Source organism: Gossypium hirsutum, chromosome D13, assembly GCF_007990345.1.
Source record: "Gossypium hirsutum isolate 1008001.06 chromosome D13, Gossypium_hirsutum_v2.1, whole genome shotgun sequence".
Lineage (NCBI taxonomy): Eukaryota > Viridiplantae > Streptophyta > Magnoliopsida > Malvales > Malvaceae > Gossypium > Gossypium hirsutum.
The window spans coordinates 26850947-26923035 of NC_053449.1; the positions used below are offsets into that span (position 1 = coordinate 26850947).

The window sequence follows — 72089 nt, forward strand, 5'->3', positions numbered from 1 at the left end:
AGATAGGATTATCGGCTTTAATCTGCTCCACTGCAACTTCAGGGAGATAAGATTTGCCATCTTCAGTCTACCTCACTGCAACTTCAGGAGGATAAAAATAGATGTGATCTGATCTCCGCAACTTCAAAGAAATAAGATCTAAGGTTTTAATTCGCTCCACTGCAACTTCAGGGAGATAGGATTATTGGCTTTAATCTGCTCCACTGTAACTTCAGGGAGATAAGATTTGCCATCTTCAGTCTACCTCACTGCAACTTCAGGAGGATAAGAATAGATGCTTACTTAGTCTGCTCCACTGCAACTTCAGGGAGGTAAGACTAGATGCAATCTGCTCTCTGCAACTTCAGAGAGATAAGATCTAAGGTTTTAATCCGCTTCACTGCAACTTCAGGGAGATAGGATTATCAGCTTTAATCTGTTCCACTACAACTTCAGGGAGATAAGATCTGCCATCTTCAGCCTACCTCATTGCAACTTCAGGAGGATCAACTTCAGGAGGATAAGACCCGATCTGTTATCTTCACTGATCTGCCCTTTGGGGAACATGACCTGTATAGTGAACTTAATTATGCCTAATGATTAGGATGACATAAAAAATGCATCAAATGCTTCTAACTAGACATGTGTGAATGACATTTGAAAGAATGCAGAATGTCGTTTTTCAAAAATTATCATTTTTTGAAGTTTATTAAGGTTTTGTCATTGACGCCTTTTGCTTGGCTGATATCTCCAAAAAGAACGCTTAATCAAATTGCCCCCTATTGTGCACTTCAAAGCTCAACCCTCTAGGATGCAGAATTCGTACTATATTCCTTCCCCCGTGACTTTAAGAGTAGGAAAATTTGGCTCTTCTCAATCTTCTCCTATCGTAATTCAAGGATACAGATTATAAAATTTGTTTACACCACTCTCAGGTTGTCCTACCGAAGGCTCACGCCTAAACGAGGAGCTTTCTTTCCGTAGGGGACTTCTTCCTACCCTATCAAGACTTCTTGCTGTCTCATTCATTATTTAGACAACCAAATCTGAAAAAACAGTCTTAATTTAGACTTTTTCCTTCCTAGGCTCTTTAACTTTTGAACATGGGGTATTCTAAACAATAGTCCGGTTTCAGATTACTAAATTATTTAGAAATTCCCAGAGTAATATACAAAACTAATTTTGTGAAAGTTTATTAGTCCATCAATCATTATTCTAATGCGACATGCTTGCGTAAAGATAAAAATACTGAGTAAGAGATGAATTAACTCAAGAATTTATTGATAGTAAGCATCCTGAAAAAAGAAAAATATTCAAGAACAAAAAAGAATGAAGTATTTACAAGAACCAACAAACTTGGTACAAATAATATGAAGAATAAGTGCTTTGGATATCGCCGCTTCAACTTCTCCATACAAACCAAGAACCATTCTGAATTTAACATGTGTTTAGGGGATCTACAGTACTTTGTCGATGCCCCAAGACGTCATATATCCTTGTTGACTTAAGTGAGGCAAGATCACCATATGCCCCAATCTGACAATGTTTGAGCCGCCCTTTTCAGGTTGTCAACTCAAACCCCCTTTGGTCTCAAGGTGCCCTTTTCAGGTTTTCACCTTGGCCTCTCCCTTTTTTTTCTTTTTTTTTTTGGAAATCAGAGCTCCCTTTGCGGGTTTTCACTTTGATTCCTCTCTTCCTTCAAGTGAAATATTTCTTGACCAAATCTGAATTTACAGGATTCGGAAGATTTTTGCCATCCATTTCACTCAAAATTAAAGCGCCTCCAGAAAAAGCCTTTTTCACAACATAAGGTCCTTCCCAGTTTGGCATCCATTTCCCTCTGAAATCCTTTTGCAAAGGGAGGATTTTTTTCAAAACCAAATCCCCTTCATGAAATTCTCTGGGACGAACCTTCTTATTTTAAGCTCGTATCATTCACTTTTGATGCATTTGGCCATGACGAATGGCTTTAATCTTTTCTCTTCAATCAAGTTCAGTTGATCATACCGAGATTGAATCCATTTGGCCTCATCCAATTTTAACTCAGCCAAAACTCGGAGAGAAGGAATTTCAACCTCAATGGGTAAAACTGCCTCCATTCCATAAACCAATGAGAAAGGTATTGCCCCAGTAGAAGTCCTGATCGATGTTCGGTAAGCCAAAAGAGCGAATGGTAGCTTCTCATGCCAATCCTTATAAGTCTCAGCCATTTTTGCCACAATCTTCTTAATATTTTTGTTGGCCGCCTCTACTGCCCCATTCATTTTTGGACGATATGGTGACAAATTATGGTGTCTGATATTGAACTGTTCACAGACTTCTGCTATTATGCTATTATTCAAATTCAGCGCATTGTCAGATATGATCCTTTCAGGCATTTCATATCGACATATGATCTCTTTCTTCAAAAACTTACTGACTGCTGACTTCATGACATTAGCATGTGAGGCTGCCTCTACCCACTTAGTGAAGTAGTCAATAACCACAAAAATGAAATGATGTCCATTAGAAGCCTTCGGTGATATTGGTCCAATGACGTCCATACCCAACATGGAGAAAGGCCATAGAGAAGTCATAACATGAAGAGGAGAAGGAGGCGCGTGCATTTTATCCCCATAAATTTGGCATTTATGGCATTTCTTGGCATGATTGATGCAATCTCTTTCCATGGTGGACCAGTAATACCTGAATCTCATAATCTGTCTAGCCATGGTGAATCCATTAGCGTGTGTTCCACAAACACCTTCATGGACTTCTTCTAAAAATTTTTAGCCTCTACAGCGTCCACGCATCTCAACAGTACTCGATCCTTTCCCCTTCTGTATAGGATCTCCCCATCTAAGACATAGTCAATAGCTAGTCTCCTCAATGTCCTCTTATCATTCTCCGTTGCCTGATCAGGATATTCGCGATTCTTCACATATAGCAATATATCTTGGTACCAGGGACTATCATCATTCTTCACTTCTTCAATGCTGTAACAGTGGGCTGGGATTTCATAAATACTAATTTGAATGGGCTTCATGTCCTCTAACTGATTCACTTTAATCATGGAAGCTAAAGTAGCAAGAGCATCAGCCATCTGATTTTCTTCTCGTGGGAGATAACAGAAGGTAATGTTGTCAAATTCTTTGATCAATTCCAAAATTAATCTCCGATAACGGATCAATTTAGGGTCTCTTGCCTCACATTCCCCTCTTAGCTAGTATATTACTAATGCTGAGTCTCCGTACACCTCTAATGTCTTGATTTTCCGCTCTATGGCTGCCTGTATATCTATGATGCAAGCTTCATACTCAACCATATTATTAATGCAGTCGAAGTCCAACTTACTGGTGAAAGGGTGATAATCTCCATTCGGAGACACCAAGACTGCCCCAATGCCATTGCCTGTTGCATTTGATGCTCCGTCAAAGTTTAATCTCCAAGAATGATTTTCTTGGGGATCCTCTTCAGTATTTGCCACATTCATCAAATCTTCATTCGGGAAATCAAAGTCCAGGGGCTCATAATCTTCCAGAGCCCTTCTAGCCAAGAAATCTGATATCGCACTCCCCTTGATGGCCTTCTGACTTACATGTACGATATCAAACTCAGAGAGCAAGATTTGCCATCTAGCCATTCTTCCATTCAATGCTGTTGACTCTATCATATACTTCAAAGGGTCTAATTTTGAAATTAACCAAGTCGTATGATAGAGTAAGTATTGCCTCAACCTCTTGGTCGACCAACTCAGGGCGCAACACAATTTTTCGATAGGTGAATATCTCATCTCACAATCAGTGAATTTCTTGCTGATATAGTAAATCGCCTTTTCCTTCTTTCCAGCCGCATCATGTTGACCCAGCACACATCCCACGGAGTTGTTGAACACCATTAAATACAAAATCAAGGGTCTATCTAGGCTGGGTGGTGACAGAACTGGAGTATTGGATAAGTATTGTTTTATCCTTTCAAAGGCTTTCTGGCATTCTTCATTCCAGACATCAGGTTTATGTTTCTTCAAAAGGCGAATTATGGGATCACATTTCTCTGTCAACTATGAAATGAACCGAGCAATGTAATTTAATCTTCCCAAGAAACCTCAAACTTCTTTCTGGGAACGTGGTGGCGATAAATCTCGTATTGCCTTGACTTTGTCTAGATCAATCTCAATTCCCTTTTCGCTGACTACGAAGCCTAACAACTTTCCTGACCTGGCTCCAAAAGTGCATTTTGTCAGATTAAGCTTGAGTTGAAACTTCCTTAATCTTAAGAACAATCTTCTCAGGACCTGCACATGTTCCTCCTCTGTTCTGGATTTGGCAATCATATCATCAACATACACCTCGATTTCTTTGTGCATCATGTCATGGAATAAGGCTACCATGGCTCTCTGATACGTTGCTCCTGCGTTCTTTAATCCGAATGGCATCACCTTATAGCAAAATGTTCCCCATAAAGTAATGAACGTAGTCTTTCCCATATCTTCTGGATGCATCTTTATCTGATTATATCCTGAGAACCCATCCATAAAAGAAAACAGCGAAAATCCTGCCGTATTGTCCACCAGAGTATCAATATGTGGTAATGGGAAATTGCCCTTTGGACTTGCTTTGTTCAAATCCCTGTAATCTATGCACATTCGTACTTTTCCATCTTTTTTAGGGACTAGAACGATGTTGGCTACCCATTCAGAATATTTGACCTCCTGTAAAAACCCAACATCAAACTGTTTCTTAATCTCCTCATTTATTTTGAGCACAATATCAAGCCTCATTCTTCTGAACTTCTGTTGAATTGGTTTGCAATCTTCTTTTATAGGTAGGCGATGCACTAAAATGTCAGCACTCAATCCGAGCATATCCTGGTATGACCATGCGAAGACATCTTTAAATTCTTGTAGTAATTCAATGAGGCCACGTCTTGTCTTTGCAGAAATCTCAGTTCCAATTTTCACCTCTTTTCCTTCTTCCAAGCTCACAATTTCTACTAATTCTTTGTGAGGTAGGATTTGTTTTTCCTCTTATTCTACCATCCTCAACAAGTCCAAAGGCAAACCACTATCTCCATCACCTTCAAAGTCGTTCGATCCCTCTAAACACACGTTTCGTTCAAAAGGGCATCTGAGCTCGTAGCGGCATTATTCACGTCATTGATACACAATGACCTAATATGATTACAAAAGAATGTATGAATTTATGTACAATTATTTGTGTAATGAAAGAATATATTTACTTGTATGGAAAGAATGAGGGAATATTTACTCGAAACAATTGCAAAGATGTATTTTATTAAAATAATGATGTTTAAACATAAGCCTATTTCACAAAAGAATTATTGTTATTTCTAGGCTAAAACAACAAGTTTGTTCTGAATATTACTCTGAGACAGCTCTAAAGACTTTAGGTATTTCTTCCGCGGTCCAATTGTCTAGAACACTCCCAGGCTCATAAGGACGAATGTCCAGCTAGCTCCTTTCTTCATTCACATGCTTATCAATGGCATTGATGTGCATACTTCCCAACGTCTCCTCGATGTTCTCCTCTACCAATTTCTTTCTCTCATGATGAATAACTCCTCCAGATACGAAAGTTTTGGATATGTGGGGAATTATCATTGGCTCCCACTTAGCTTCATCCCCATTTCAGACGCGCCCTTCTCCTTTCCTGCCTTTTTTCTATCTCCTTCTTTCTCTGTCCTCTATCCGGCTTATATCCTAAGCCAAAGTGGTCTTGCTTTTCTTTCAGCATTGGAACCTCAGTCCTCCCTTGGAGATATCTCCCCAGCCCTCTTCTGGGTAAAGCTCCTTTTCCTACCAACATCTGTAAACTCATCTCTGTAGTTTTGGATAATTTTGGCACCAAAATTTTGCTCCCTTCAGGAGCAAATGCCGCATTTACAAACTCCAAGGATTGAAATGAGCATTCTACTGACTCGTCATTGGTCTCCACGTATGGTGTCTCATTTGATACAGCTGCTATTATATCCTCTTCGAAATTTATTGTCACTAGCCGACCATCTGATACTAACTTTAACATCTGATGTAATGATGACGGTACTGCCCCCACTGAATGTATCCATAGTCTTCCTAATAAACAATTATACGAAGGTTTGATGTCCATTACAATAAAATCTACCTCATAAACTGTTGGGCCAATCAGTAGGGGTATCTCAATTCTTCCCATGACCTTCCTTTCGGTACCGTCAAACGCCCTCACTATATTTTGACATGTTTTCATGTGTGAACTGTCTATGGGTAACCTGTTGAGTGTGAATAATGGCAATACATTCAAAGCCGATCCATTGTCAATCAATACCCCCGGCAAAATATGCCCCTTGCATCATGCAGTAATATGCAAAGTTTTGGTAGATCCCATGCCCCCAGGAGGTATTTCATCATCATTGAAAAATATGAAATTATCAGCACTGATATTATTGACCAACCTATCTAGCTTGCTAACAAAAATATCCTAGGACACATAGGTCTCATTTAGCATTTTCATCAACGCATTTCGATGTACTTCTAAATTCAAGAGTAAGGCTAGTACAGATATGCGAGCCGGTTGTTTATGCAACTGCTTAACAACATTATACTCACTATGCTTCAGAAATTTGAGGAATTGCACAGCTTCTTCCTCCTTCACTGGCTCAACTATTTTCTCTTTCTGCTCTCCTATTATGGCCTCTTTCATAGATTCTGGATTGGCACTCACACACTGGTTCTTTGCAGTCTCTTTTCCTGGGACAGTTGTATTGCACTCGTAGCTCCATGGAACCTTCTTATTGTCTTGGTAAGGAAAGGTTGCAGGTTTCTTTATTATGATCCTTGGCATTACTGGTATTCTCACCTTATCCTTCTTTGGTCGCGAGATAATGACCACAGGCTGCACTACTCTTGGAACCTTCGAGGACTCTGATGTGCAAATGCTCCCCTCCTCCTTAACTTCTTCATAAAATTCCATCTCCTTATTATCCATCAGGTCTTGAACCAAGGCTCTGAATTCTGCGCATTCCTAGATTTTATGCCCCTCCTCGTGATGGAACTCACAGTAATTTTCCACCCTTTCGAAGCTTCTCTCTGAATTTGGGATGATCAATCCCCTTTTTACCATATTTCTCCAGACCCACCTCAAAGGAATTTTCACCTCTTCTATGTCTTCCTTGATTTTTCTACCCATGCTCCCACCTATCATGTTCACTCCATTATGATTAGGTAACGGATTTTCTATACTGGGTGAATCATCCAATTTAACCACGCCCAAGCTTATAAGTCTTTCCACCAACTTCTTGAATGCCATACAATGTTTTATAGAATGCCCCTCAATTCCCACGTGATAGTCGCACTGTGCATTTGCATCGTAGCACTTGAGGTATGAAGGCTGTAAAGGTTTCAAGTGGAAAGGGGAAACCACGTGTGCATTGAATAGATTCTAATATAGCTCCCTATACGTCATTGGAATTAGCGTAAATTGAATCTTCTCTATATTTTATCTTGTATCAGATCTCTGCTTTGATGATCCTTGCTGGCTAACAGCCACTTTTCTCGGCTGATTCACTGTAACTGTCTTTGAATATGAACTTGTGTTGTTTACCTCGTTCTCTTTTTTCTTCGAGGCCGTCTTTCTGCTATTTTCTCCTGCATCTATTTTCCCGCTTCTGATAGCATTTTCTATCATCTCGCCATTCATAACTATGTCGGAAAAACTTTTAGTAGCACTCCCTAACAAATGTGTAATAAATGATGCCTTCAATGTGTTGACAAAAAGCATAGTCATCTCTCTTTCTAGAAGAGCCGGCTGAACTTGTACAGAAACCTCCCTCCATTTTTACGCATATTGCCTAAAGCTTTCGCCTGGTTTCTTTTCCATATTCTGCAGAGTGATCCTATCAGGTACCATGTCAGTTACATGGTTGTACTACTTTATAAACGCCTGTGCCAAATCTCTCCATGAATTAATCTGGGTACGGTTCAATCGATTGTACCACTTGGATGCTGCCCCTGTGAGGCTATCCTGGAAGCAATGAATCAAGAGTTGGTCATTATTGCCATAACCGGTCATTCGTCTGCAGAACATGGTAATATGAGCTTCGGGGCTACTGGTTCTATTATATTTCTTAAACTCTGGCATTTTGAATTTGTAAGGAAGCACTAAATCCAGAACCAGACTCAATTCTTTAGCATCCATCCCATAGTAGCCTTCTGCACATTCTATCGCCCTAAATTTATCTTTTAGCCATTTGTACTTTTCCTCTAGCTATTTTGGCAATTCATCTTTCATTTTCTCCTTTCCAGTTGTCTCATCGAAATCAGGAATAGCAGGATTAACCAAGTTGGCTCCGGGGTTAGAGCCTGATCTTGTTTGTAGATTCATTAGCGTTGCAGCGTCACCCGGAGGATTAATGGTAACAGAAGACCTACGCGGGTATATCTCAACTTGTTGGGGGTAAAGTCTGGAGGGTAGACCAGTCCCTCATTGTCTCCTTCTTCAATATTGAGCACAGAGCCTTTTCTTTTATCAGTTTCTTTGTTGAACCATTGAGTTAACTGAGCCATCATACTCCCTTGAAACTCCATCATTTTGTCTATCATCTTTTGCTGCTCATTTATTTGCTTTTGAAGCAGCTCCTGCATTTCCTTTTAGGATTGTTCTAATCTTTCCATCCTTTGATCCATATCTTTAGTTTTCGATCGAGTACCGTAGTGGTGCTTGGTGGGTTGGTTGGTTTCCAGATTAGCTGAGGAGTGTTTTAAATTAATTAGAATCCCTTGATGTATTTCTTAATGCATATGAAACAATGCAATGCATGAAATGAATGCAGAAAGAGACGTTGATTCTGATTCAATTCCATTTAGAAAAATTTACTAGAAAACAAATCTCTTTACATAAAATGGATAATTATATGGCCTTGCCCTCATAGGTGGAGATATTCGATCCTCTTCTTCATTCGAGCATTAAGATAAATCTCACGAACTCTTTAAAAAATGTCTCTTCTATCTCCTTTTTTGCTCGATCCAGGTCGTAACTTGTTGCTCACTCATCCTCGTGATGCTTGTTGGCTTCTCTTTAAGAAGGTTTTAAGCAGCTCTCAAATAATCTTTGTCATCTTGAATCCTTGGGCAACAGAGCCATAGTCGTGTAGTCTTCCATTAAATTATCATCCTTCTCTTATCACGTGTTCTTGGACCATATTCGGACAACCATATTGTCATCCACTTTATCAAGAAACTCATTTCCTTATGACAAGCTCTCTATTTAGCAACTGAACGTGAATCAACACTTCCTTTTTATGATGAAATGAAATGTCATGTCATGCAATCAAAATAAAACACAAAAAGTCAGTATCGAATATAAACATAGAATATAATCAAGAAAGAGTAAAACACCTACTAGGATATCTACTAGGGTTTAGTATAGTTCTACCTAAGGTGGATTCCTAAAGTTCACTATATGAAGTTCGGCTTCTAGGGCAAAGGTACCCGAACCAGCAGATTCTTCGATCTTCACCCATTATAGGCTCATATGGACCGAGTTCAGTTCAGGGGAATACATTTCCCTATGGCTGCACGGAGATGAAAATCTCACGAAGACATAGGTACGGATGTATCCCGGAAGCAATCCACTACCCTACACGGAGGTGAAAACCTCACGAAGGCATAGCTTCTCACTCCCACTTAAAAGGGTAAAATTGTTCAGCTCATGGAATGTATAATGCAAACAATATTTAAATAAGAATATAATGAAGGATGTTATGAGGTTTTTTTATAAAAATTATTTTCTCGACTATAAGACAAGAATTAATCAACTTTGTGGCTCGACTCTCTTAAGTTCCCCAGCGGAGTCGCCAAGCTGTCGAAACCATTTTTTTGAAAACAAAAAAAAATTAGGTTGTCGACTTTTAAAAAATGAAAATTGGGAGTCGCCACCAATCTTTTATTAAGATGTGATTGGGTCACCTAAAAATGACTTTGGTCTACAAATTTTAGAAAAAACAGGTCCGGGAGTCAGTTACGTATGAGGAAGGATTAGCACCCTCATTGCGCCCTAAAACTGGTACCTAGTTAATTAATTAATGTCTTAATGTCGAAAATTTGAAAAACATAATCCTTAGCAAAAACTTAAAAACGTTACGTATTAAGACCCTTATCATTTCAGAGAAAGAAAATACCACACCCAATACGTTAGGGCACGAGATTCTAATTTTCCCTAAAAAAAGAATATCCATTTATTCAAGATTTAAGAAATCGTGGCCCAATATGTTAGGGCACAATTCCTTTAAAATCCCAAACTCGGAATATTTCCTTTATTTTTTTAGAAAAAATCCTCATTTCGAGAAATCAATGCGTCACATCCAATACGTTAGGACACAACGTGTTGAATTCCCAATAATGAGTTCTTATTTTTTGATTAAAGAGAAATGCTCGATTGTTAGATTTAACGAAGAAAATCAGAACCCAATACGTTAGGGCTCAATTTCCTTGAAAATCCTAAATACGAGCATTATCTCAATTTTGAAAATTTTCTATTTTTAAATTTGAGTAAAAGATGATGTAATGTTATATTATATGTGCAAATATCATTATAACAAATACAACAATAGCATAGAAATAATATAAACAAATGAATATAAAATAATGACATGCAAAAAATATCAAATAAATAGGCATGATACTAATAAAAATATGCAAACATAAATTAATAGGCAAATGATAAACAACAAAAAAATATACATGTACACATAAAAAATACATAAGTTAAAAAAACTTAAAATAATATCAAAATTAATTAAATAAATTAAACATGTGCATATAAAATATACGAAAAATATTAGTTTTTTTTAGGTATAAATACATACATAAAACTTATATATATAAAAATAATAGTCTCATATGAGAATTATAAAATAAATAAATAAAATAAAATTTCGTTATCAAAAATATTGATTTTTAAAGAAAATATAAAAAAAAAGACTAAATTGGATCGCAAGTAAAATAATTCGAGGTAAATTCGCAAATAAATCAAGCTAGGAGGACCAAATTGAACGCGCGAATTACATAAAGGGGCTGGAAGGGAAATTTTCCTCCAAAACGGTGTCGTTCAAAGGGAATTAAATTGAAATTTAAAATAAATTAAAGAACGAATTTAAAAACAAAAAAAACCTAATTGAAAATACATTAAAAGGTGGAGGGGCCAAAAATGCAATTTGCCCCTCCGCATGAAAAACACACGGATCCCTGGGTCTGGGTCGGGTCGACACGCGAATCCTCCCTTCAATACAACACTGTTTTCAATCGGCTATTTAAGCCAAAATTTTTTTAAAAAAATTATTTATCCATTCCTTCAAAAAAAATTCCTTCAAAAAAGCTCTCAACCTCCGACACCGGCCTCCGGTTTGTCGGTCATCGGCCCTTCATCGGCCACCGCGCCGGCCGCCGATCTCTGGCGCTGGCACCACCGTCTGCGTTGGCCAGAAAAAGGAAAAAATCCCCCTTTTATCCTTCTCGACCTTCTTTGCCCAAATCTGGGCTTAAATCCCACAAAACACCGAAGAAAGTGCCCCTAAAAGCACTGAAACCTTTCGGCTTCCGGTCGTCTTTCATCGGAGACGAAACCCTCAGCCATCCGCGGCGATCTGGGGCTTCAAAACACAGGTTGTGTCTTCTCTTTTCCCCTATTTATTTTATTCGTATGTATATAATGGTAAAAAAATAAATACAACAATAAATAAAAGCTGCAAATAACAACATTTGATTCATTTGTTTCTCCGTTTGTGTTGTGAAAATAGGGTTTTTTATTGATTTCGAAATCGGCCCCCTTACAATATTACAATGACTGTTTTATAGCCATATGAAATAAATCTAAAAAGGAAACAAATCTGTTTTTTCTTTATTTGATTTACAAATATTTTGATTCACTTTCCATTTTCGTTTTTCCTTGATGCGCAGGTGAAGATCGGGCAAAGATTTGGAGCTTGCGGCGCCGTTGCCTCCTGGAAACCCTAGGGTTTCCTGAATCTATCTTAGGCCACTGAGCTTTAGGCCCCTTGTTGTATTTCAGGTTTTGGGCCTTGTGGCATGTTATTTGTTTTGGATTCGGCTTTGTAAAAAAATAATCTGTTTTTTATTTTATTTTTATTTACAAAAGGGCCGGGTAAAGTTTAGGTATTACAATAATAATGTAATGGCAAAATCTTGACCAAATTACTGTTCAGAGTATAACTATTTCATTCTACTTTTTTCGAGAGCTAGAATTAAAGTTATCATTCTAAGTCTTTTTATGTCTACAAGTCTCAAGAACAATACCTCACAATATTATTCCTTACTCTGTACAGATCACAACTCTATGTGTAAAGTGCTACGAGTATCCGCTCGAGTACTCGCTTGTATCATTTGAGTACGATCCAACTTATTTAACCTTTTCAGAATTAAATCAAGTCTAAGAATATACCATGCATTCATCTATGTGTTGAGTTTGCATGCATATATTTAAAATAATCCAAACTAAATAAAACAATAGATCTACTCAAAATATCACCATGATCATTAAATATATCAAGATAGCTCTAGTAATTCCAGCCCAAATGAAATTAGCTCATGGGTTGGGATTTAAAATAAAAAACTAGAATAGCATTCAACATCATCATTAACAATTTAGAAATCACATAAATTAATTAACAGAATGAAGGTAGAACTGCAGGAAGCTTTTGTCACTCCAGCTTTCACTTCGACACTGTTGAATTGTGCAGAACCCAAGGCTTATTGCTTGTCCCTTTTCTTGCATCTCTACTCTCCGCTTAAGCTACTATCCTCTCCCTTTTCTCTAGAATTTTTCACGTGAAGTATTAGGGACGGGTTAGTTTTGAAACAATTTAATCACATAAACTTAAAAACTATGCAAGATAATAGAGCTCGTTAAAGTTATTATGAACCTTTAATTTAGTTAGGTTAGGATCTAAATCAAGCATGCACTTTTCAACTATTGTGTCCATTAGCCGTCGTCTAATTAGGATCACTCAGCTAATTCCGATGCATCCAATTACGTATGAATGAAATACATACTTAAGTTTAATTGAAAATATGAATGAAAGAGGCACAAAACATCATAACATGATTTAAATAAACTTTATTGAATTGATGCAATAATCCTAGCTAAACAAAATTAAGCTACCACTATTAATGAAAAAAAATTAAAGAAAATTACAAACATGTTGAATAACAAGAACAATAATAAAGATTAAGGAACAAAACACTCAGAATAAAGCCTATTTATATACTTAAGAGTGGCTATCATCCTTAACCCTAGTTCAGCTGCTGTCCTTGTGCTTAACATTTTATTGTGTAGACCAAAAATGCCCCTGGTTCATAATTATTTCCAATACAAAGGTGATGTCGCAACACACCAAGTCCTGTGCTGACATCAAGGGTAGAATGCTCAACTTTAGGGTATCTTCAGGGGTATGTCGTGACATCCTCAAGTTGTGTCACTACATCGAAGGAAGTCTTGGAATTCTTCTATTATGCTCCCTATGTTGTAACATCTAATGCTCCGTGTTGCAACAGAGCTACCAAAATCGAGTTAGCAAGCCTTCTAATGGTCTCTTGCACGCTCACAAAGTATATTAGCTCACCCTTAGGCCTCATCCGGCCCCTAAGGTCAATAAAAGACTCAAATTACACACTTTATTGAACTTAATTAATTTTACGAAAATGTAATTAAAACTTAACTAAAATGCTTATGTTCAAGCTCCTAAAGTGCAAAAACTAGTTTAATCTACTACACCGAATTACTAAAATGCTTATGTTCAAGCTCCTAAAGTGCAAAAACTAGTTTAATCTACTACACCGAATTACGACAGATCAAACTCCCCTACACTTAAGTTATTGCTTGTCCTCAAGCAAAAAATAATAATAAATGAAAAACAAATCTTGGGCAAGTATTGTACAAATATTAGCTTTAGAGCACATGAATACACATTTCATATTCACACATAATCCTGGCATGAGATATATCTGACTTACCACTTTTGATATCAAACACATAAGTTCAACATATTAAAAGCATACAAGCATTAAGGGTCTCAAATGTAAGAATTCATCAATAAATTATACAAGTAATTTGATTATCCTAGAAAAATACAAATAGTCAAATGTGCCATTATTTAGTATGATTTCAAATTGTGAATAAGCCTACCTAGATCACAAAGTGCTTTTTAGCTTGTAACATTATGAGGCTTAGGATAGGTATGGATTTCAAGAACAGTAAGCATCAAATAGTTTTAAGCATGAAAATAGTTTGGCACATCATATTGTCCCCCATTCTCCCTCTTAGTGGCCCTTTCCCGTTCACTGCTTTATTTCTCTTTCTCTCACCTTCTTTATGTCTCCTTATAGGAAATCTCAGCATCATATAGTAACTAGTATTAGCTTACGAGTTTATTGTACAATAATGAACAAGTTTTTCTATAGTTGTGACTTTGTCACTTTTCTTTCTTTTTCGCAATACACACTTCACAATTACTTTTATTTCTCATTTACTTTTTCTACTCGTTTAATTTTCTTTTTGAATTTCTATTTTTGCACTTTTAAGCTAACCTATAATCATTGTACTCCGCTAATCTTTCCTATCACTCTATTTTTAAAAAACCACCATAATGTTTCTACTTAACCTCTAATATGTATGGCCAGACGTCTATAATCATGCAGTTCAAGACCAAAGAAAAGGGTAAGCACAAATTATTATTTCTAACTCGGGTTCTGTATAGAGGTTCATCAAGAAGGGTTTTCTGGCTCAAAATAGGTACTAAAGATTAATAAATAAGGATAGATTTTTTGCTCTGGGTGTATACCAAACAATGCCTTAGATCATCCTTAAGTATCTCAATATTCGCAGGTTCTAGTCAACCGAACAATCACAAATTCAACAATTTATCATTTATGCAGCATGCTCGTTTCTTTGTATTCTCTATATCATTCGGTACATCCGATTGCTTAATACCTATTTACAGTGTAATATATAGAACTTAATAGTCTAATAATGAAAAAATTTAAAATCACCTATCCTCATGCAAAATTGAAAATCACATTCTCCTTTGATCATTGATAGCTCAAAATCGTTATGCTTCTTCCATGTCGAGTTATTTACTCTTACTCCTAACAATTTAAATACATTGAAAATCATCCAATGATTAATAAAATATTTAAAAGCAAAACTTAAATTTCAATCATCCTCCTCAAAATCCATCTCATCATCATCCTCCCCCTCTTCAGCTCCTTCTTCTTCACTCTTATATTCCTCTTATTCCTATTCTGGGTGTGGTTGCCCAAATATATCTAACGTATAGTTAGGTACCCTAACATTATTTTTTCGTGCGAATTCTTGGAAAATCAAGTCTGACCCCTGCATCCAGTGTATCATCCAATCTAGCTTGGGATGACTATTATCACTAATTTCCTATTGAGCAGTCGATTTTGCTTTTCTTTGTAATGAAGCCAGAATGGTCATCATCTATTGCGTTTGTTCCACTCTTTAATTCGTTTAGCCCATAACTCAGTGTACTATGTATATATAGCATCACCAATTATGACTTGAAATGGCATCATTGATTGCTCTGTAGATGCCATCAAAACGCCTATTCTCTTACATAAGGCCATAACTAAATGAGGAAAGAAGACTCCCACTCTCTCGCCACAAATGCGTCGCTTCATATTTCGGTATATCCACGTTTCGATGTATTTTTTTTTACAAAATAGCATAAAGAAAAACCGCTCGAAAAGTATTGACATTAGAAACATTTAAAGTAGAAGCTATTCTGGTGCACAGAACTTGAATCCAGATTTTTGCTTCAGGAAACATTATTGCTTGGTTAAAAGAGGTTGGGTTATCAGTGCCTGGGCGACATTTCCATTCATCCCTCCCATCTATTAAGAAGTTTATAATGTTGTCCATATTTATGTCTCTAAATTATTCCAACTTATTTTCTTCTATAAAAACTTTTTCATAAAATGGAGCATTATAAAATTATCAAATAACCCTAGGGGTGATTCGTACATCGTTCCCTTGTGCAGGTATTGATTCCCATGTACGACCTTCTGTTTTTCTAGACTCTTGGTATCATAAAGATGAATAAAATTCCTGAGTTACAACGACTATAGTTGAGTCTTTTGGGATCGTACAAAAATGTTCCCATCTAAGATATCTAACTAAATGTCATATCTCCTAATAAAGAACCATCGATGGTTCAAATCCCCTCCCTTGAATAAACGTTTTTCCTTGAAGTTCTACAAAATATTTTTCAACTTTTCAATTTAGAAAATTAAAGGGGTTCGAAACCATTGAAGGTTCTAGTTCATTAGTTCTTCTAACCTTCCATGGAGGCATTTTGAATATTGCTTAAATTAAAGAAAACTAATAAACTAGTAAGCAAACTTTCCAATGGAGCAATAAAAGTAGGAGTTAGGAACCATTAACCTTGAATGGAAATTCGTCGGATTCCTTTGTAAAATCTTGTTTGTTCCATCTTCAAGTCCTTGTACCGAGTGACTCTATTCTGAAAAATAAAAGCTACAAAACAAAGATCTTAGGAACAAAATGAGATTTTGGGGTTTTAAGGATTTTAGGAGTTTAGAGGATTTTGAAAGAATTAGAAGTAAAAGAGGTTTTAAATAATGGTTAATAGTGTTTTGGAGTTTTAAAATAAAGATTTTTAGGATTAAAACCAGGTTTAATTAGGGATTAATCCGCCAGGTTGTGCAAAGGGTTGAGTCAACCCTACAAAAAATTGCAGCGGTGTCACTACACAGGGGTTTCGTGTTGCGACACCCTTGACAGGTTGTTGCTATCGCGACATCAAACCCCGATGTCATGACACACTCTGGAATTTTGGTTTTCTGGGTAAACTGGCTTTAGTGTCGCTACACACAAAGTCTGTGCCGTGACATCAAAATGATTTTCTCAATTTCATCAATTCTGACCTTAACGTTGCACACTGGATTGCCATGTTGCTACATTGGCTCTGTTTCTGCCCAAATTTCCAATTTCTAAAGTGTCACTATTTCTATACAACATAAGTTAAATAAAAATTAAAATCTAGACTAGTAGGTAGTTAAATATACAATAATTTACAAAATGTTATGTAACACCTCTAACTCGTCTTCGTCGCCAGTTTAGTTACAGAGTATTACAGTTCAATTCGGTACTTTTACTGTCAATTAAAAATAGTTATACAAATCATTTCATATCATTCAATAATTCATTTAAATTTAAAGAATAAATACGTTCCCAGACCTTAAACCGAGCCTACGAGGCTCTAAAAATAACTTGAAAATAATCAGGGTTCATTTTAAAAACAAAACAGAAAAATTTAGAAAAAAAATTGGAAATAAGGGTCACACAGCCATGTGACAAAGCCCAGGCTGTGTGGCTTAGAATATGGCCATGTGACTACTACACATGCCAATGTAACTTGTTCACACGCCATGTACTTTGACGATGTAACTAACTGTGCTCGTGTCATTTAAGGTCACATGGTCGTGTGGCCACGTCATGTAACTCACTATCACCATGTAGTTCAAGGTCACATGGCCGTGTCACCAGACCATATAACTCTCTGAGCCCATGTGGACTAACCTGCATTGAAACAATTAAGGCACACGGCTGTGTGAGTAGGCCATGTGAGTAGGCTGTGTGTGGCACACGGCCGTGTGACAGCCCGTGTCTCAGGCCGTGTGCAACTATAATTACCCTTAAAAAAAAGCCCAAATCTTGCATACCAAGATATCCTACTTCCATAAGTCTTAACATACCAAAATCACCTACACCATTCTCAAAATATAACATCTCAATTCAACCATTTCACTAAATATGCCATTAGCATAACACTTACACATTCACAACAAAACATCTATATACATGCCACATTCCAAAATAAAATACAAAAGCTACCAAAATTGTTGGATAGTGTCAGATTTCTGTCAATCTGTCCGGTCAGTCCACAACTTTGGTAACTACAAAAGAATCAAAAATGAAACAAGTAAGCTAATAAAGCTTTGTAAGTTCATATTTTAAAATCATCAAACTAAACTTACCTTAATTAATATCAAAATATAAAGGATTAACATACAATTCCTTATTGCCAAATACAAATTCACCAATCACATTAGTTCATGATCACATATCCATATATAACATGATAATCCTTATCACAAATAACTTATCAATTCCATTCTCAACATATCATCAATATAGAAGTACTCATATATAAACAAATAATCCATTTAATATTTAACACTTTCTAATTTATTGAATATGCATTAACATTTAAATCCATAAGTTAAACATACATTCCATTAACATTTAGCCCGATGAACTAAGTAACTCGACTCAGATACTTGGGCAACTACACCACACTAGAGGCATCATAGATGTATAACAGAGGCATCGAAGTGCAAATAGAGGCACGAATGTACGATCAAAGGCACCGAAGTGCAAAAAGAGGCACCGAAGTGTAAATTCAGTGCAAGTGCGCATTGTAACCCTATTGACATCTCAATTGTATCCTACGCATTTACTATGTTCGACTGGGCATTACACTTAAATTTCTTACATGAATACATTTCCATCAATCAAAGGCAGTTCATCATTTCCATACACATACCATTAACTCATTACTTTCATATCTATAATATATATCCTTAAGAAATGCTACTATCAAATTCTCAACTTCAAATATACTTATTTCTAATACTATAAAATATTTAAAATAACTAGTATAGTTTCACGTATATATATACAAACAATTAAATAGATATCAATAGTATATTCACAATTAACTTACATTTACATAGTAATTCACTATGAACTTACCTACGATTATTTCCGATTATAAGTAAGGACTACTTTGTGATCTTCCCTTTTCCTCGATTATTTTCTTTTTGATTCAAGTCTTGATCTATATAAATAATTAAATTCAATCTACTAAATTCAAATACATTTCACACTCAATTTAATGCATATGACCCTTAATTTTTCAATAACTACACCTTTTCCCTAAACTTTTACATTTATCACAATTTAGTCCCTATACTCAAAATTTCCAAATTAACAAAATTTTTACAACATTCCAAAGCTAACCGAATTTCATTCTAAGCTAGGGTAGTCCACCACTATTAACTAATTACACAATTTCCATGAAATTTTAAGTATTTACTCAATTTACAAAAAATATCAAAAATTAATTAGTAAACTAATCAAAATCAACAATTAGCACTTAGCACTTTAATTGCATAAAGTAACATTCAAATTAACAAGGATTCATCAATGACAACATCCAAAATCTTTGACAGATTTAAAAGCAACGGTATGAGTTAGCTAGACCTAATTGCAACAATCTAAAAAAACATAAAAATTATAATAATAAAAAACAAGTTAAAAACGAGCTTACATGCAAAGGATTTATGTTTGTTCGACTACAAAGCTTCACAAGAATGGTGGTTTTCCTTCTTAATTTCTGTAGAACCCTTTTGGGAAGATAATAACCATTTTCTTTATTTTATCATTCTTTAATTTAATTATAATATTACAATTTTACCTTTAAATATAACCTTGTAACCTAACTCCACTCATGCCCAAAGTGTCCATCTACTTCTTCTATGGTTTAATTACCATACAAGTCCACCCTCATTTAATAATTAAGTTATCAAATCAATACAATACAATACAATAGTTATTAATTATATGTCTTTCACAATTTAGTCTTTTTTTTATTCAATTAACTAACTAAACGTTAAAATTTATTCACCAAAATTTAATATAACCCTAATATAACTCCATAAACATTAACTAAATAATAAAACACGATCTCACATATCAGAATTGTGGTCCTGAAACCACTGTTTTTGACACTACTATAAAACGAGATATCACAAGTTAAATGTCAATTTAAATAATCAAGTTTTACTATCAGATTCATCCGATAGCACTATTAATTCACATACAGACGATTCTCTGGTTTTTTTAGTATTAGTCCATCGCCCATCGTGCCACTCCAACTTCTTCCACTTATCTCTCTCCTTGAACCTATTCTTTTGTCCTATATGGATTAAAGGAAGTATGTCCCTTGATTCAAGATTATTAGGGTTAGAGATAGATAATTCATTGCAATGATCCCCTAGGCCCTTTTTATTTTCCCCACTCTATTGGTGACCACATTTAAAAATTTATGTTTCACCATTGATCTTCATTGTTAACTCATTATTTTCCAAATCAATGGTAAACCTTGAAGTGTCTAGAAAAGGTCTACCTAACAGGACTAGTGTCTTTCGATCTTTTTCAAATTCTAGAACTACAAAGTCCGTCAGGATGATAAGTTTTGCATTTTGACTAACACATCTTCTAATACTCCTTTCGGTTGGTGTTATTTGGGTATTCTTGAGGTCCCCTAACCTGAGTTTTCCACATATTAATAGAGGCATTAAATTGATACTAACTCCTAAATTGCATAGAGCTCTGTTGAAATGAATGCTCCCTATCTTTATGGGAATTGTAAAGCTTCCCGAGTCTTTTAACTTTTAGGGAACCTATCTAGAAATAAGAACACTACAAGAAGAGCTCATGTTAACTTGTTCTCCTACCTTAATTTTCCTACGCCTAGACATGATTTCCTTTAAAATTTTGGCATACTTAGGAACTTTTTCAATCAAATACAGGTTGACATCTAATGTTTTGAACAAGTTTAAAAAACTTACAACCTCGTTTCCATCCCACTTTTATTTCTCTTCTAGCCTTGAAGGTTACGGTATCTTTGCAATGGCAAAATCTTTAATTGTTTACAATAAGTGCTCATGTTAACTTGTTCTCCTACCTTAATTTTCCTATGCCTAGACATGATTTCCTTTAAAATTTTGGCATACTTAGGAACTTTTTCAATCAAATGCAGGTTGACATCTAATTTTTTGAACAAGTTTAAAAAACTTACAACCTCATTTCCATCCCACTTTTATTTCTCTTCTAGCCTTGAAGGGTACGATATCTTTGCAACAGCAGAATCTTTAATTGTTTCTATCTCTAGCTCAACGGCCAATGCAACTACTTCCTCTAGTTCAAGTTCATTATCAGCTTCTAAGGGTTCCTTCTAAAGATCATCAATATTCTCCTTATGCATCTCCTGAGTTGGGTTCTTTGGGCAACTTAGTTCTTTTTCCGATCAAGCGCTATTGCTTCCACATGCTCCTTCGTTATTGCTTCAACATGCTCCTTCCCTTCTCTACGAGGATTATTTTTGATATTACTAGGAATAGCTGTGCCAATTTATCTCTTTATTTCCCCCATCATGCTCATCAATTGGTTCATTTGATCTTCAAGCTTAGTCAAGAACTAAATTGGTGCACTCACACTGCACCTACTTTACATCTATTCTCATTGACTGCATCTCCCCCTCGATTCTAACTAGATGTTGACCACATACAATATGGTCATTCAATTTGTCTTCTTTTTGAGGTTTCTATAATAATGAGGTTGATAGTTTGTGTTTTAAACTTGGTTTGAATTATTACCTCCTCATTGGTTTCCTCCTCATCTCAAATTTCGATGATCTCTCCATCTGGGATTTATTTATTTGAATAGGGATTTCCACCCCTATTTTCGATGTATTTCGCATCCTTGGTAAGATTGTTAATGTAGTGGAAGAGCGGTTTGTCTCCTCCATAAATAGACGGTGCATCCCTCTCAGCTTCTATTTGGTTGATTCTGTCCACTAATTTCTGATATTTGTCATTTTTCTAAACAGCCTTCATAGTATATAGTCTTTGGTCGTATGTATATCGTTCAGTTGGCCATTGACAAGAATTCATTGCCATACTTTATATTAATTCATACGCATCCTCGTACATTCTGTTCATTAGGGTTCCTCCTACTGCTCCATCTAATCCTAACCTTGAATGCACTTCCAACCCATTGTAGAAAATTTTCATTTCGTAACCACTTAGGCAATCTGTGATGTGGGCATTTCTGAATCAACGTTTTAAATGCTCTCATGCTTCATGAAAACTTTTCCCCTCTAACTGTTTGAACATCAAAATTTCCATTCTTAGCTGGACCGCCTAACTAATGGGGAAGAACTTTTGTAGGAATTTCCCTGTAAGTTCGACCCATATCGTGATTGATCCTAGTGCTTGTGGATCTAGCAAAGAAAAGGTGTTATCAATTAATTAAAAGGGGAACAACCGAAGATGAATAGTGTCATCAATGACCCCATTGTATTTGAAGGTATCATAAAGCTAGAGGAACCATTTTAGATGTTGACTATGATCTTTTGTCATTATTCCTCGAAAATGAAAATTATTTCGGATCATCTAGATCATGGCTGGCTTAATCTCAAATTTATTGGTCATGATAGCTGGCCTCATTATACTCCCTTGAACCATATCCAGATTTGGTAGTGCATATTCCCTTAGAGTCCTCTCCTTATGTGCCATGTTAATGTGTGCGAGTAGCTGTAGTGGTGGTGGATCTTCTAAGCTATTATTGTTAGCTTCGTTGAACAATGGGTTCTCATGTGGTGGTAAATTACCCCTAGCAGGTGGTTGGTTTTGCATTAGTTGTTACTATTGTTGTTGTTCCTGTTACTTTCAATGATTCCTTCGAATTATTCTTTCTGGATCTGTGGCTGGCTTTATAGGTGTTCCCCTACTACAAGTCATACACTAACCCAAAAAGACAAGATTAGTAAAAGATAAAAAAATAAAAAATTCAAAGCTAAAATCTAAAAATTTCCTAATTATTCTATTAAGATGAAAAAATTAAAATTAGCATAGTGACGTTGTTTACCCGATAATGGCGCCAACAACTTGATTTCCTCTAGACGTACTAATCTCTAGAGTAAAAATCCTGCACAAAAGATATGAAAAGTGGTATGTGCAAGTATATAGGTCAAGTTGTAATATAGTTACAACGGAGTAGGTAAGTACTTCGAGAATCGTACTCAAGGGAGGCAAGCACTAAATTAATTCTAACCTAAACATAAATAGATCTAAGTAGTACTTTTAAATGGATTATAGTATGATGAATAAAATTAAAGGTTGTAGTAATCTATAATAAAAATAATACTAAAAGAAAGTAAGAAAATAAATAAAACTCAGGAAATCAAAGAGTAAAATGTATCAAACCTGAGCATGTCATAATCAACTATTGTCTCGGGTTTTCTTGTTCAATCAACTAGTCAATACCCTAGCAGGATCTTCTGATTCCTCTACTAGAATACTGAGTCGACAAGAACTATTATCTCTCGGCCTAATAGTCTAGACCGATTCAAGGTTAAGGTGTTCATGGATAGGCCATACTAAATCGGGGTTAATTTTTACCTTAATGACTTCTTAGGGTTGTCAAGCCTAGGGTTTTAGGTTCTTCCTCTCCTGAACAACTGATCCTCTAAGAAACCCCTACAAAACGATTAATTAATCATACCTCTACTCACTAATCCCCCACAGGAGGATTAGTTCCTCATGGATCTAATAAACAATATAGACTTGATAAAGATAATAAACATAAAGAGTAATTCAAGAGAATAGAATTTAGAAGAAGTCTGATTTGTATTAAAGTTAAGTGCAGAATCCTCACAGAGTTTGATTGTACTTCACAAATCTTATCTTACAAAAGTAAATAACAAGAACAGAAGTAAAATCTAAACACTAAGAAAAGAGAAAAACTAAAGACTAGATCTAAAGGAAAAATTATACAATATGAAAGGTGTCCATAACATGTGTTAAATGAGCTTATTTATAAACTTTAGAATGGCTGACAACCTTAACACTAGGTCAGCTATCGTCCTTGTGCTTAACATTTTATTATGCAAGCTAATACACTCATGGCTCATAATTATTTCCAGTATAGAGGTGATGTCGTAACACACCAAGTCCTATGTCGTAACATCGTGGGTAGAATTCTCAACTTCAGGGTATCTTCAGGGGTATGTCACAAAATCCTTAGGTTGTGTCATGACATCGAAGGCAGTCTTGGAATTATTCTATTATGCTCCCTATGTTGCGACATCTAATGCTCTGTGTTGCAACATAGTAACAAGTATCAAGTTAGTAACCTTCTAATGGTCTCCTACACGCTCATAAAGTATATTAACTCACCTTTAGGCATCATTCAACCCCTAAGGTCAATAAAAGACTCAAATTACACACATTATTGAACTTAACTAATTTTACAAAAATGTAATTAAAACTTAACTAAAATGGTTATATTCAAGCTCCTAAAGTGCAAAAACTAGTTTAATATGCTATATCGAATTACGGCAGAACAACATTCATGGTAAGTTCACCTTTCTGCACATCAATTAGGGCTCTTCCAGTTTCTAAAAAGGCTCTTCCTAGGATGATTGATACTTCCTTATCTGCTTCAAAATCTAGCATAGTAAAGTTAGTAGAAAAAATGAATTTATCTATACGTACCAGTACATCCTTGACTTTTCCTTCTGGATGTGCTGAGGATCGATCTACCAATTGAAGTGTAACCATTGTAGGTCTAACTTCATCAATTCCTAACTTTTTGAATACTGAAATGGACATCAAATTGATGCTCGCTCCTAGATCATACAATGATGTACCACAATAGTGTAGCAGCCCGTTTTCAGTGGTATTGGAAATAGTAGTTTTGGGATCCCAATTCCAACTAACGAGTTAATAAATATTATTTATTTAATATTTACAAGTCTATATTAGTGTTGTATTAAAATTTGATTAGGAAATTTTAATGTTTAAATGGTTAATTAAGTAAAAAGGACTAAAATTGTAAAAATTGCAAAAGTTAGTTGCTAATAGTTAAATGTTTTAAATGGCTATAGAAATTTGAATTGATGGACTTAAGTGGTAATTAGACCATACGGATGTTTAGTGGACGGTTATGGTTGAGAAATAATGAAATTCTAGTTTAATTATAAGGGTAAAAAGGTAATTATATTAAGTAGTAACTTAAACAAAAGAAAACATTAGCTATCATCTTCCTCCTTTAATTTTTCCCAACCAAAATCACTATTAAAAGACCTTAAAAGTTTTGACCAAGCACCTATCTTGCATGTAAGTGATTTTTTATTTCGTTTTTAGTTATTTTTATGTTTTTGAGATCATTGTAGCTTAATCTAGCCAACTTGAGGATTAATTCATAAAATTTTTAAATTTTTTTAGCTATGTCATGGATGAATTTGTAGTTTTTTTGAATTTGGGTGATGACTTTGAAAGCTTGATAGTTAAATAGGACTATTTTGTAAAGTGATTTTTAATGGTTTTAATGTTTAAGGACTAAGTTGTTCAAATAGTAAAATTTCATGAAATTCTTGTGAAAAAGTGTTAAATATGGGTTGCGTAGGGACTACGGAAAATTTGGCCAGCATAGTTTGAGTTTAATTGCGTTTAATTTGAAAGTTTCAAGTTTAGGGATTAATTTGCATAAAAGGTAAAGTTTTGGGGTAATTTTGTAAAATAGGAATAAAATTGCTTAAATGTATAAGATTAATTGTTTAAGGTGTGTTTAAAGTTGTTAATTGAATTAAAATTACTATTTAGATCAAAAAACAAATCAACTAGAGACTAATCGTGGAAAAGGCAAGTTAGTAGCATCGCGTTTGTAGCCGTTTTTTATTAGGTAAGTTCATACATTGTTAAACTAATTAGTTGTTGTCTTTGGTGATTTATTAAATATTTATATATATTGTGAATCATATTAATTGTTTGCTATATGGAAAATGTTGAATTGGACATTTTTGGCGAAAGCTTTGTAAAACTCTCAAGTTATAGATATAAAACTTATGATAGAGTTGTTTTACTTAAATTTGAATGAAATCATTAGCAGAGTTAAAATAATGAGCAAGTCATGGCGTATAAGTAAAATTATAATAACTTCGTTAAACAAATTATGATACTTCAAGTTCAAACTTCAATATTTTATAAAAGTATTATAAAAATAGAACCAATACAAAACATAAGTTCTTTGTACAAATTGTATTCAAAATAAATTTATGTGTCACCCCTATGAGTCATACATGACACAAAACAAAGCTATCATCTCGCAGTAGTAGTAGCACGTTAGCGTAGTCCTTCAAAAAAAGTTTTCCTTCAGTCAGCAAGCCTGAGAAGAAAAAAGGTAACAGACTAAGTTCATACAAAATTAGTGAGTTCCAAGAGAAGTCATTCATAACATTTTTGATATTAATATTGAACTTTTTAAAGAAATTTACACATATTCACATAGTATGCCCAATGGCGTATACAAATCACAGACAAACTCTGTATGCCAACTTACTTATCAGTTGGGCATAACTGTACACCAGCTCAACATAACTCAGACAAATTCATTATCATGCCAACCACATCCCTAAAATTTAGAATTAAAAACATATTATTCAGTCTTATTCACATACATTCTCCTCCTTAACTCCTCATATCATTTTCATTCAGCCAACTTGTTTTATCGTGATTTGCCAATCCAGTTTGCAATATAGTTACCCTATCGAAGGCTACACAAACATATCTCATCATCACCACCACCTCATATCAATTCATATCATATCATACATATCAGAAGCAGATGGTAGTGGCTTAAGCATGAAGAATGACACATACTTTGTATAACCATTATTTGCACAACCACACAACATCTTACATCCATTACATAGGAGGATTACTTACCTTACATGAATTATAAAATAAAAGAAATTACAATACATGGAAGTAAGAAGGAACTCACTAGAAACTCTAACACAAGTCTAGAAAGCAGGTCATTTGCTTTTATCATTTAGACCTTCGTTAACTTCTTGAGCTAATATAAAGATAATTAAACATGTGAGATCATCAATCGATCAAATCTAATCATGCATGCAAGAATCAATAACACTTAATCTAAAAACATGATATTTCCTCCCTTACACAGCATTTTAGCATCAATGCATGCTGAACAAAGAACACATAAATGACTTTGAGGATAATTTAGGGTTCATCAGTAATTACAAGTGAGCTGGTACTAATGTATAAGTTATCTGAATACTGCGAACCTTACCTCGAAGAGGTTTTCTAAACTTTAGTTTTCACAAAGTTTTAGAGGAAAAATCAAGAAGGAAGAAGAAAATGTAAAAATGTTCAGAAAGACCACCACTATCCTTATATACTTAAGCACAGAGACAATGATTAGTGGAAAAATTAGATAATTCCACTAACTCTCTTGATTCTTGTAATTAAGTGTACTTAACATAATTTATGTCTTTTTAACTATAGTTTAGTTCTGTTCTAACTAAATCTCACTTAACTAACAAAATTATCATACTAAAATAATAAATAAATCTAATAGTTGCGAACTTAACAAGTTCACCTAAAGCATCTGGGTTAGATGAATACTTAACAGAAGAGCCCGCCAAACCATAGATCTCACCAAAATATAAGAGTTCATCAAATGGCACAATACACATAATTCTATACTTAGCTAAGAAAAACACTTTACTTACTCATATCTACCCTTATTTTACCAACTATATGCCAAACAGTTATCAAATACAGAGACTTCGTCGGGCGGGCTGTTACACTCCTATTATATGTAGGATGTTGTTTTTCTATTTGAAATAAACATCTACAACTCTATAAGGTTTCTACCTTCTCTTCCTATAAATAGATAGCACAGGTAGAGCTATGAACACAACTTTTGAGAGATTTTATTCTAAACTTTTAAATATATTTTTTTAGAATAACAATTTTACCTGTTTCTATTAAAGAAAAGAGAATTTTCATTTTCACCCAAAAAGAAAACTTTTTCTAGTTCTGTGTTTTGGTTCAACTGGTTTAAGCCCGCACTCGAAGCAGTTCATGGTAAGAGAATAGCGGAGAAGATCATTTGGTTGAAAGCCAAAAACATCAAGGATCCGTTTATCAGAAAAAACATGTGTGTATTCAATTAAGGTTTATTGCTATAAATATCACAAACCAAGTCGGTTTTCAAAAATTTTAATTGTTCGCTATGCAAGAAAACCGTTTTCAAACTAAGATTTTTTTCCCAACAACGTCATAGGTAGGTCCCCATACATGCCAACACATACCCTATTCTAGGTAACACATGTTTTCTAGATATGGGTTCGCTTTATGGTGGTCTGAACCCACATCATGCGGTCTAAAAGAAGGATGCAAACACCTTATGTGCAAACTCAAGGTGCGAACCATGTTGAATATAGGCCAGGGCCCAATTGGGTAATCGGGTAATCGAGTAGTGGGTTGATAATGGTCAGTGCCATAACAGTTTTCAATAATGATCAAATTTTATAAAATTATCATGATTTTGTGAAATTAAGATAAACATTCGATTCACTAGTTTTGAATGGAAAAGCCAATAGTTTTAAAATATGTTTGAAATTATGAAATTTTAATTTAGTCCATTTTTTATGTTAATGTAACCTTCAGAATTGGCCATAACGTCTAAGTTGGGTTAGAGAGGTTATTGTGTATGTGAGCTTTCACCAATTGCTTGCTGGTTGTTTTATGGTAGATAGTTGATGATAGATAGACTGACATAATGTATGTTCAGTGATAATTTGTATGATATGCTTGAGTATTGTATGCATGTTGCGAAGGGGAATTATTCACGGGCTAGATGAATGTAGGATTAGGGAAATGAGAATTTTTGTTAGATGCCGTCATATGGTATTGCTGAGTGCAAACTGTGATGTGTAAAGCTCTAGGCCTTACGGAAGGGAGACTATTGTGTTCAAGCATCAAAGTTAGGAATGGTGAAATGGAGGAATGGACAGAGAAATAAGGAAAAAGGAATTTTGTTAAGATACCGCCATATGGTATTTCTCAGTGCAAACCGTGATGTGCGAAGCTCCAAGCTTTGCTGAGGGGACACTTCAGTGTTCAAGCATCATGTGGATATGAGATGGATTGATATCAATGGATATTCGGTTCCATAGGGCAACTTCGCGATAGCGGTCAACATGTAACAGCCCGATTTTGGGTCTAGATGGAACATTGGTTTTTGGACGACAAATCCGACGAGGAAAAAAAATGTAATGGCCTGAATTTTCAGAGGTGTCAGAACGGTGATTCGAGATCACTAAATTCTACAAATGAGTAGAAAATATTATTAATTTAGTGAGTATAAGTTAAATGTGAAGTTAGGAAAATTTTTGAAATAATGAATAGTGCACTAGAAATAAATATTAAAATAATTAGAATAAAAAACAGGGTATCGAGACCTCAGAGATTTTAAATCGAGCCATAAATATTTTTATAAATATTTATGGAGTGTTAAAAAGTTATTATTAAAGTTTCGTTAAGAAATTTTAAAGTTCCAATAATTAATTGAACAAAAAGGACTAAATTGTAACAAATGCAAAATTATGGGAAATGATTAAATAGCTTAAATGATAAAAGGAAGAGGGCTTCAAAGGCAAATAGACCCAAGGTCTATTTGGGCTGGACGGCAAGGGCGTGAAATCAGCAACAAAGTAAGGAGAATTAAGGGAAAAATTGGAATATTGCAAAATTTACTTAATAAAGTTAGGACCAAAGTGGAATTATCTAGATTTCTCTTTAGTTTTCTGCATTCTCATCAGCAAAAAAACACCATAGAAGGGTTTCCTTAAGCTAGTTCTTCCTATTTTTACTGCAGGTAAGTTCAATTCTTGATTATTTCTTGAAATTTTGGTGTTTTTGTGACTTTTACAACTAGGCCCACTTGTTGAATTCATTAGTTTTTGATTCTATGAAAGAAGTTGAAAGTTTCTATGAATATGTGCTGGAAGTATATGATGATTTAGCATGGAATTAGAGCTTTAAATTGTTCATATGCTGATTTTATTGAAAGAATTGAATAGAAAGTGAATGTTTGGGACCTAATAGTAAAAGAGTTTGAAGATAGAGTTATATGTGAAAATTTTGAATTTCAATAGTTGTGAAACAAATTATAATGTCTAGGTAAAGTATTAATTGGGAATATTAGATTAATTGAGGGGTTAATTGAGAAAGGACCGAATTGTATAAACTGTGGGCAAAATGGAAATCAACATTTTGCACTAAAGCAGTTTTGGACAGCAGCAGTAGTATAACTTTAAAAAATCACCAAAAATTTTGGGAATTGAATTAGAGGATGAATAAAATATTAAATTAAATATTATTGAGTCTAGTTTCTCATAGAAGAAACGGTGTAAGCAATGGAATTGTAAATCATGAGATATAATAAATTTTGTGAGACAATGTCAGAATGATTTGGGGTTCCCCTGTTCTGACTTTGGAAAATCATCAAAAATTGAATAAAAATAATTATGAGTTATTATTCATATTCTTAGAATCCTTAATGAGTGTATTTTCAAAGGAAATAAATGGAAACATCATCAAAATTCTTTAAAATTATATAATTCATTTTTAGTGAAGAGTGGTCGGAACTATTAGACATCGAAACAGGGGAAACTTTAAAGAATAAACTGTACTATTTGGCTGAACCAAAAATTTTGAAAATTTTTTGATAAGAAGGTATGTGAGTCTAGTTTCAGGGAAAATTAACGGATCTTAATTTAGAGCTCTGTAGCTCCAGATAAAAATAATTTAGTGACTCTGACTCGGATAAACAGCTTTGAATATACATGTGAGTGAATAGTGAAATTATAGCTAATGTTGTTTAAGTGTGTTATACACATTAAGGATGTGGAATGGAGAGGAGGAGGAAAAAAATTGGGAAATATATGAATGATTTGTGTATAATTGGTCATATGCTTGATTATAATTGATAAACGATGAAATAGAAATGATGCTTATATTTGTGCATTATTGGTCGTGGTTTAAGCTCATGTGTGAAAATAAAATTTCATAGTATGTGTGTATGGTATATTCGGTATGATTTGGCATGAAATAATGTCATTAATGGTTTATGAATTAACACATGTTGGTAAGCCTGATACATGAATAAATGTTGTGCTCATCCATGCTTATAATGCTTAGGCTATATGTGTATTTGGCTAACATATTTGGTGTATATGCTTAGGCTTTGGCCAAGTAGTGGCTAGATTATGCCACGTTAAATTTATAAGTTATGAATTGAAATGGTTTATCGTGTGGTTAGTTCCAAAAAGAGTTATGTTTAAATACACTAGCTTGCAACTATGGTTGAATGATATGCTTATATCTTGTGTGATGTGCATAGAAACAAGTGTGGAAAGTTAGTGAAATAGTAAGTTCATATGGCTGAAATTTAATGGTTAAATGTTAATTTCATGAATTACATAATGTATGATGAAATGTATTTAGTGTTGAAATGAGAGTAAAACAAAAATACGAAAATCGAACAAATGATCAAATTAAGCGGAACACCGGATTTGAGTACTTCTGATCAAGAGATAAAGTGATAAGTGGTAGCTTTAGCTACACTTATCTGATCAAGTGACAAAGTGATAAGTACTGCACTTATCTGATCAAGAGACAAAGTGATAAGTGGTAGCTTTAGCTACACTTATCTGATCAAGTGAAAAAGTGATAAGTGCTACACTTATCTGATCAAGAGACAAAGTGATAAGTGGTAGCTTTAGCTACACTTATCTGATCAAGTGACAAAGTGATAAGTACTGCACTTATCTGATCAAGAGACAAAGTGATAAGTGGTAGCTTTAGCTACACTTATCTGATCAAGTGAAAAAGTGATAAGTGCTACACTTATCTGATCAAGTGACAAAGTGATAAGTGGTAGCTTTAGCTACACTTATCTGATCAAGTGACAAAGTGATAAGTGGTAGCCTTAGTTACACTTATCTGATCAAGTGACAAAGTGATAAGTGGTAGCCTTAGCTACACTTATCTGATCAAGTGACAAAGTGATAAGTGGTAGCCTTAGCTACACTTATCTGATCAGGGACAAGTGATAAGTGATCATACGTAAGACCATAGTTATACTATGGCAAAGTCAAAGTGAAGTACTCAATTTTCCTTAACCGTTTCCTAATTTGATTAAGGATGGTAAGTGACAAATGGGCCCAAATGAATTAAAGTAAATGGATAAGTGGTAGTGTATTTATACCAGGATGATGTTGTTATTTAAGCTAAAGTGATATTTTCATTGCAAAATTGAGAATTTCATAAATGTGTTATTGAATGGTATAATCGATAAACGTTGAGTTAAATGGTAAATACGTATCAGTGTTGAACTTAATGTCATTGAATTGTACGTGAATTAAATGAAAATTGCTAGTGAATTGATTTAAATTGTGAGCATGAGAAGTTGTGAATTGAATGAAATGGAAATGAAACATTGAATTGCATGAGTATGTATCGGGTCTCGTAGGCCCTAATTATTATGATTATAATATTTTGAGGATATATTGTGAAAAGTTATAGAAGCATGTTAATTATTTTGAAATTTTTAATTTAGATGAAATTTATAACTCGGTTAAATACGTTTACAAGTATATGTGTTTTGGTAATGCCTCGTACCCTATTCCGGTGTTGGATACGGGTAAGGGGTGTTACACAACAGGCTCTATGCAGCAATATCACAATTGTGTTAAGGTGCTTGGAATGATGCAAATGTGCAAGTGTACACAATCACAACAAGTAATAAAATGACAAGTAAATGTCGAGTTATCATACCCACAGGGACTGTGAAAGAAAATTATTTATGAAATGAAATTCAAACACATTGGTGATTAAAAATATTTTGATTTTGAGGAAGTAATTAAAAACTAAAATTTAACTGAATAAAATAAAATAAAATAAAAATAAAAGTTTCAATGCACGATTTCAAAAGATGATTTTAATCAAGATGACATAATTGTGTTTGATTAATTACATTTCTTAACTTAATATTACTAAAACAATGTTCATGTTGTTACGAATAAATTCACGACAACTTGGTAATTTGTTAACTATAGCACATACAGACTTACTAAATTAACTAATACTTGAACATAACACTATGCCAATTCAAACAATTAATCAATTTAAATAAGCAAGTAAAAGATTAAGTAAGGTAACAATGTATACCTACATTAAAACAATTTAATCACAATAATCTTGCCAGTCATGCAAGCCTAATGTACCGTTTAATACAGCCGCTAATTTAACCCTCAGCTACCTTAGATGATTAAACATGCACTAATTAAGTATTGTTTCCATTAATTACAATTTCAACACGATTTAGTAACTAATTCATTAGTTACCTTACAATGATAATGCAAGATTAACTTAATCATGGTTTTACTTAATCAAACAATTTACCAAAACCTATAACAACATAAACATAATTTTAATAACTTAAGTGGACGAAATGAAATCAACCTAACACGAATTAAATTTAAGCCATGTTAATTAAATTTATAATAACAACAAAACAAATATTCATAGACATGTTCATAACAAAAACAACAAAAAATTAAAGGATAGGAAACTAGAATCAAATCTGGTGTTTCTCCGAAGTTTGACTAGTTTGCTCTGCTCCTCCTTCTCCACTTGTTCTTGTTGAACTCAGGCTTCTACGAGCACTTGAATGTTGTACCAATGGTGGTTGAAGGGCTCTTTTCCAAGAGGGTAAATTGACAAGGGAATGGAAGGGAAAATGGAGAACAAATGAAGGGTTTTGAAGAGAGAAAGTGAGAGAGAAGTGTGAAGAATGAAGGTGTAAGAGGTGTGTTTCAAATAAGCAGCCAATGGGGGTCTTTATAGGTTGTATAGGCTGCTATAAATAGCAAAAATCAGCAACCATTAACTCCCCCCATGGCCGGCCACACATGTGGCAAGTTTGAAGCTTTCAAACTTGCTAAATTTACCTAGGGGCAAATCTACAAAAGCTTGATAAGTTAGGGGTTTAAATGCAATTTCAAGGAAAATTCAAGGGCTTTTTTGCAAGCAAAATAATCAGCTAAATAATCTAACTGGGTCAGCATGTGGGACAGTTTTGGGCAGCCTATTTGCTGGTTGGATCAGTCTCTCGGTTTAGCACAATTGGGCCTCCTTTCATAATTTAATTAATAATTATTATTTAACCCAAAATAAATTGGATAAAATTAAAATTAATTATATTATGAATTAATATTCATAATTTGGACCGTCTTAGGCTAAAAAATTAATTCGCCTCGATGCTTCAAAAATCTCTTCTTGGTTTTGTGCTTTCTAATAGTGTCTGTCAAGCCAGTTTTCGCCCTTTGTGTGAATCTGTCAAAAATAAATAAAATTTTATTATAAAATTAATTAAAATTAAATATGTTAATAATTTAAATACAATTTAATTTTTTTGTAATTATATTGTATTTTTCGACAAGAATTACACCAAAACTGCATGAATTTGAGTTAAAAAGGGCATGAAAAAGTATATATATTTTTGTGTTTCCAGTCCTACAGGGCGACACCTTAAAAGTGATCTAATGTGTAAGAGCATAGCTCAGCTATGACAACCAATATAGTCCATCGGGATAGTGAAGACGGGGTAGTCCACTGGGACATTAAACATGGGGTAGCCCACTAGGACATTAAACACGGGTGGTCTGGCGAGATATTAAACACGGGGAAGTTCACTAGGACGATAAATATGGGGAATATTGAGTAAGAGCATAGCTTGACTATGGCAGCATATAGATTCTGTTGGGACAATAAACATGGGAACATCCATCAGGACATTAATATAAGATTTCAAATGTAAGATTGTAGTTCGACTATGGCAACCAACAAAGTGCACCTAGACGTTCACATGGGACCACGCAGAATGAGTCCATAGCTTGACCATAGCATCAAGTATAGGCTGCCAAAAAGAGATGAACTCAAAAGCTGATTGTAATGCTCGGGTTTGTGCAAGTGTACACAGTCGTTATCAAGTAATAAGTAAGTACTGAGTTATCATCTCCACAGGGATTTTGCTTGTTCTAAGTCACTTAACTTGTAAAATTATATTAACAATTTGAAAAAAATAAAAATACAATATAGTTGAGAAGTGGTGTCTAAATTAAATTAAATGCAATGATCCCTAATGCAAGGTTTCCTAAGTATGCAGACTATACGAATGAAGTAGATTTTAGCAAAATTAAACACAATTTGCAACAATTATAACACAAATAAACTAGGACAATTACTTTAATTAAACTCAATTTATTATTATCATGCTTAATAATATTTGGAAAAATATTCCATGGCAACTTGATCTTTCATGAGTTTGGAAACTAAATTAGGTCATTTCGAAATCCTTTACTTAGTAAATATGCATTTTACTAACCCTTATTTACTAAGGGCTTCTTAGCATTCGTGTGAGGTAATAGAGACGTGTTAGGTTTGAAACAATTTAATCACACAAATCTAAAAACTATGTAGATAACAGAGCCTGGTTAGGGTTGTTATGCAACCTACAATTTAATCGGGTTAGGATCTAAATTGAGCATGAACATTTCAATTATGCGTCCATTAGTCGTCGTCTGGTTAAGATCGCTCAGCTGATTCAGGTGCATTTCAATCACGTATGAATGAAATACAGACTTGATTTTAATTGAAAACATGATCGATTAAGGCACAAACATTATAAGGATGAATCAAATAAATATTATTTAATTTAATTAAAATAATCATCCTAGCTTAAATAAAATTAAGCTATCATTGTTGTAAACAAGAATAAAGAGCTCATAGCAAACATCTTTAAATTAAATTAGAGAAGAGAAAGATTAAACCTAATTCAGAGTGGCTGTCACCCAAGACTCTAACTGACGAGGCTCCGTTGCTCCTTTGTTTTGCTCTTTCGCTGATGGCTCTCCAAGGTGGCCGAACAAGGGCTCTTTAAGAGGCTAATTTGCTGAAATCCTTTATGCAAGGATGGTGATAGGCGTGAGAGCTAAGAGAGTTGAGAGAATTGAGAGAGGAGAGAATGATAAGAAGTGAGGGATGATGGATGCATAAATGAATGAGAGGGTCTTATTTATAGGTGAAGAGAGGGGGATATTTTACTAAAAATAGGCGTGTTCATCCTTTGAAAAATCTCCCATGGTTGGCCGGCCATGCATCAAGCAAATCAAGCTAATTTTTCCTTGATTTTTGGTCAATTTGGATGCCACAACAATTCAGGACTGAGACTCGGTCAAGTGCAAATCTTCAGGTAAATCTCTAATTTCTTCAATTCTTCGAGGACCTTGTATAATTAAACCAAAATTTGGTTTATAATCAGCCATGTGCAGCCAAAAATTGGGTTGACTTGGTCTCCACTTGGACAGTTTTGCAATTAGAAGAAAATCCTTAGACCTGTCAAAGATAGCAAATAGTTTAGAGGACCAATAAATTAATTTAACAACTTTAATTAATCAATTTACTTAATTAAACCCAATTTTTATTAATGAAAATTTTAAAATGAATTATTAAAATATAACATTATATTTTATTATTTAATTTAATCAAGCATGGCCCATTTCATAGCTTAAAAAAATATAATATGCTTAAATTAATATAAAATAAGCCATTTTTTTGCATGAAAACTATATAATAAAACATAAAATCACATTTTAATAATTTCTATGTCTTAATTTCATATTTTCACATATTTCATTAATTTATTAAACAATTACTTGGTTTTAATAACAATTTTAAGTTAAAAGGCGATGAATTATATAGGAAAAATCCTATATATTTTTCCGTTTACACTGACAAGACAAGATAATGGGGATTAAGGTATGACTTGGACGAAAGAAAGCGTGTGAATTTGGCAGAACAAAAATTCTCGAACATGAAAGAATAAGGAAAAATGGGTAGAATACCCTGATATGGTAGGTATACCTCTTAAAGGGGATTTACGGTGTTAAGTTATGGAGAATTTGTAGGTATGAAGCTACAGATCTTTGGCAAATGATCCTGAAACAAAGGATATAATAAATGATCGAGTGGAACCTAAGGGTTCGTGGGTAAATGTCAGCCAGAGGCGGTTCGGTCCACCGAGGCCCACATGGAGGTAAAGTCACTCAGGCTGACAAAAGAAGGGGGTCTCCAAGGAAAAACCCAGGGCGCACAATCCGTCAAGAGCAATGGAGGTTAAGTATCCAAAACTCGAAGAAGTAAATGGAAGACAACCGATGACAGACATTGGAATTTACATCCAAGGTTGAGAGGAAAAAAGGAATTTGGGTTTAGACAAAATCAGACATGTACCACTAAGGATCGTTATGTTAAAGGAATATGTATATGTCTCAGATAGAGATTAAGACCGCAACAGTACACTGTAGAAAAAATGGGAGACATTGGTTTCATAGGTGAAATCTACAGAAAGCTAAGTGTATACAAGGAGTTTAAATTCTTTGTTTTAAATATTTTTCCCTTAGAAATTTAGAAATATGATCGCTACCCTGTTTCATCAAATCTCGCTAAGTTTATCAGAACTTGCGATTGTATTGCCTTAGCTGTAGGGTTGAAGATTATTATAGAGGTTATGAGAGAGGACCGAGCCAAACTCTGCCAAATTGAAGAAACACATAGCAGTAGTCGTAACATGCATATCAAGGGGTATTCCTAGAGGCTACGCCTCAGGGGTTTAGCCAAGGTCAGGAAATTTTAAAGATTTAAATTGAAAATTTTAAATGATGTTGTAAGACAATACCTTTTAGAAGATGTATGTGGTAGTATAGTTGAATCTGTATAATAACAATCGAAAATAAAATAAGATTTGATTCAGATACATTAGCCAGTTATTTAGGTCTTTGTAACATCTAGTACCCGGACCTGGTGATATGGTCAAGCCTAGGGTGTTACACGGGTTCAGGGTTCGAGTTTGAGGTTCAAGGTCAAGGTCAAGGTTTAGGGTTTTGAGATTGAGGATCAAGTTTTAGGGTAAAAAATTACCAAAATTATGTGTCAATGACATGGAAAAAATTGCTGGAATGTCATTAAATAATTGAAAATGGGCCATGGATTATTTGGGGAAATTATTTTATGAACCCTTCCCACCACATCATTCGTGGTTCATTTCCAATTATTTAATGACATTTCAACAATTTTTTCAATGTCATGGACACATAATTTTGGTAATTTTTTTACCCTAAACCTTAAACACTAAAACATGAACCTCAAACTCAAACCCTGAACTCTAAACCTAAAACCCGAACCTTGAACAATGAACCCTAAACCAAAAACCCCATACCCTAAACCCTAAACTTGAGGTTTAAGTTTGAGGTTTGGGGTTTAAGCTTTAGGGTTCGAGGTTCGAGTTTAAAGTTTAAGGTCATGGTACAATGTTTAAAGTTCAAGATTCAAAGTTATGGGATCGAGGTTCAAGGTAAAAACCAAAATTATGTGTTAATGACATGAAAAAAAATGTTGAAATGTCATTAAATAATTGGAAAGGCACCATGGATAATATGGTGGGAAGAGCCCATAAAATAATTTCTCCAAATTTTAATATTTTATATTATTTTTTATTATATATATTTGAATTATTTATATGTTTATAATTTTTATTTTTATATAAATTTGAATTATTTATAAAATTATACTATTTTATAATATATTACTTATATAAAATTAAAAAAATAATTAAAAGACTAATATATATAAGTTTTAAAATAAAATATTCAAAATTCAAATCACATTTGATGATGATTTGTCAACATCAATCAAATATTATTTTTTATATTATATATATGACCATTTTACCAATAAAAGCTCGTTTCCTACTTTATTTACGGAAATGGGCCATTTTATTTATTATTTACCGGAATGGGCCGAAAACACTAAAACACATCCACGTAGGAGCATTTTAAAGGGAAATTCCAGCAAAACGCATCCCTGAGGGAACATTTTTGCCATGTCAGCAAAAATGCGCTGACGTGGACGCGCTTTGCTGACATGGCAAATGTGCCCCCTCAAGGACGCATTTTAGCCCATGTTTTTGACCCCCAATAGTCATTTAAAATTTTGACCGTTGGGGGATCCAACGGTAATAAAAAATATATAAACCCCCTCCTATTTTTTTCACACAAACATTTCTTCCAAAAAACTCTCAAATTTCTCCCTAAATTTCTTAAAGCTCTCTTTAATTAACTAGTTCCTTTAATTTTTTTTTCTAAATTAGTATTTTTTTATAATTTGTAAGATATTTGATCGTATTAGCAATGGCTAGGGAATTAATTCGTATCGGTCATAAACATATCTCCGTCAAACAAATGAAAATGGTAAGGGTTAATTTAAATTTTTGAATATTATTTAATTTTTTTCATTTATGTAATTTTATTATTTTTATTTTATAATTTTTTATAACAATCTGTAGATCGGGTGTTACAATGTTATATTCGTAATATGTCTGGTCCTCCATCACCGTTGATAAAAAATTACTTGAGGGAAGCGGGTTTTTGGCACATGGCCAATATAGGCCAAGGGTGCAAGTTGGACCCGAAACTCATCAGCGTGTTCATATAAAGGTGGAGACCCGAGACGCACACATTCCATCTTCTATGCGGGGAGTGTACCATCATTTTAGAGGACATGCAGTTACAATTGGGATTGCCGGTGGATGGATCTGTACTCACCAGGTCCGCTCAATCTGCTGATTGGGGAGCCATATGCTACGATCTTTTGGGTGCGATTCTGGATAATATTTACGGAGGTCGGAACTAGATGGGCTGGTTACAAGACACATTCCCGGAGCCGGGAAATGATTCGACTGAAGTAGAAAGAATACGATATGCTTGGGCATACATCCTTGAGATCATTGGAGGTTATCTAATACTAGACTTGTCACGAAACCTCGCACATCTGAGGTGGCTGTTGAAACTCATTGATTTTAGAGTAGCTGGTGAACTTAGTTGGGGGTCTGCCATGTTGGCAACATTGTACCGGGAGATGTGTGCAGTGACGAAACCAAATAAAGCCAAAATCGGAGGTTGCCTATCACTGCTACAATCATGGGCTCGGTTTCGTTTTCCATTTTTACTTCCTCGAGTGAACCACCCATATATATTCCCACTCATAACGAGGTAAAATTTATATTAGATTTTACAATTATTACATAGATTTAAATTATAATTTTATGCTAAAAATTTATTTAATTAGGTGGAACCATTAGGTGAGTTATGTTGGAATACCTACCATTCTTGAAGATATACGGCTTCTATTAGACCAACAGTCGGAAGCGCATGTAAGTATTAAATGAAATATATATACATAACATAGTCATTTCGTATTTAGTATTTAGTATTATGTATATAACTAATATTTTTATCACGTTCATATAGTTTCAATAGACACCATACAAGGATTTAGAAATTCGGGAAGTAATTCCGAATGAATTCTTTCAAAATCTGAACATTTGGCATGTTAAGGTCCCATTGGTCAACTATGCTACTGTCTAGATGCACCAGACGGATAGAGTGTTGCGACAATTTAGATTCCGACAACCGATTCTCGTGACACCTGAGGTGCTCAATGATGAGCATAAAATCAACTTACGGTAATCGAATATGCATTGGTCGCTATTCTTCTAGGAATATATCGAAATGTGGGAAAATCGGTATGGTCATATACCTACTCGCGAATCAATCATCGTTCCAGAGTTAGCGTGTGCGCCAGATTACATGCCATGGTTTAGGATCCATGGCAAGCCATACTTACTCTCAAAAGAGCAAGGACATCAACAAATCCATGTCGAAAGGGAATGACGGGGCCTTTTAAATCTAAAGAGAAGGGATGACGAGACGAGCCCATCAACAGCGCCCACACAATCACTGGGCCCAATGCCTCAAGCGACGACACCCACACCACAGCCTCTTCAGATTATGCCAGGTGCGTATCCTAGCTTTTATATGTATCCTAACCCTTATATGTTTCCTTCTCCTAGTCATATACCAGGTTGGAATGCATGACCCGGTGCATCTTCTTTCCTGATGACTCCGACTCAACCGACAATATATAGGCCATTGTTGGAGGAGGGATCGCACGAGGCACCGTCGGGGAGCTCATCTCATTTCCAATCCCCATCGCCTTATGGGATTCAAACACCTCCGTTATGGGTGATGCAAACACCTCCGCATTCTTTGTTCTATTAGGGTGGGTCATCCTCCCAACACCCATAACCAGAACAACCACACCCCTACTAGAACAACCACAACCCCTGTCGGAAGCTGAATCAAGAAGGAATCCAACGCGTAACCGTTGACCACCCTCATGTGGCACTGATTCTGACCGGCACATGCATTAATTTTTTTAATATTTTTGTACAAATTATTTTTTAATATATTTATACAAACTACTTTTCTCAGTACTTTTGCTGACACTGCATACTGCTTGAAGCTTTTTTGACCTTATCTTTTCGGAACCGTCTTCTCAAAATTATTTTTTGAAAAACTACTGTAGAAAAAAAATAAAATCCTTCTTGTCAATATAATTTTTTCAAGACTCAACCTTGGAATGGCTGCATTTGGTTTAGAGTTAGATGTTGAGGCTGGAGATGTAGTCCCTGTTGAACTGAATGAGTCATCAAACACAAAGAATAATGATTCTATAGTCGCTTCCACATCCTTTGGCCATAGATGGAGGCTCTGGCCCATTCCCTTTAGAAAGGTCAAAACACTTGAGCACACCCACAGCAATTTGTCTAGTAAGGAGGAATTTGTGGATACTGAATCTACTCTACCAAATTCACAAGCAGATTCAACTCCAGCATTCGGTGGAAAGATTGAATCTCCCCGCAAGCAATTTATTAGGACAAATGCTCCCACTAGTGAGCAGATAGCTTCCTTGAATCTGAAAGATGGTTAGAATAAGATTACTTTCAGCTTCTCCACCAGGGTCCTTGGAACGCAACAGGTTTCAATTCTTTACCACTCGATTCTTCCCGTAGGTTTGCAAGGTCTGTGTTATGCTCAAATTTATCCTCTTAAAACCATGCATCTTTAATAGGTTGATGCTCATATTTACTTGTGGAAGTGGAATGCAAAGATTGTAATCTCAGATGTAGATGGAACTATTACCAAGTAAAGACTTTTACCTCCTGATGTTATCTCTCTGCATCTTTTGAAATGTTCTTGTTTCACCCATTTATGGACCTTCTAAACTCACTTGTGATTCTTATTATGATATATATTCTGGAAATGGCAGATAATTTCCTTACTAGACATCATTATGATGAGTACAATTTTGGAACAATAAAATTAAATTGGACTATAGAAGTGAAGGAGAAAGTTTTAGTAAACCATATACTTACGTTTGAAGCTGAAAGTAGATCTTCCAATATGATCTTTAGTGTTAAAGCAGCAATGCATATTTATAGAAGCTGTCCGTCCTACCCTATTTGATTTGTGGTGTAATCTTTCTTTGAATTTGTTTCAATCATGTATAGTTTTAATACAAGATGTGTCTCTCAATAACCTTGACACCTCTCTTTCAGGTATGACGTTTTAGGCCAGTTTATGCCTTTAGTTGGAAGGGATTGGACACAATCTGGTGTAGCTAAACTTTTCTCTGCTATTAAGGTATGTTTTTTCTCATTTGTTTCGATGTTCACTCGACTTGCTTGAGACTTACCGCAATTTGTAATAATCTATTCCTTCATCAGGTTTTAGAATGCAAGTTTATGGAATAACATTTGAAAACCTTAGTATTATGATGGTGTGAACATTATCCCGTTATCATTAAGCTTCGTTAACTGAATTGTCTGTTCACAACAGGAGAACGGATATCAGCTACTATTTCTGAGTGCACGAGCAATTGTTCAGGCATATCTAACGAGAAGTTTCTTAAACAACCTGAAACAGGTAGAAAATACTCTAGGTTTTGGTTTGGTTGCTTAAACCTTTTTTTCTTGCTTTTACTTAAATTTTCCTTATTATTTGCCTTTGCATCTAAATACAACTTACATTTTCCTTATGAGAGCAAAAAGGCAATAGAAGAACTAAAGAGAAGCTATTTCTACACCATGGTCCTTTGTTAAAATGATTTTACTCCGAAATTATGACTAGTAAGTTTTTAACTGATTGATTTGTTTATGCAGGATGGAAAAGCTTTACCTAATGGACCTGTTGTTATATCCCCCAATGGGTTGTTCCCCTCATTGTATCGCGAAGGTGAGATCTTGCTTATGTATTGTTTGTTCATTGAAGCACTCTATTTTGCTGTTTTGAGTTTGCATCACAGTTTTATGGCTTCAGCTGAAAATGTTGCTATAATTGATCAAAGAGGCTGTCTTTGTTGTTTTAACCCTTTCGGCTATATTTTTTGTTACATGCATGCATTATCTTTTGTGCCCACTTCACTCCCTTTCCTTTTCTATTATTCTTTCCCCTTCTTTATATTAGTTTATAAGTTTCATTTTACCATTTCCACCTTATTCATTGCAGTGATAAGAAGAGCACCTCATGAATTCAAAATAGCTTGTTTAGAGGTAAATTCTGGAATACTTAACCTTGTTTCTCAATGTAGATTGAAATAGTTACTGCGATAGCATGTCCTTTTACCTTGAGTTTCTTTCTTATACGTGCATGGCAGGATATCAAGAAACTTTTCCCCTCTGACTACAATCCATTCTATGCGGGCTTTCGAAACAGAGACACGGATGAGCTGAGCTATAGAAAAATTGGGATCCCAAAGGGCAAGATTTTTATTATCAACCCAAAGGTACGTGCTTTCTATGTCCTATTCATGTAAAGAAAAGAAAAAAAGAAAAAGAAAACCTGGCAGTCTAACAATCCGACTCAAAACTGGCAGGGCGAGGTGGCTATTAGTCATTGTATTGAAGTGAAGTCATATACGTCATTGCATACTCTCGTTAACGACATGTTTCCGCCAACTTCATTGGTTGAGCAGGTAAAAGAGTATATTTCTCGCCTGTTTACTTACAGTTCTACAAATTCTCTCCAACTGTCCCTGGTTACGGTTTGTCTCAGAGTCTTGAAAATAGTACTATTTCCCTGATATTCCAATTCCTTTACAGGAAGATTTTAACTCATGGAATTTCTGGAAAGTACCTTTGCCAGATATTGAGTGAGATTGCCGGTAGCTTAAAGAACACTGTCACCGTTCAGTTGAGGTGAATCGACTTGAAGATCAATAGCTAACGTACTCCACAGAGAAGAGATTACTTGAGATTCTTCAAGCTTTTAACTTTGCCTTCCAGTCTTTTAGTTTGGTGACCTGCAAATGACATGTACGGATTCATAGATAGTTGCAAGTGAATGAAATCAAAGTCATTGCCACCACCATAGCTATTCTTGTTCCTATAGGGATTTCATGAAATCAATTTTTATGTTTGATTATAAACTGTAATAATTCAACACTTTTTATACTATACCTTGTTTGAATATATTGATTTTTTAATATAATACGATTTTATTGTTGTCAATTCACCAAATATTATATATCCATATATATATATTATTAAATTTAATCCTTTCTTTCAACAAGTTAAACCAGAAAATCAAACTTTGTTAGTGTAATGTTAAATTTAGCCTTTAATGTCTAATTTTTTTTGTCAATTTACATTTTATTCTTTTTTTAATTAAGTTTTATTTTGTACCTTTTTTAAAAATCAAAATTTGATCATCAACATTTCAAAAAGAGTTAAATTATTGATTTTTCAATGAAAATACTAACTAAAGTGTTAAAGTGTTAAACTTTTAAACATGATAGTTCTAATTAAAATCTACATATTCATGTTAATTTTTTTAAGAACTTTTTATTATTTTTAAATTTAAAATAGTTTTATCTTCTTCTTTTATATATATATATATATTTAAAATTATTTGTTGACATTGGCATATAAGACAAATGACAATGTTAGCATGAAAATACATATGGATCGTCATGCGAGTTGTTACACAACACCATTAAAAAAATATTATTGTAGTTATCATTTTTTTTAAAGAAAAAGTTATTTGACTCTTTTTTGAAAAATTGAGGGTCAAATTTAGTTTAAAATAAATAATGGTCAAATTGATAAAAGATGCAAACATTGAGAATTAAATTTGACATTATACCAAATTTTTTATTAAATAAAAATTCACGAATTTTCAAAATTTATATTATAGGAAAAAATAAGAAAAATGCTGATTAGTATACCACGAATAAAGTTTAAAAACTTGTTTTTAAAAACGATGCTAAAAGTAATGTATTAAAAGTAATTTTTTTAATATATTATATTTTGACAAATATTTTATTGTGTTTGATGTGACATAAATATAAAAAAGAACTCAGTTGATGAAGTTTTAATAGTAAGGCTGAATTATGAAAATTTTGAGATTTATAATTTAATTTTCTTTATATTATAACGGTTAATACTTTAATATAATCTAAAAGCCTTGACTGTTTTGTTTTGTTTTTGAGGGTTTGACTTTTTGCTTATTGAAATATCGTGTCCAATAAATACTCTTAAATAATAAAAAATTGACTAAATTACTAAAAATACCAAACCAAAAGCAAAATTATCAAAATAGGTTTTTTTTTTGAAAAATTTACAAAAATAAGCTGATTTTACAAAAAGTGACAACACCAATATTTTTTTTTATTTTGTGATTTCATCTATTAATGTGGAAATAAAATTAACAAAATAGGTCTTTATATAGACTCAAATATTATTTCCATTGTTTTCTTAAGCGACGTGAAATATGAGTCTATATGGACTCATAATCCATTTGCAGTTTGATCCTAATGTTAGATTACTTACTCTTTTACAAAATCTTTTTCCATGTTTGGTGCTATGAATAAAGGGAGAGAGATAGGTGAAGATATGTGTGTGAGAGATATTATTAAATAATAATTCAATTAATATTTTTTAATATTATTAAAAGGGGTAAATTATCAAAATAGTCAATTTTGTTTTCTTCATATTATATTCTAGTCATTTGTGTTTGAAATGTTACGTTTGAGTTGCTTACGTTAACGTGTTGTAACATTTTAGTCACTGAACTGTTAATTTTCGTTAACGGTGAAACAGTAAGCTGACGTGGCACATTAAATCATCATTTGAAACAAAAATTTTAGGTTATATTATATAGTTGGTTCCCATATTTTTTTCGTTTTGAACAATTTAATTATTTTCTTTTATGTTCTTTTAACTTTCTTTCTTTTTTTTCATTCTCTTCTGCTTCTCCCTTTGTTTTTCTCCCTTCTCTATCTCTTTTAACGTAGTTTTTTTATGTTTTACATTTGTTAAAACTAGTCCCTCTTTTATTTCTTTGAACAATTTAATTTTTTTTCTTTTTATTTCTTTATTTTTCTTTTCTTCTTCCCCTTTAGTTATAATAAATGAAGAATATAGAAAAACTACATTAAAAAGAGATGGAGAAGGGAGGAAAATAGAGAAGAAGCAGAAGAGAATGAAAAAAAAAAGAAAGCTAAAAGAATATAAAAAAATTAAATTGTTCAAAACGAAAAAATATGGGGACCAATTGTATAATTTAACATAAAATTTTTGTTTGAAATGATGATTTAATGTGTCACGTCAGCTTACCCTTACACCATTAACGACAATTAACTGCTCAGTGACTAAAATGTTACAACGCATTAATGTAAGTGACTAGAACGTAACATTTCGAACAAAAGTGACTAAAGTGTAACCTGAGGTAAACAAAAGTGACTATTTTGATAGTTTATCCTATTAAAAATGTCATGTATAAACTCTTAATTAGTTAAAAGAATTTTTCTAACAAATATATTAGTATAGACCATAGTAGTTATGAAATTATAGTTTAGATCGATTTTTGACAAAAAAAATAAATTTAAAATATCTAACAAAATATATATAATTTGAAGGTTGTTTGTTCCAACTTTTATTTTATACAACAACATAATAAAATATAATTCAAAAGATAATAATAATAGAAGAAACCGAACAAACATGGCTAACAGTGATAATTACGAGATCATATGATACTTTTTCATTAGTGTTTACACAAATACTAAAACTCCAAAGTTGATTATAAATTAAGTGAAATAAACTCAACAAAAATAATTAAAAATAAATAAAATTTTAATATACTGTGCCTTTAATATCATGTTGTTAGTTAAAAGAGTAAGTAATCTCGTGTTGTCTAGGAATATATTACAAATGGATTATGCGTCTATATAGATTTATATCTCACATCGCTTATATGTCATAAATAGCTTCAGAATTATATTTCACATCCAAACATAATATTCATATATTAACAAAAAGTCACATGATTTCATTTTCTTATATGTCATAATCCATATGTTAATTTTACATCAAAAAGTTACAACATTGTAATGACATTCTATTATATCATTATATCATCCAAATATTACAAATACAAAAAGTTACCAAAATATCATCAACACAACCATGATTTTTAATGGTTAGTAAGAAATTTTCTAACCCATTCCAGTCGCACAGAAGAAGGTAAACTAAGGAAAATGAGCATTTGCGTTGGATGGTCTAGAATTTTGCTCAACGCGCGATAGCGCTCATCCTCAGTTAAACCTTTTACTTCACATAAGGTTGGATATAATTTTAGAGCACTTTCTTGAATTGTCATTTCTAACTTTTGTTGAATTAGCACTTCGGAGGCAATACTCCTACTGATTTCAAGGCCAACAGTCCGTCTGTTTTTCAGCAATAAAGTGGTAGCCTCAATAAATGAGGTAGAAGAAATATGATCACTTGTATCAATTTTTTTTTCTTCTTTGAAAATGTGGAATCACCTTAGTTTCTAGGTGGTTGCAGTTGTGTAGCTGAAAGATCCATGTCATCCAAAGAAGCATTAGTTTCACATCCATGGAAATCGTTTCTTTCTTCATGAGTATTTGTAGCTGCTTCCTCAACATTTATTTCTTCAATAATATCAGTGATTGTTTGAGCATCTTTCCCAGTGGCTTGATCTTTTGCTTAGATGGTAGTAAGTTGGTCATAATAAAGGAAACTACGATGTCTGAATTGGCCGGGTTCTTTATGACTCTATAAAAAATGAGGAATCCATATTAGATATAAGTTTGGTCAAAACAATATAATAAAGACTTGAAATAATTCTTACATTTATATATGAGTTCCACACAGCATCTTTAGCAACAACAAGCTGCCTATACTCGTCCCAACCAAAGTCGCTATTGTTTTTTCCACTAAGCATGTCATAAACGATTACCCAATCCCTTTTCAATGTCCTAATCTTCGATTCAAGATTAGGTTTAGCCTTCAACATAGCATAGGGTAAATCTTTTTCTAACATTTTTTCCAGCTCATTTAAATAATCGGCTTTGAATCTCGTGTCTGCATTAAAGGTTCTAACATTGTGCATGTCAACCATACAGGCAACCAATGCAACATCTTCTTCTGGAACTCATTTCCTTTTTGTTCCTCGAGAATTTTGGGAAGAAACACTTGATTGTGAAAAACCTGACATAACTATCTTAAGAAAAAACACAATTTAAAATTAAGTTCAATATTATGAATCAAAAGGTCGACACTTTATAAAATTATAACACATGATGTATCAAAAGAAAATAAATTATAATTCAACAAGTCTAGTACAATACGAAAAAACAATTCAAACACCACCAAAGTTTCATAAACTAGATACATGAAATAACATAAACAAATTAACGTTTACTATATTTACCCTAAACCTAACTAATATCTAGATGCTTGCCATTCATCAAACATTTGATTGGCTAGTTCCATCCTCCAAGTAGCCCATGCATCCGATCGATGAATATTTACGATATTTGGTTCATCGTCATCTATCACATTACTAGGTAATCCTTTTCCCAACTTCGCGTCAATAGGATCAAGACTCATATAGGTTTGAGTAAAATTATGGAGCAAACAACATGCAATAATGATTCTATTATGCACCCTTATAGGATAGAATGATAGACTCCTAAGCATTCCCCATCTAAGTTTTAATAACCCAAAGAATCTTTTAATAACATTATGCGCTAAAGCATGTTTCATATTGAAAAATTCTTTCGGAGTACTTGGCTGGTAACCCTGATTCCACTCATTCAAATGATATCTTTGTCCTCTAAAAGGTGCAAGAAATCCTTCACAATTTGTGTATCCAGCATCAATTAGATAATAACAACATAAAAAAATATTTATCATGGTTAATTTCCTAAAAGAGTATGATCTTAAAAATTAATTCAAATTCATCTAATTTTACACTTTACCATGAGGAATTTTTAGTCCATGTCTCCTACTAATGGCATCTCGAAGAACCCGTCCATCAGCAAATGAACCTTCCCAACCAGGAAGAACATAAACAAAATGCATATCAGGTGTACAAACACCTAACGTATTTGTTGCTATGTCACCTTTTCGCATTCGATATCTAGGTTTATCAACTGTTGGAACCCTAATCTTGATGTGGTTTCCATCTAAAGCACCTAAGTAATTCTACATCACATGTATAAAACCTTAGGTTAGGATACTATATTTAATTCTAAATCAACTAAATTATGTATGAGCTAATATGGAACTCACTCCAATACCTTGAACCATTTCCACCTTGGGTCTGTAGAATTAGCTGTAATTGGCTCTACCTTTTTAAATAACACATCTTGTAAGCATATGACAACATTTAAAACATTGTGAAATGATCTGCTAACGGTTTCCCCGGACCTATTAAAGTGATGCTTGATAACTCGATTTTTAAGGTGATGAGAAATTATATGTAAAAACATTGACACTTGCTCATCAACAAGCATGTTCCTTGACGACTTCAATCCCCTAAAGTTTGTAACATCTCACATAGTTTAAAAAAGGTAACTCTATTCATCCTAACTTGTTCAATACAGGTCTCATCACTAGCATATACAAGTGTTTTCACATAATCTCATTTTGCATAAAAATTTAAAATATATGACCTAATCCTTGGTCTATAAGTATGTAGGCTATGGATGGCACTATAAGTATGTAGGCTATGGATGGCACACAATGTAACTAAGAACCAACTCGCAACTGTACACATTTGCAACCATATTGTCAATGCAAGACCAATTCTTTTATGCCTCTCACTTTGTATTATTAAAGGCAGACAAGCCATTACTGCAAGATATTAAAGTGTTACATATATTCAAATCATAGTAAAAGGGTCACATTTCTTCAATACTAATTTCAATAACAGTAAAACAAAATCAAAGAATTTAATTGCCAAAGAACTTACAATGATTCAGTGAATACAAGAAGCTCAACTGTGGGTGGAGGAAACAATCAGGTAAGCCAAAGAAGAAGAGGAAGCAATAACATACTGTCAAAGAAAAATGAACAATACATATTAAGAATCTTTGCAAAGCACAAAATAGAAATTACAACTATCATTGCAAGTAAAAAACTTGAAATTCATTTCTTTATCAAATTTCATTCAATAAAATCGGCTCTTTGTTTAGCAAATAATAATGTCTTGAACAAAAATTATAGTTTTTTTTAAAAGAAAAAATAATGATGAACATCTAAACTTGAAATACATCCACATCCAAATTACATAATTTCCAGTTTTACAGAAATATACATATATTATATGAAATTTTTTAAAAATTCGATCTTTAATTTACCTTTTAAAAAGCTTGTATTCATCCTCACATTGTAATTAACTAATGTTATATTTGAATTAATAATTGTGAATAGAAAAAGATAAATTATTTTGTTTGAATAGTTAAAATTAGTAAAATGAAAAAATAATATAAATTTAATAATTTTTGTGGGAAAATAAAATAAATAATTGCATATATTAATTTATAAGGTACATATTGAATAGTTAAATAAAAATGTCTCAACTTCCTTAATATAACATTTCACTTAAACTAAAAAAGGTATCTAAATAAGGTCTTATTTTCTTTTATTTTGTATTAACTCAATTCGATTATAGGTATACAGTAAGAAACATGAAGAATGTGCTCATCAAAAAAATAATTTCTAAAAAAGAAATTTAGATATACTTTGGATATTTATCAAAGTCAAGCACACAATAAACATAATGAAACCTTGGGTGCTCTTTCCTTCTCTTCTTGTTTTGGGGGAGAGAGAAAGAAGAAGTTGATTGTTGATCAATTTCTATATCTATCGAGATTATATTATTTTTGTCTAAATTTTATAATAAAATTATATTTATAAAAAAATATTTTTTATTGTATATAAAAATAAAATTATTATAAGTAATAGAAAAAGAGTTATTATTATAAAATTATTATTATAAAAGTTAAATACATCTATTTTTCTTTTCCTTCTAAAAAAAAAGTGATGGGGCATTGCTTTTTTATCATGTTTATGATGAATTTTCCACGTTATATGAATCACTACTATTTATGATGTTTTTTTTTTATAGAGCGAGTAGGATTTTTCTTTATTGAAATCTTGTTGGCATTCACGTGCTTTCCCACATTACATTATTTCTTATACCTCTATTCGATTTGTTTCATATATCATTATATTTTTTTTATAATTTATATATTTTTTATTTCTGTAATTTTTATCTATTTGTTATTTTGGAGTGTTTAAAAGTGGTTAGGTATGCCTTTAATACAACTTGCGAATGATGGATTTTCTATTTATTTTTTACTGCGTCTTAATTTATATTTTTTGCGTGTGTTTAAATAAAAAAAATGAATAACGGATCAGAGTGTAGAGATGATTAATGATTAAATAATTAGTTCAATCATTGTAAAATAAAAAAATCAAAATATTTTTATTTCAAAAAAATCTTGAAATTTGTAAAGTATAAAAAATTGATAAACATAAATTAATAATAATAACATATGCGTTCATTTTATAAATATAACAACAAAATTAAATATTTAAATTAACTTAAATTTTATTCAAACAATTTTTAATCAAAATTTCACCCAGTTCAATTGATTTTTATTAATTTATTTTTTCTCGATTTTATAGTATCGATCGAATCAACTCAATTAATCAATTTAATCCAATTTTAATAAACAAAACATAGCATTTAAATCATAGATTAATATACTATTTTTCTTGATAAATAAATTGAATTTAAAATTATTATAAATATTCTTTTCAATGGTCCAAGCTAATAATTATATTTTTATTACATTTTATCAGTCGATTAAAAGGGTAACTACTCTATTTTCTTCATGCCAAAGTCAAATTTAAAATATATAAAATAAAAGTGGTATTAACTCAATTCCATTAAAAGGGTAATTACTGTGGTTTTGCTTTATATTTTGGTGTGCTGCTCTTTACCTTAGCAACCTCCTTTTCCATTAATAAATTTCATTAAAAAATTTACAAAGCTAGTTGTGTAGTTAATTAGGCTCTGGCTAAGTGGATTTACTTGAATTAAAAGTAAATTAGGTATAAGGACTAAATTGCATATAGTGTGAAAGTTGAATTATAGATTAAAGAAAAGCTAAAAGGACTAAAGAAACAATTATGCCATTGTTTCTTTATGAGGTGGATTTTTTTTGTGAAATCATTATAAAACGTTAATATATATTATAATATTTACTTAAGTATTAAGTATATATATTATATGATATTATATTATAATAAAACAAAATAATATTATAATAATGTATAATAAAACAAATAAATGAAAGAAAAAGAAATAGAAAGTGAAACGAAACAGAAGGGAAAAAGAAAGAGAAAAAAAAAAAGAAAGAAAAGCTAAGGGTTTCAATTGTTCAAAGCTTAATTGGTTAGTCAATTTAGTCCCATTTTTCTTTTTCTTTTTATGTTTTTGGAATTCCGGTATTAAATACTACCCAACCCATGTCAAAATTTTAGAAATTATTGAGTTTTTAAATATTGTTAATGTTGAATAATTTTAGTATTAGAGATTAAATTGATAGATTTTTAAGTTAGAAGTGAAAAAGGATTGAATTGTAGAATAAATTGTAAATTTTGAGTAATAAAGACTAAATTATGAAAAATTTGAAATTTAGGGATTTAAGTGAAATTAGAGAGTTAAATTTAGTTTAAAGTGGAAATTGAATGAAAATGTAGAATTGATTGTGAAGAAATAAAATTAGTCTCGGTTTAGGGACTAAATTGGAATTTAGAGAAATGTTGAGTAAAAATTGAAATATGCAATATTAAATTGAATTGTATTGTATTGATGAATTTTAATTGTTTTAATTATGTAGCTAACGTCATATCGGAATCCTCGATTAAAAAGGGGAAAGATAAGTCGATGTGGAATAGTTCAGAATTTCTAGTTTGTATTTCTATAATCCGAATTTAGTTGTTAATTGTTATAATTCAATTTAATGTATATGGTAAGTGTTGAGGTGAAAATTATTGTGTTTTGCAATTGAAATGGATTGATTTAGTATGTGATGAATTTATTGAATTTATATTGATTGAATTGGTATATATATATTGAATATATTGATTATTTGAATTGAAATGAATATTGGTTGTATTTGAAAACTGAATTGGAAACCTATTAACTGTATCGGGCTGAGTCGGATATAGATGGCATGCCATAGGATTGGAAGAGTTCAGGGATTTCTTCGACTTTGAGTCAATGAGGCACTGGGTGTCAATTTACTACTTTGGATTAATTCAATGAGGCACTGGGTGCCAATTTACTTTGGTTTAGCCGATGAGACACTGGGTGTCAAATTATTACTTCAAATTATCCGATGAGGCACTGGGTGCCAAATTGGTGTGTTTTGGTTGGATCCGTGTATCCGTCCGAGTTTGAGTCGTGTTAATAGGGGTAAATGAATAATAAAGTTTTATAGTTGATATTGAAATGGTATGATGTGACAAATGGAGGTGAAATAGTGAATTAAAAATAGAATGTGAAATATATTGCAAATATATGGAATATATGAGTTATATACTCATGAAATGACTATGGAATGAATTTTTCAATTGTATAATGAAACGTGAAATAAATTGTGAAAAGCTATTTATATAGCAAGTATGGGAATTGAGATATTTGTGAAACAAATGAAATATGATATGGTTGTTGTAATAATTAATTATTAATATGTGTTTATGTTTAAATTGTATATTTGTAATTTCTTATTTTTAAATATTCGGATTATAGAAATACCACTAAGTTTATACTCAATGTACGATTTTGTTTTTCGTTCGTAGGTTAGGTACTTAACTTTTAATCGTCGATTTGGCATCCAACAACGATCCCGAACTCAAATGTGGTGATATTTATCCTTTGTGTCGACACGTACCTAGGGTGTATAAATAATAGTTATTTTGTGGTTTGATTGTAAATGAGGTTATAAGTTTAATTTTGGTTGGTTTTATACATATAAATATGTGTTTGTTTTTGAAGCCATATTATTACATGATAAATTGAACTAAATCTAAATAGGTGCATGTGAATTTAATTCTATGTTTAAGTGCTCATGAACTAGGCAAATTGATTTGGATTTGGTATGTTTATATTTTGGATTAAAATGATGCTTTGATGACTTGTTTCGATGATATGAAATGTTTGAAATTTCTGTCTGTTTGATCTGTAAACTCCGGTAATGCTCTGTAACCCGGTTTCAGCGAGGGATACGGGTTGGGGGTGTTACACTTAAGCTTGACATACAAATAGTAAATACAGATTCACTCATTAAGTTTCCTATCATTTTTCAACATGCCCAGACAAGCAATTCAACAGACTATCAAAAAGATCAAGACTTTGGGTGTTCAATTCAACAAAACCAGAACATAAATTACTAGTAAAGGAAAAATCTTGATCATCAAAGTTGAACTTCTCATTTTCAGCCAAAACATAAATTTTAAGGCGGATAAACAAAATGGGGTTTTGATTTACATGAAAAACAAGATTAAAGGAGAGGTAGAAAGGGTAAACTAATCGAAAGCCTTGTAGGATAAAAATTCATATCCAAGATTTCAGAGACTTTATTTATTAAAAAAATATCAGAGATGATGGTGAAGGGAAGAAAACTAACAACAGGGACTAAAATGGTGAAGGAAAAAGCAACAAAAAGAGGCATTTTTCTAGGTAAGAAAAAAATGACAGAGAGGAAAATGAAAGGAACAATGGAAGGGAGAAATGTTTACCTGAAGGACGCTAGATGAAGGGGAGGAGTGCCAGAGTCGAATGAAGCAAGGAATGGCTGCCGTTTGAGAGTTTTTGAGGTGAGAATTTGGTGAGGGTAAGATAAGGTTCTTCAAGCATCGAATGAGTAAATGGTGGAAAGGGGAGAGAATAGAAATCAACAAATTCCCCTGCATAAGCCCAAAATGGAATACACCTATAATAGTGTATTCCGTTGAACCAAATAGTTGTTTGTGTGGGCTTGCAGAATAGACTCGTAATAGGCTTGTAATGGTATAGCCATTACTTTGAACCAAACATCCCCTTAAAGATTGGGAAGGTGAAGGGGAAATAAAGATTACGGATCGGCAAAGGGGAATGAATAATGGACTGGATTTGGGAATAGGGGTAAAAAAATTCGGGTAAAAAAATTCAGATTTATTTTTTGAGTCTATATTTTTATCTGAATCCTCTCATATTGGTCCGGATCCATAGACAGATCTAAGTACAATATACACATTAAGTACTGAAATTTTGTCTTTCATTTCCTACATCCATTTCCCAAATTTTAGTTAATTTTTTTGTGTATGGATAAAGAGAAGAAATAAGCCAAAACAAAAACAAAAGGAGCAATAAAACAAAGTTCCTAATATGTCTCTAGTAAGAGCCTCCACTGCACCCTTCGGTGGTTTGTCAAACCGCACAAAACAAAGATTTTCATAAAGCAGAATATTAGCCATAAGGTCTGCTAAACCATTTGCTTCACGTGGTACATGCGAAAACTTCATCGTCCATTCTATCTTACAATTTTTTTTCTCTTGCGCTCGATAGTTAATTTAAATAAATTAAGAGATAAATGATAAAAGTTTTATATTATCATCAATTGAATTAAATTAATGAAGTGATAATATTAAAAGATTATTTTATCTTTAATTAATTAAATTAATAAGACATAAATAATAAATAAAAGAATTTAAATTCTTATAGAATATCCAAACGAAAAAGTTAAATCCTATAAAAGCTCTCTTTTATTCAAGTGACTAACACTATAAAAAGGGGTTGCCCCAAGCCATTCTATAGATGCAAAAGCTTAAAAAGTCCAAGGAACTCTATAGAAATATCTGAAGAACATCATAAACATTCTGAAGAAATGCTACATTATGATCCCATTCAACTGAGGAGAGAAAACTAAAATCATTCTTAAAGAAACCACCTTTCAATCCATTTCAACCGAAGATAAGAGGCCTAAGTCCATTTCAAGAGCAAGCCAATACGACACTTGAAACAACCCACATCTATCTAAGATCAAGTATTGACGACCCTTGGACCGTAGCCAAATTGAAAAGAAGAATCAAATGAATTTTCTTTATAGAAAATATTCATATGTCGTAACATTCTTTTCAAAGTTATCAATAAATTTGACTCCAAATTTTTAAGTCAATTTCCCATTTGAAATTCATGTAAAAAAATAGCACATATTCAATTTTTTTTAATCACACAAAAATTCAACAATATTATGACACCTTACCCATCCTAACATACGATATGCATGGAAGATGTTACCGAAAAACATATAAATAAACTAGTCAATTGGCCACTAGTTCAAACTATTGTCTAAACATGTGTTTAGACATGAGTTTGAATAGACAACTAAACAAAAATGAAAATAAAGAGAGTAAAAAGAGATTTTGCACACAGTCATTTGTTAACATAGTTCAAAAACAATTCTACTCCATGGAGCTCGCTTAGTGAATTGTTTCATTCCACAACTGATCAAACTACCTATTGGCTAAAGCCTAATCTACCCTTACACAAAGAAGTAATTGCGGCCCCAATAGGTATTCTCACTTGTTACAACCACTCACCTAAACCCTCACTTACAAAGGTTCAATCTCTCACAAAGAATGCCTACTAACAAAGTGTAAAAGTACAAGGGAAAATAACAAAGATAACTTAATCAAATCAGCACAACAATCCCTTAATCAATGCATATTCCATGTGTATTCACTGTCTATTTATAAGCTTAATATGGCAACCTACTCAATCAACATAGTCCAAGATAAACTATTTTTCTTTAATATAATAATCAAGATATTGTTGGATTTGGTGCCCTAAGTGTAGTATTTTCGTCAATGTACACTTATAATTTTTCAAACAAATTGGTTAATAAATTATTCATGAATTACATTAATACTTCGTATAATGTCCTCATGTGGTTTTTGCACGCAAAGCAAAATGGAAGCAAATGTTGCTCACTGGTTGTCTAATGTTTAATTAATACTAAACAGTATTACGTGGTCGAATTGTAATATAGAAAGAAAACTTATATTAGTATATGAACCTAAACATGTTTTTAGTCTAATAAAAAATGAGTAAACTGATTGAAAGACTAATATCCTGTCTATCAAGTCCAATTGGGGAGATGATTTTTCTTGGGCATCAGAGCCGATGACTCCCAGAAGATATAGACATAGATGCGACTGATTGGATTGAAGTACATCAGACATGACCCAAGTAGAATAGATCCTGAATCTGTTTATGGATTTATTCACTTGTGACATTTATGGTGTGACATACTTAAATCCTGAGTGGATGACGAACTATGTATGTGTGACTTGTACACTTTGATGTAAGTAAAAACATGAGTTCGAATAGATAAGGAACTGAAAATTGGTTCGTTGGGTGTAGAACTTCTGCGGTATGCAGTGTCATTCACAAAAATGGAATTCATAGCCTAAAACATGGGTAAATGATATCCTTTCATTGACATTACATGGTTGATGAAAAGTAAACGTGGCCACAGGTCGTCCGTCTTTGTGATGGATGACTTGATCACTATATGATAGTGATTAACTTTTCATGAAGGAAGATGTAATGGTTACCATGAGATAAAATAAGATCATTGTCACTCCCCATAATTTACGAATTAAATTGAGAGTGAGATAATGTATGATAATTCTATTTTGGGCCACCACGATAGTTTGGTCCACTACTCGGTTGGTTGGTTAGCAAGTTAGAGTATTGGGCAAACTAGCATTTAAGCATCCGCTCTTTGGTGGTATCTAAGGAAATATTTGCAAGAATTTTTCTAGTGAAGAAAGATTACGCCTAAGAGAGTACGCACATATGAAGGAGTGCACCTTGAAGTTGTTAGAGTATGCCCAAAGACCAATCATGAGATGATTGTAATAACCTACTTGTTTTACCTAGTTTATTAAAAGCACTACCATTATTATTTTAGTTTCTTTTCTGTGTATATAAATAAACGGTTTTATAATAATGTCCTGAGAATAATATGATTATTCTTAAAAGGTTCTTAGTCGAGTATTATTGTGGACTTGGACAACAATAATGCATTTAGACTAACGTGTAATTTATTGATGACAAAGTGTTGTCATTAACATGGGATGCCAAAATCAATTTACATGAGTATGTGTGTTAGGGAACAACATATTGGGCTAACCTACTATGAGTATGTTTCTTAGATTATTATGTAATAATCACAACATTACTCATAATGATTACTATGTATACGATCCTCAGACTTTGAGATCATTATTATCCCAACATTGTGAGTCATATATTTTGATACAGTCAAATGTCCACTGTAATTGGTTATTCTATAAAGGCTGATGTTGGATATACCACAATCTATGTAGTGGGATATGGTTGATCAATATAGGATTTGTCCCTCCTACATAACGGGAGCAATATCTTAGGCCACTTGATTGAGTGAGACTAGAAACGCTTGGTCATGCTTGAATAAGTTGATATGAGATATCATGCTTATTTGTTTATCATAGTCTACTCAAGATATCAAGAAACATTAGATGCACTATGCCAATATGACTATTCCATGACTTGTGTCCATTTTAGATGTAAAGGACAAAATAATTTAGTACATGAAGGATTAATTACAGAGAGGTTATGTTGAATCATGATTTCTTGTAACTTAGGTAGCAATGATGCATTGCTAGATGCCACTCATTGTTTGTAATATTAGAATCATTCTAGTATTACTGTTAACATTACAAGAACCTACAAGGTCACACCCTATGGTTGAAACGAACGAAATCCAAACATAATTGGTATTTTTTTTGCTTTCAAATGAATTAAATTGATTATAAAATTAATTTAATTGGGCAGTTAAATATAAAACGAATTATATGTACAAGTATGTTGTACACATAATGAGAACATGGTTAAATTAATATATATGAATTTGATTCGTATAAAATTTAACTAAACATAATTTACCGAAATCCTTGTTATAATTATTGTAATTATAATTTACAATCGAATATTATTATAATTATTGTAATTGTAATTTTTCGGTCTAACATTAATATAATTATGGTAATTATAATTATTATATTCAGTTAATTATTAAAATGAATTTTGATTCATATTAAGATATCAATTATTCTCAAATTAGGAAATATAAGGTTTTTAAGAAAAACCTTATATACCCGAAATATAATAAATGAGGTCTAGCAGCCGTCAATGAGTTTCTCTCTGAAAAAGTTTGAGAGAGTTTTTGCCATTCGTTGTCACACTAGGTGGATTACGTAGAGGCCAAAACTTTTTATAGCAGTTTGGAATCGACATACAATTGTGTAATCAGTTTCATAGTAGTTATCTTTGATTTTCCAGATGATTAAAGGTAATCGTTCATACCCTTCTCACCTCGATTTGTTCCTCGCACATGGATCCTTGGATGTGATCACCGAATTTATTTTTTCGTTGTGCCATGGTGTGTACCGGTGTTCTAACAGGAGTTGTGTTTGAACACTAAGATCCTGTCAAGTGTGTGGGGAAACTATAAGAGATTTAATTATCTATAAGACCATGCCAAATGAGAGTTTTCGCCAAGATATAGCAAGCTCGTTTGTCTTGGTATTGTTCAATTGAATCTCATATTGAGTTAGTTGGGAGTTATTGGGATTCTGCAACAATAGAAGGTAGAGATTAAAGTAAAGAGTATAGTAGTAAAATGAATGAAATATTACTTGTACTAAATATCAAACAAGCTAAACCAATCATCATGTGTAACATGGTTGCCATTTTTCAACAGGTGTAAATTAGATTAAATTGACCTCCTCATGACTAGTCAACACTAAGGTTAATCTTCGTCAGACTTTCTTTTACCTATCTTGGATTTGGTAGAGTAATCAGGGGACCGAGAATATATTTGTAGGAAGTGGGCACTTCGAATGGTTTTTCACTATCTGCTTAATGTTCATGTTCTTCTTTTTAACCTCAACATTCTCTTCTTCCTCTTCATTAAAGTCAGACTAAGATAAATGGTTCAGCCTTTTGGTAAGTCTTATAGCTTTGCACGATACAACTATAGAAGGGAAGAGTGTTACAAGAAGACCCTATATGAGGGTCTCTTGTAGTTGAAATATTAATAAAATGTTTGTAATGAGGATTCTAATGGAAATCATATGATCGTTTAAGTAGTTAGTGATGCTAGGTCAGGAAGGACTACTAAAGCAGAAGCTCTGGGCCAAGGTAATGGTAGGTCTCTTGTGAGTCTCTAAACTTAAATCTTTCATGTCATGTAATTATACGAATGCATGTCTCTAAAAGATGTCTACAAATATGTAAATAAGGGGAACAATGTGAAGCATGATATGTCGTTGTGTGGTATAAGGTGTTTCACAGGCATTTGTGTAGTCCTTATCTAATACTTTCTTATTATATGAGTCCAGTACCTGACAATTTTGGGTCACGTAAAAAGGTAAGAAAGAGATCTGTTTGTGTTGCCTCCGGTAGGGCAGATATATTACTAATTGGATAAGCAGATCACTGTGAAAATGGAGATTTATTTTATAACCTCCGGTAGAGTAGCTATAATGCTAATTGAACTAGCAGATCACGAAATAAATATATGGAAAGTCCATGGCCATGGTATCATATGATAATCCGCCAATATGGCGTGAAGATATAAGACCATGTGGTAGAAGCCCCATGACATCCACAGAGATGGTTTGTTGGGACAGTAAACATGGATTTCTGAAATGCCTTTGTGGTGAATCATCTAAAAAGCCTTTGTATAGAATACTCTGGAATGCCTTTGTGGTGAATTCTATGGAACGCCTTTGTGACAAATTCTCTGAAAGGCCTTTGTGGTGAATTTTTTGGAAAGCCTTTGTGGTGAATTCTTTGGAAAACCTTCGCGGCAAACTCTTTTTGGAAGCCTTTGTGGTGTATTACCTGGGAAATCCGTAGAGTGCATTCTATAATGATCAAGTAAAGAGAGGCTAGTTTGCCTTAGGTGAGATCTGGGAATCATGGTGAAGCATATTCTGACAGAATACTTGATAGAGTAAACACCTGATGAATCCGCCTTAGTGATCTGCCCTGACAAGGAACTTGGAACATCTGGAAAGTGGGTGGTGTAAGAGTCTGCCATATCTAAGAGCTATCGAATTCTGTAAGGAAGTCATTTGGTATTTCTATTACGAGAATTAAACTGATATATTCTTCCAATAAATCTGTTTGTATAGGTTGATTCGAAGGTATAAGGTACCGGGTATTCTAGTAATTGTTGGAGTATGTAGAGGAATCCGCTAAGAATAGTATCCACTAGGTATAGGTCTAAGAAATGTGTCTAACTACAAACTATAAGGGAATGGTCTAATAGGATTCAAAATTATGGTGTAAAGTCTGAAATCTAACAGTTGAGTGAAAGGAGAATAAGACGGTTAAGTGCAATGATTGACGTAGGGTTACCTGCCAACCGAGAATCAGAATTGTATTAGCCAATGTCTGAAAAGGAACTTAAACACTTGAGTCTAAAAGATTCTACGACCCTAGAAAATGGTAATTATGAGAGAGATCCACTAAGTTCCTTGGAACTTATATGCATGTTTCTTGTATGCAGGTATGTAAATTGGACCAATTCACAGAGACAACCAAGCCAGGGATGTTGACCACATCGAACTCACTAACGTCCATAGTGTGAGTACTACAAATAAAGATATGAGAATAAGGTGGTGTCCGCAAGTATATGGGCCAGGTTGTAATATAATTACAACGAAGTAGGTGAGTACTCAGAGGATCGTACCCAAGAGAGGCGAGTACTAAATTAATATTAACCTAAATGAAAATATATCTAATTAGTACTTTAAATAAATTATATTACGATGACCATAAAATAAAGAAATCATCTATAAATCTAGAAAGAAGAAATAACATGCAGAAAATAATGACAAAGGAAAACTTAATCTTTAAACTCAAACAAATCTAAGCATGGGTGATTAGTTCGCTTCAGTGATCATGACTATTTGCTATTTCGGGTTTCTACTAAATCAACTAGTCATTATGTAACACCCCTAACCCATCTTTATTATCAGATTTGGGTTACAAAGTATTACGACACACATTCCAACAAATGACATCATAAAATCATTCAAATATTACTTTAAATATCAATATTCAATCCACACATTAAGCATAATTTGGAAAAAAATCTAAGACTAATTTGCAACAAAATAGAAAAACATGGAAAAATTTGAAAATTTTGAAAACAGGGGTCACACGACCGTGTGACAGAGCCCAGGTCGTTTGGCCAAACCGTGTACAATTTGAAATTTGGGTCACACAGCCGTGTCGTAGACTGTATGCCTGCCCATGTGCAAATTAAAATAGGGCCACACCACCATGTTGTAGACCATGTGTCAGACCGTATGCGATTCATAATAGGGCTAAATGGTGGTGTCTTTAGACCGTTTAACAACCTATGACCATATGAGATAAACTTGCACCAAAATTAAATAGTCCACACAGCCGTATGGTGTGACCGTATGTGGCATGTGGCCGTCTAACAGCCCATGTCCCAGGCCATGTGCACCTAAAATAGCTTCCAAAACATGGTAAAATAATACCAATTCCTTAGGTACCAAGCCAAACCCAAATCAACCATCAATATGCCATCAAAAACACATCCAAACAAGTATAAAACATACCGAAACATACAACCTAAATGCCTAACCAATATGCCTTCAATGACACCACATTTCATACATCAACCAATTCACATTCAAAGTTCACAAGTTCTTACCATAAACACATGCCAAACTTACAAATTCACCTACTCCATTTACATGCATTTCTACTATGATTCATTCACTCACAAGAAGCATAAACAAAATGGCCAAAAGATATATACATTTATATGGACCTTTGACCGCCTCCAGATGTACCAACGTCTAGAGTAGAAATCCTGCACAAAAGATATGAGAAAACAGTATCTGCAAGTATATGAGTCAGGTTGTAATATAGTTTACAATGGAGTAGGTGAGTACTCCAAGGATCGTACCCAAATAAGGCGAGCAATAAATTAATTTTAACTTAAACATAAATAGATCTAATTAATACTCTAATCATATTATAGTATGAAAGATACAAAAGAGAATATTTTTAATAAATTATGCTAAAAACATAAAAGGAAATTAAATAAACAAAGGAAATATGTATCAAATCTGGGATTGGGTGATTAGCTCACTTCGATAATCTTTATCAACTGTCGTCTTAGGTTTTCTTGTTCAATCAACTAGTCAATACCCTAGCAGGATCTTCCGATACATCCACTGAAATACTGAGTTGGAAAAAAATACTTATCTTCCAACCTCACAATCCAGACCAGTTCAGGTTTAAGGTGTTCATGGATAGACCATACCAATTTTGGGTTAATTCTCACCTTGATGGTTTTTTAGGGTTGTCAAGCCTAGAGTTTAGGTTCTTCCTCTCCTAAACAATTGATCCGTTAAGAAATCCCTACAAAATAGTTAATTATTCATACCTCCACTAGGTAATCTCCCATAGGAGGATTAGTTTCTCATGGATCTAATAAACAATGTAAACTTGAACGAAAAAATGAACATAAAGAGTAGTTTCAAGAGTAAAGTTTAGAATAAGCCTGATTGTATTGAATAAGTGCAGAATCCTCATAGTGTTTGAGAACAATTCCAAAATTTGATTTCTTCCCAATAGAAAATAACAAGAACGAAAATCTAAAACATAAGAAAAGAAAAAATCTAAAGTCTAGATCTAAAGAGAAACTTATACAAGGTAAAAAGGTGTCCATAACATGTGCTAGTTAAGCCTATTTATAGACTTAGAATGGTCGTCGTCCTTAACCCTAGTCAGCTGATGTTCCCGAGCTTAAAGTTGGATCGTACGGACCAAAACACCCTTGAGTCGTATTAATTTCTAGTATAGAGGCAATGTCGCGACACACTAGGTCCTGTGTCGCAACACTGAGGGTAGTATGCTCAGTTTCAGGGTGTCTTTAGGGGTATGTTGCGACATCCTTAGGCTGTGTTGCGACATTGAAGGCAATCTTGGGTTTCTTCAGCTCAGCTCCCTATGTTGTGACATCTAATGGTCCGTGTTGCAACCTAGCGACCAATATTGAGTTATCATGCCTTTTAATTGTCTCTTGCAAACTCACAAAGTGTATTAACTCATCCTTAGGCCTCTTTCAGCCTCTAAGGTCAATAAAAGACTCGAATACCATATTTTATTACACTTAACTAAACTTGCTGAAAATAATTAAAACATAACTAAAATGCTTAAGTTTAAGCTTCTAGAGAGTGAAAACTAGTTTAATCTGCTACATTGAATTACGACAGATCAAACTCCCTACACTTAAGTCATTGCTTGTCCTCAAGCAACACAAACAAAAACAATAAATGAAACAATGACCCTTGAGCAAGTATGGTACAATTGTTAGCTTCGGAGCACATGAATAGGCATTTCATACTCACATATAATCTTGGCATGATATATAACTGACTTACCACTTTTGATATCAAACATATAAGTTCAGAATATTACAAAGTATACAAGCATTAAGAGTCTTTATATGTAGGAATCCATCAATTAATTATACAAGTAATTTGATTATCCTAGCAGAATACAAATAGTCATAAATGCAATTTTTCAACATAATTTCAAATTGTGAATAAGTCTACTTAGATCACATAGGACTTTTCAGCTTGTAACATACTAAGGTGTAGGACACGTATAGATTTCAAGAATGATAAAGATCATATAGTTTTGAGCACGAAAATAATTTAGCACATCATATTGTCCCTTATTCTTCCCCTTAGTAATCATTTCCCGCTCATCGCCTTATGTCTCCTTCTCTCACCTTCCTTATTTCTCTATATAGGAAGTCACAACATAAGCTAACAATCATGGTTAGCTCACGAGTTGTTGTACACTAATGGACGAGCTTTTCTATTTTTGTGATTGTGTCACATTTTTTTTTCTAACACATCTTACTCACAAATGCCTTTTCTTTTCAAGTACTTTTTTCATTCGTTTTGATTTTCTTTTTGAAATTTTCTTTTGTTGCATATTTTGGGTAACCTATAATCACTATATCACACTAATCCCTTCTATTTCACTCTATTTATACAAAATCCACCATAATGTATCTATTTAACCCTCAATACATACGACCAGATGTCTATAGTCGTGTCGTTCAGGACTAACGAAAAAGGTGAGTGCAAATTTATATTTTGGCTTTGGGTTTTGTATAAAGCTTCATCAATAAGTGGTTTCTGGCTCAAAAGAGAGGTACTACAGATAAATAACAGGGTTAGATTTTTGGCTCAGGGTGTATTCGAAACAATGGCTTAGGTCATCCCTAGGTATCTCAATATTCACAAATCTAATGAACCAAACAACCAAAAATTCAACAATTTATCATTCATACTAGCATGCTCATGTTCTTGTATTCTCTATATTATTTGGTATATTCAATTACTTTAATGCCTATTTACAGTGTAATATATAGAACTTAGTACTCTAATAATAAAAAATATAAAATCACCTATCCTCATGCCAAATTTATTGTAAATACAAGCAACCTATGTATATGCTCTAATCACTTGTATTTCTACAAGCTCAAGCATACAAATGACAAGAAAAATTAAGGAAAAACACAAAAAATTAAATAAATTTTCTATGTTACCCCCAAACTTTAGATAACACATTATCCTTAATGTGTAGCCCCTAATATGATAAGGAAAGAAGTTACTCAAATGATCGTGATGGTTCTATTGGCCAATGGTGGATGTTTCCTCCATTGCTCATTGACAGCTCTAATTATTGTGCATCTACTTTGTAGGGGTATCTTATAAATAATTTAAGTTCGTTAATTATAACAAATTATAATGCCCTAAATTAACAAAAAAAAATACTAAAAAAACTACTTTAAATTTCCTAATGCTCACCCACTCTTTTTTAATCATTGCAGATAAGTAGTGTCGGTATGAGCGGTGTGGTTTCAAGGGGTGATCCAAGCCAGATCTTTAGTTGTTATTAGTAGGTGTTCTTTTATTATTTGTGTTTTTGGGAATAAAAGGCAATGTGGTAGATTTTATATCGGTTTTGCTATGTTTTTTAGTTGATTGCATGCCTAATAAGCTTAATGGTTTGTGGACTTAAAATATGATGTTCGAAACTGCTATATGGTACATTTTGATGTTTATTTTATAAGGCAACTGATGCATGTTGTTTAGAACTATTTTGGAATGATTTATATGTGGTATTTTTAAGGTTTGAAGCAGAGGTATCAATATTCGGGTTTTAAAAATGATACCTCTAAAATTTTTAAAGTGTAGGATGTTAATTTTGCTAGTTGGTATTGATATTTTATCACAAGTATTGATACTCGGGGTGAAATTATTGATACCTGTTCTTTAGTACCGATATTTTCCAATTGTTTGGTTTTTAATTCGAGAAATAATAAGCTAGTTTGGATCAATTTTCCAAGCGATATCGATACCACTTGAGAGAATTATCGATACCACCTTTTTAGTATCGATACCTAGATAACAGTTTTGGGAAATTTTGCTAAATGGTCCTTATGCAAGTTTAGCACTTATTTTATGTTTATTTAATGAATGTTTGACATGTTTTATTGATAAACAGTAAATGCATGACTTGCAACTCATGTGAATGCTATGATAACAAGAAAAATATGCATGCGTAATAACATGAAGATTTAAGATGAACATGATGCGAGACGGTGATGTAGATACCTAGTATTCGACCTTGACAATTGGGCTGGGTATAGGGTGTTACATTTGGTGGTATCAGAGCTTAGGTTCAATAGCACTTAGACCTAGGTGATTGTTGATGATATGTTGATTGGGGTTTTGGAACCCATGGATTTATAAATCAAAGTAATTAAATTATTTTAAACACTTGAATTGCGTGAGATATCTCTTGTTGTGATGCATATGGGGTAGGAAAGGGAACACATTGCCTTGAATCCTAATATTAGATGTAGAAACGAGACTTGGATCATTGTCTTTGCCACTCACACCTCTTTTATTTGTATGCTTAGATTAGTTTGATATGCGTCCTAAACATGTGAATTCGAGAGTTAATGCTCAAGAGGATGATACATCCTTTGCACCTCTTGTGCTACTGCGTTAGTGAACATCTTAGATGAGGGTATAGGCCCTCTGATAGAAGTGATAATTGGAGCGTTTCAGGGGATTGCTGGTGCTAACTCTGCTCCTACACATGCCAATCCTGCACCTGTGAGTCGTGGGTTACCACTTGAACGTCTTCGAGCATTGGGTGGTAAAGAGTTTTATGGAGTTAAAGGGACTGATCCGACCATAGCTGAATACTAGTTGGAGGGATTTGAAAGGATCCTCGAGTAGATGTCATGTTCTGACGAAGAGAAACTAGGTTGCATAGTGTCCTCACTCGATATTGATGCTCAGCGTTGGTGGAATATTGTCAAGAGAGGTACAACTGGTGATCGTCTAACTTGGGATTATTTTCTTAAGGTTTTTAGGATGAATTTCATTGGTGAGCAATATATATAAGCTCGTAAGTAGGAAATTTTTGGACCTTGTGCAAGGTGGTTTGTTTGTGGGCTAACTATGACGCAGAGTTTGTGAAACTTAGTCAGTATGCTCCTAAGAAGGTTTTTACTGAGAAAGATCGTTGTAAGAGGTTCCATTTTGGGCTCAATTGCGAGATTTGGGTTTACTTGGTGGCCCAAAATGTTGAGTTGTTTGATGAGCTTGTGGAAAAAGCCAAAGTTGTTGGTAAAACTTTGGCTAACCCAGCTCGTTCTATGATGGTTGAGATTGGTAAGAGGGCTTCTAATAGTGCTTTGGGACAACTGTCCAAGAGAAGGTAAGATAATTACAGTTTCAATAGGAGTGTGAACCGTGGGTCTCGATTGAGTCAGTCTAAACAGTAGAGTAACATTGTGGCTAACATTGGTGTTTCGACTGGTGGTTTTGAATAGTCGCTTTGTGCTCATTGTGAACAAAGACATCCTGGAGAGTGTCGTAAGTTAACGGGTGGATATTATAAGTGTTGTTTGAAAGAACATTTTCTGAAGGATTGCCCAAATATAGTTGAGGTTTCACAGATTTAGAGTTCGGCACATGTTTCTACGCTTGTTAGGGGCCAAGGTCATGGTAAAGGTAATGGGAGACTGGTTGGATAGCGAATTTTTGCTCACACTATTGCTTCATAAGTTGATTATGGAGGTCCAACTTGGGTTTAAGCTGTTAAGGAACCTAAGGATCAAGATCTAACTGGCATTATTGCAGGTATTTTCACTTTACAATCCATCCATTATTTTCTTTGGTTTATTTTGGTTTTACACATTTGTATATTGAGCGAATTAGCTTGTAAGTTAGGGATTCTTGTAGAGATGATTGATTTGAGTATGACTGTAATTAGTTCCTTTGGGGATAGTGTCGTTATGAATAATGTTTATTATAGATGACCCCTTATGATACAACAGCACGTTTTCTCGGTGGATCTCATGGAACTACCATTCTATGGTTTTGATGCTATTCTTGGTATGGATTGGTTAACTAAACATAAGGCTAATATAGAGTTAGAGATGATGTGGATTACTTTGAGGAATAGTGATGGGGTGGAAATTGTTGTGGTTGGTGAAAGATCAAGATTTTTGTCTAATGTAGTTTTGGCAATAAAGGTTGAAAATATGATGAAGAAAGGTTATGAAGCTTACTTAGCTTACGTGATGAATTTGATCAGTAAGGAGTTGAGATTTCAGGAAATTCGCACTGTTAGGAATTTTCCTGATGTGTTTCTTGAAGAGTTGCTTATCTTACCACCGGATTGAGAAATGGAGTTTAGAATTTAGCTTTATCTTGGTACTGCATCGGTGTCTATTGTACCTTATCGTATGGCACCAAAGGAGCTCAAGGAGTTAAAGATTCAACTACAAGAGTTGCTTGATAGAGAGTTTGTTCGACCGAGTGTATCAAGAGTGGGTGCTCCGATTTTGTTTGTGCATAAAAAAATGGTACGATGAGGATGTGTACTGATTATAGGAAGTTGAATAAGTTGATGATTAAGAAAAATTATCATCTTCCTCGAATTGATGGCTTTTTTGATCAGTTTCAAAGTACAAAGGTGTTTTCGAAAAATGATCTTAGATCTAGGTATTATTAGTTGAAGGTGAAAGAGTCTGATGTTTTGAAAACTGCTTTTAGGTATGAGCATTATGAGTTCTTGGTGATGCCGTTTGTTTTAACTAATGCCCCTACTGTGTTCATGAATTTGATGAATTGAGTGTTTCACTCGTACTTGGATCAGTTTGTGGTGCTCTTCATAGATGATATCTTGGTGTATTCTCGTTTGGAGGAGAACTACGATGAAGGGTTGTTTTGCAAATTTTAAGGGATAAGCAGTTGTTTGCTTAGTTAAGTAAGTGTGAATTTTGGCTTAAGGAAGTGGCTTTCTTAGGTCATGTTGTTTCAACAGAAGGTATTCGAGTGAATCCTAAAAAGATTGAGGTAATTTTGGAATAAAAGTCACCTAGGAGTGTTATAGAAGTTTAAAGTTTCTTAGATTTGGCTAGTTATTATTGTAGATTCGTTGAAGGGTTTTCCCTTATTGCTGCACCCTTAACGAAACTACTTCAGTAAGATGTGGTGTTTGAATGGACTGATGAAAAGCAAAAGAGTTTTGAACAGCTTAAAGCAGTGTTGACGAAGGCCCTTGTGTTAATTCAGCCAGAACTTGGAAAATATTTTGTGGTTTATAGTGATGCTTCATATTTGGGTCTTGGTTGTGTTTTGATGCAAGAGGGTAAAGTTGTGGCTTATGCTTTGAGGTAGTTGAAGACGCATGAGCGCAACTATCCTACCCATGATTTGAAATTAGCTGCTGTGGTATTTGTACTTAAGATTTGGCGTCATTATTTGTATGGAAAAAAGTGTGTGATTTACACGGATCATAAGAGCCTTAAGTACATCGTCACCCAAAAAGGAGTTGAATTTAAGGCAAAGGTGTTGGATTGAACTTTTGAAGGATTATGACTCTGTGATTGAGTATCATCCGGGCAAAGCAAATGTTGTTATTGATGCATTGAGTAGGAAATCAATGACGGAGTTGAGAGCTATGTTTGCGTGCTTGAGTTTAGGTAGTGATGGTTGTTTGTTAGCTGAACTTCAAGTGAGGTCGACTTTGGCTCAACAAATTAAGGAGAAACAACCTTTAGATGGAGATTTGTTGAAGAGGATTCGTCAAGTTGAGCATGGTGTTAAGGAAGACTTTGATGTTGATGTAGAAGGTATCTTGAATTTTTGTGGTAGATTGTGTGTGTCGCAAGATGAGGATTTAAGACAAGCGATCCTTACCAAGGCAAATAGTAGCCCTTACGCTATGCATCCCTGTAGTGGTAAAATGTACTATGATCTTCGTGAGATTTATTGGTGGCTTAGGTTGAAGCGTGATGTTATGGATTTTGTGGCTTGATGTTTGGTTTGTCAAAAGGTGAAAGCTAAACATCAATTTCCTTCGAGTTTGTTGCAACTAATTTCAATCCTTGAATGAAAGTGGGAAATGATTACTATAAATTTTGTTTCGGGTTTTCCATTGACGCCATCGAAGAAAGATTTGGTTTGGGTTATAGTAGATCAATTTTTGAAGAGTGTAAATTTCTTGGCAGTGCGTACCAATTATTCTTTACAGAAGTTAGCAGAGTTGTACATTGCGGAGATTGTACGTCTTTATGGTGTTCCGATTTCTATCATCTCCGATAGAGATTCGCGTTTTATATCGAGGTTTTGAAAGAGCTTGCAAGAGGCTTTGGGGTCAAAACTTACTTTCAGTATAGCTTATCACCCCCAAACTGATGGCCAATCTGAGAGGGTAATTCAAGTGTTAGAAGATATGTTGCAGAGTTGTGTGATTGAGTTTAATGTTAGTTAGGAGCAATATCTGCCTTTAGCAGAGTTTGCTTACAACAATAGTTTCCAAGTGAGTATTTGCATGGCACCGTTTGAGGCGTTGTATGGTAGGAAGTGTAGGACTCCTTTGTATTGGACGGAGTTAGATGAAAAGAGGGTCGTTGGACCGGAATTTGTGACAGCCCAAAGTTGACCCTAGTCGGGAAGTGGTTTCGGGACCGCTAAACCGAGTCACCGAAATGTTTGAATGTGATACTTATTGTGTAGAATATGTAATTATGAATGTGTGAAAATTTCAAGCTTCAATTGGGTTGATTTCATGTGAATTTAGTCAATAGGACTTATGTGAGAAAATTCTAAAATGTGATAGGTCAATGTGTGAGGACCTACTAGTGCATGTGGACAAAGGGGGGACTTGCATGTCAAATTCCCCCCCTAATGAGTAGTGGCCGGCCATGACAAGGAAGGATGGGCAAAACATGTCATGAAACATGTTTTGTTAGTGGAAGAATAAAATAAGGAGTATGGGTAATAAAGAAATGGAAAACAAAAGAAAAAAAATGTGTGTGTGGTGTTTGTCCCCCCATTGCCGTGAGCTCAAGAGAAGAAAGGAGAAAAGTTTGTGTTCATCCTTTCTCACCTCCATTTTAGCCTAAATTAGAAAGAAAAACAAAGAAAAAAATTTCTCATCCTTTGGTTCATCCTTGGCCAAAAATTTTAAGGAGGAAAGAAGAAGAAAGGTGAAGAGATTCGGCCATGCATGTAGCTAGGCCAAGGTATGTTTAATGATGTTCCATGAGATGCATGCATGTTTTAGTTGTTAGCTTGAGTTCTACCTAGCCCATGGTCTAAATCTTGCTATGTGATGGAAATGGCACTTGACCATGGATGCATCATTCTTGGTTGGTGTTTGATGTTGTGGTGATGAGGCATGAGGATAAGTTAAGATTCGGCCTAGGTGGAGGTTGTGTTAATGCCATTGCATGCAAAATATTAAGCTTGTTAATGATGCAT

The 72089-nt window shown here is 33.7% G+C and overlaps 1 protein-coding gene, 1 non-coding gene and 1 pseudogene across 2 annotated transcripts; 2 read left to right on the forward strand and 1 right to left on the reverse strand.

Annotated features, from left to right (window-relative positions):
- Positions 1-3181: 3181 nt before the first annotated feature.
- LOC107919101 (uncharacterized) lies at positions 3182-3856 on the reverse strand. Its single transcript, XM_016848629.2, has 2 exons — positions 3757-3856; positions 3182-3645 (listed from the first exon to the last, which is right to left on the reverse strand). The coding sequence occupies exons 1-2, from the start codon at positions 3854-3856 to the stop codon at positions 3182-3184; spliced, it is 564 nt and encodes a 187-aa protein (XP_016704118.2).
- A 4126-nt stretch (positions 3857-7982) lies between these two features.
- Positions 7983-44233, forward strand: LOC107919100 (phosphatidate phosphatase PAH1-like; annotated as a pseudogene).
- Positions 21943-22047, forward strand: LOC121225928 (small nucleolar RNA R71). Its single transcript, XR_005923830.1, has one exon. It is a non-coding gene; the product is annotated as a small nucleolar RNA R71 (small nucleolar RNA).
- Positions 44234-72089: the final 27856 nt, after the last annotated feature.

Bases quoted from the DNA above. Each gene is read 5' to 3' on its own strand.
- LOC107919101 (XM_016848629.2), bottom strand. From the start codon at position 3,856: ATGGTGTTCAACAACTCCGTGGGATGTGTGCTGGGTCAACATGATGCG. The intron at 3,646-3,756 runs GTGAGATGAGAT...TTTCAAAATTAG, and splicing joins CAGCAAGAAATTCACTGATT to ACCCTTTGAAGTATATGATA.